The 72,089-nt window shown below is 42.6% G+C and overlaps 1 protein-coding gene and 1 long non-coding RNA gene across 3 annotated transcripts in view; one reads left to right on the top strand and one right to left on the bottom strand.

Moving 5' to 3' along the window:
- Positions 1 to 7,929, bottom strand: part of ERRFI1 (ERBB receptor feedback inhibitor 1) — a 14,086-nt gene extending 6,157 nt beyond the window's left edge. Inside the window, exon 1 of the mRNA XM_059052408.2 lies at positions 7,753 to 7,929. The gene's annotated coding sequence lies outside the window, so the exon portion shown is untranslated. The remainder of the gene's footprint in view (positions 1 to 7,752) is intronic.
- A 38,905-nt stretch (positions 7,930 to 46,834) lies between these two features.
- On the top strand, positions 46,835 to 59,598 carry LOC131750175 (uncharacterized). 2 transcript variants are annotated; one of them, XR_010838238.1, is made up of 4 exons: positions 46,835 to 47,019; positions 47,210 to 47,278; positions 55,510 to 55,600; positions 58,998 to 59,598. It is a non-coding gene; the product is annotated as an uncharacterized lncRNA (long non-coding RNA). The 2 variants fall into 2 exon arrangements; XR_010838236.1 differs by lacking the exon at positions 58,998 to 59,598 and adding an exon at positions 55,838 to 55,886.
- The last annotated feature ends 12,491 nt before the right edge of the window (positions 59,599 to 72,089 follow it).

Below are 72,089 nucleotides of genomic sequence, written 5' to 3'. Positions count from 1 at the left end.
TTGGTCATTGCTCCCATCACCTCCTTGTTAGCTTTAAGAAAAAAAAATTTTTTTTTTTTTTTAGTATAAAAAGAATTGTGTTCACTGAGGCAGCTCGCTTGTGACCACAATAGTGTCTTTGTGCATTCATCGAAGGTGACCTGCCTCTACATTTCAATGGGGAATTGTGAATGGGCCATGTTATGAAACTGTCCAAACTTCCCACTGGCTCGCACGGGGGAGCTCCTAGGGCAGTGTCACTGTGTGCTCTCTTCTTCTGGAAAATAACTCCCAACTGTAGACTCAAAATGGGGCACCTGCAGGCGGTCGGGAAGCAAACTTTTAAAGTGTGTTCCACAGGTTGTAAACTCAACCACCTGGAATTCTTTTATGCCTCTCTCAAAACACTGGAAGTGTTCAATAGGTATATACTCCTCTGTAAAAAAAAAAAAAAAAGTCAATCAATTTGGTCAACCTCGAGTCAAAAAGAAACACGGCGCTCAAGTGAAACTGAACTGACGCTGCAGTGTTTCGAAGTGTGTTCCCTTGTAACTGTAAAACTAGCTCTACCTTACGATTCATTAGGAAAACGGCTGCAAAAAGATACCTACGTGGGAAAACCAGGATCTATAAGTCCAAGATGGCACTGTGTGATGAAATGCAAAACTACGAAAGCTAATGTGAATCCACTCATCCTGCTATAGACCGGGGTCTCAATAACCTTGCGCATAGTAACTTTTCTAAAACACATGAACTACTTTTTAGCCCTTGTGTCAAAAATGCTGTTAAATACCCATCCCAGGTGTGAGCTACTTTTTCCTGTTAACATCACTTTTTTTTTTTTTTTAATTCAAGGAAAACCAAACCAAGCCAAACCCCTAAAGCCATTGGTTTCTTGAGGCTGATGTCCCTTTATTTTCTCTCCTTACAACCCGGCCCGGCCTGGAGTTCTGATTCCCCGCTAGGGCTTCAACTCTACATTGACAGCTTCCCGAAACCCTAGTCTAGTCCAGCCCGGGCGCAAGCCTCCACTTTGCATCTCCTATTGTCTGGTGATTACCCTTCCAGTCGGATGGTCCCCTGGCATCTCCAACTTTACTAACCGAACGCCTCCTGTCACCCACCGCACGTCCCCTCCCCCTTCCCGAACCAGTTCACAGTCTAAGCAGATCACGCGTCTCCGAAAGGCACCATTTTTAACCTGAGTTACAGCAGATGTACGTTCAATCACCAGGGTCCACAGCTTATCTCTACGCTGTTTCTCGAAGAATCTGAATCTATCTTCCTTCCCTCGCAATCTGCCTCGGGTCTGAAAGGCCCCCACACCCACCCTGCGCGCCAGATCGCGGTCCCTCATCTCTCACCGCTCCAACCTCGTCAAAGTCTTCAAAGGCTTCTCGGTGAAAGCCCCTCCGTGCGGCATCGAAGGCCTTCACGACGAGGCCCCCGTCTACCTTTTCTCAAGCTCTTGCTTCTCCTTCCCCCAGATCGCTGCTAGGAATCAGTTTAGGCTTCGGGGCCACCCCCTCCACGATCCCGCTCCCTTGGGGGAAGCCAGAGGAGGCTGCCTGGGGCTCGGGTTATTCTGTGCCCTGGTCCCCTCCTCTGGGCCTAACTTTCTAGGACAGCACTCACTCCGCCGCCCCAACAGATCCGGACCTCGCTCATTTCTGACACATACTTAGTAAGTGGATTTTGAGAAAATATTCACCTCATTTTTAAAAAAGTAATTACATGAAAGATTCATGTAATTTATAATACAAAGCAGTGAAGAAGGGGAAGAACACAGGTTTGTAAGGGATAAACTTAACATTTGCTGACGTTGGCCAATTATAACGGAACAAGTCTAGGACAGGTAGCCAGCAAGGAATTTTCACTAAATTCATTTCCAAAATCCAAAGTGGACAGTTGGAGACTGGGTAAAAAATCAGAAGCTTAAATGGTTAACAATGTGACTTCCCCGGCCGGCATCTGTTACTAAACGTCTACTTAAAGCAATCAGGGGATGCTTTCTAGAAACACTGAGTTTCACCTTCTCCTCTCTTCTGGATTGTAAATGCAACTCCTGTGTTTTTGCTGCTAAATTTAAGGTCATTTTCCTTAAAAAAAAAAAAGGGGGGGGTTACACCCAAAAGCACATTGCACATTCTTTATCAAATAGGTGAAATCACATGCCTTTTGCTTGAGGATAGCCTCTTTGAGACTGTTCTTTAAAAACCAGGCTACCTTGAGGCAATAACCTAGATAGGCTCACCTGGCCACAGGTCTCATTAATAAATCTCAGAGGCAGTCCATGAGAGGGGGAGGGGCACATTTTTGTCACACAACTCATCCAGTTCTGCCCAGTGCTTCCTTATTTAAAAGTGTGATGTAATTTCCTTCTTTCAGTCTGGTTTAAGAACCTGATTTCTGTTTATTCAGGGTGACAAATGGTCTTCTCAGCTGCATTTAACAACTACCACCTACCTACCTATTTCCATACCCAGGGAGATATAAGGTAACTACAGTCCCAGCCAAAATTTGTGAAAAGAAACTGACTTAAGACCATGACCAATAGCACGATTGTAGACGCTCCCCAAGTTAATCAACTCGCCTTTCATTTTGAAGATGCCTCAAATAATCACCTTTGGGAAAAATGAAAGGGCAAGGAAAACAAAGCCAAACCTCACTATTTTTACTGTGATTAGTGTCTAAAGCACTGGTGGCCAAGCGCTCTGCACTGAACGTTCAGTTTAGCTCTTTCACAGGATTTTAATTTCCGTTAATAAAAGGAGAAAACTTACTTATTTGACATTCACCTAACACATTCAGTGTTTGTCATCGCTCTAGTGTCGTGTGGCCTGAGCTGATTCACTAAAAGCAGAAGAGTCTTCGAAAATCACAGACCCTAATTCAGGGCTTTTCTCAGATTTCACGTTGATAGGCATGGTCTGGGGGAGGGAGAAGGGGCAGCCAGGGAGGACAGTGCCCTGCTGCTGTGGAAGCATCAACAGCCTCTGCCTTAAATGCCCAGATGATTTTAAAGAGTGTGACACGAAGTTACTAACACGTAACTAAGCTCAGTGGTTTCCGTGAAGATGTGCGTGTGGCCCAGCGTGGTGGGGACGGACGTTCTGTCCCCCTGCGGCCCTGCACCTGGCCCCGGGTGGCCCATTTGTCGGTGGTAAACACCAAGGCAGCCAGGAAAATGTTTTATCTTCACACTGTCGCAATCAAAGCCAGGTGACCTAAGTTCGGAAATAATTCAGAATATTCTCTAGCTAAGTATTTTAAGAAAGGGCAAGCCAACAGAAAACGTATTCCTTCACTACCACGGTCGCCGACAGCCTCTGGGTCCCCGGAGCCTCCTGCGCGGCTTTGGTGACAGAGCAGAAACGCCCTACGGCAGGAATGGATTCTTCTGTCCTTTTCCTACAGAGCGCTAGCCTAGCGGGGCTCGAAGACACGCTGCGCGGGAAATATTATTCCTGTTAGACACACACACGGTAGGTCTCTAATGGTGAAAGATACATGATTTCTAGTCCAATATTAATGACAATGAGCACAATAGTCTAATGATAGGAAGCGAGTCTTTAAAACTTCAAATTTAATTAATGAGCGTTTAAGTCGCCCAATGGGTAATTCGAGATTGTTACAGTGAACAGAAACCCAGTAAGGATAATAACTAGTTCACTGGACACTTATCTGACAGGCAGCGTTCCAAGTACTTTATGTGTATTAACTAATTTAATCCTCTCCACAACCCTGGGAGGTGGGTGCCTATTACCACCCTCATTTACAGCCCAGGAGCCAGAAGCGCAGAGCTAAGGAACTTGGGGCCCAGACTTGAGGCAGGCTCTTCGCACACACCACGCGGCTCTCCAAGCTCTTAATTAAACCGGGGGAAGATCTGACCAACTACGACGCTCAAGGTTTCAGGGTGGTGCAGACAGACGGTCCTGGGGCTTCGCTGCCTGGTAACAGTTTTTTCTTGGGCAACCTTTAGCCTATGAAAGTTCCTATTATACTTCAACTCCCTCAGATTCTCCTGTACAAGTTATTACTTGCAGGTCTGTCCTATGTATCCTCTGGAAAGGGTGGGTTAGGTATCAGTCTGATATTCCGTGACCACTTCAAACAGTCCTTTGAAACCGTCAACCTTCAGTGACATGTGGATGCCCCACCATCATATAACCCGTTACAAGATGGTATTTGATATATGCGGGTCTGTCTCCGCGTCCCTACACATACCCAAGGGGCCTCCTTTTAATCCAGTCCCAGCATGGATCCCTGTGGGGCGTGATAATCAGGCTCTATTGTAAAATCCAGAATTTAATGATAGAATGTCTTGTATTTGGAAAGCGGTCCAGAGATGACAAAACACTTTCTAACATGTTATCTCACTTGATCCCCAAGGCATCCCTGTAAGAGGAGGCAGGGATTATAGCCGCCATTTTGCAGAGGAGGAAATGAAGTGAGATAAGTAAGCATCTTCCTGTTGGCAAAGGGCCATCGCGGCTCTTCTACCCTCTAATCTAGCATTTTCCCCACTACACTTTCACCACCTCTCCTTTCCAGAGTGTCTTCATTTCAGGCGACAGCCACGTTTCTCCTCCTGACATTCTTGGTTACAGATGGAGAACCTGACACAAAGGACAGGACCCAAGCGCTGGTCAGCTGCGCAGAGAAGACTGAACTCTCAGCTCGTGCATTTGGCTCATTGGTTTTTAGAAGGCAGGGCTTCATTATTTTCACAAATAGTTATCGGATGCTTATTCTGGACTACATACGACGCTAGGTGGGGCTGCCTAAGGTTCAGTCTAGCGAGGAGAGAGGTAAGAGGTAAGCACACAATTTCAGATTGTGGTCACTTCCAAGGGAATGAGCGGAGAACAGGACAGGGCAAGGAGGCAGAAGAACCTATTCACACAGGCGGCTAGGGAAGGCTTCTCTCAGGTGACTTTTAAAATTTGAATCTAAAGGATGAAAAAAAAGGCATCCATGAGAAGAGTCAGGAGAAGAGCATTCCGCGCAGAGAGGAACAGTATTTTCAAATCCCAATCTGTAACTCATCGAGTTTCATATTCTGGGGGTCTTTAACAAGAGCTTTTGGACAATGTCTTCTCATCCTGACCTTCCTACTGTTTCCTCTGTTAAACTGTAATCTTTTGTTGAATCACGGCACTTTGGAGTTGAAAAGGGCTACATCATGGAGCCAGAGCCCCATATTTAAAAAATATATTCAATGGCCTTTCGGTAATACTGCCCAATTTTATGGTATAAAGAATTGGATTCAAGTATCAACGAGGACTCCAAATGGCAGAATCCTTTTTTCTTTTCTGAAATCTGAATCCCACATTAACTTCCCCCTACCTTAAAATGAACTTCTGTATTTAAGCTAGTAACGTAAGTTCAGAACCCCCAAACTCACCAGTTTTATCTATCTTTACAAAGCATGTTTATACTGTGCGAATAATGCCAGAATGCCACAACTGGATTTCGTTTATCTGGTGAGTTATCCCAATCAGCTTTTAGAACGCATGGCCAAACACCAGCGCCAAAGGATGCTACAGAAATCCTGATGATGAGGTACCCACTCAAATGCATTTAGCTTAAGAGCAGACTCCCTCCGTGGCGGGAGTCTGTGACATTCCAATTCCTGGAATTACCCCGGCACCACCTTTCCCCTCCTCTGGTCACCTTTTGAAAGCAACCTCATGGTATGTAGACATTCAGGTCAGTTTCAAGCACGTTAGATTGCACCTGTCATTTAGGTGACTTGATTTTTTTTTTTTAATTTATTTTGGCTGTGCCGGCTCTTAGCTGCGGCACGTGGGATCTTTAGTTGCACCATGCGGGCTTCTTAGTTGCGGCATGCATGCGGGATCTAGTTCCCTGACCAGGGATCGAACCCTGGCCCCTGCATTGGAAGTGCAGAGTCTTATCCACTGGACCACCAGGGAAGTCCCAGGTGACTTGCTTTTAAAAGCTACCATTACTACTAGCAGAAAGGAAGTATTATCTGGTTCCTCTCAGGAGCAGCAGTTATTTTCACACAAAAACTCAAGTCTACAGTATAATTAAATCTCACAGAAAGAGCAACTAGAATCGACTGTGAACCGAAAGTAGGAAACCCAGTGCATCACGACAGTGGTTTCCCCTATCTGCCAAAACTACGAATAATTCAGACCTTTCATAACGGCCATTAAAAAAAACAACAACAGATTTGCTTTCCGAACTTTATCAGTGACTGGTCCGATCCTGCTGAGCTTTAAAATGTAAAATATGCTTTTCCTGCAATTACTTATCAGTCATCAACTATGTGCAAAGCTGCATAAGATAGAAGTTGTGCAAGGCAGGGTTCCTGCCCTTAAGGAGTTTACAGTCTAATATATTAGATAATATATTATCTAATATCTAATATACAGTTAGGTTATAAATTATTACTCCCAGACCTCTCCCACCTACCAGTGAGTGTCCACAAGAACACACAGCTGAAAAGGAAACCTCTGTATGAATGACGAACAGTGTCTGAACTCCATGCTAAAACCCATATGTATTTCTCTTCAAATTTGCTAATATCTGGAGAAGAGCTTGATTGATAACATACTGATAACCAACCATAGTCGGCCTGTTAACAAGGAACCGACTTCTTTTAGTTTGGTCTTAGCAAAATTTGGTCACTTTCTGAAATAGGTACCAAAATGCCTTTGTTTAAGGAAAACTTCACTTACAACCATATAATTCCAGTAAGGATTTTTTAAAAAAAGAAAAGAAAAAGAAAGAAATGCAGTTTAAAAAAAAAGAAGGCAAAACCAGATACGGTGAACTTATTTAGATGCTTCAGTCTCCTGAACAAACGTTATCCCCATTGCATTCTTAACAGATTAATAAAAGCCCGAAACTTTGTAGAACACTTGTTCTCCAGAAGGGGGGGAAAAAGGCATTTTAACCTCACCTTTCTTCACCCCCGACAGTTGCCTAGAAACCAGTCCTGCCCTACCAGTGTTGCAGGTGCACCTAAAGTCACCAACACATCTCTTTTAAAGCTACAGTCTCTATTCTGATTGCACTTACGTTTATGACTAACACTCTACTCATATTTTTTTTTTTTATCAGGTAAGAGACTGGTTTCTTTCAGGCAATGACGAAATCTTAATAAAGGCTTCGCAAGCACCAATCCAGTATCAATCCTGGTAAAGGAGTCATCTAATTTGTATAAGACAATGATATACATATAAACACACACGTACACACACAAGAACTGGCCAATAAGTGTTCTCGTTTCGAACACAGAATTCTACAGTTCCTTCCCGTTTGAGGCAACATTTAGGACCTTCACAGCAAAGAATCACGTTCCTGGGAGGAGGCGGAGGAGGAGCAGCAGGGGGAGGAGGAGGGCGCGGGGCTGCTCGGATGAATTAAGAACACCGACTGGGGATGACCGTCGTCGCCGAGACTAGGCAGAAGAACCGCGGGTCAGCACGGGCGCCGATCCCGGCCCCCCGCAGCTCCCAGGACAGGGCTTACGGGCGCGCGGTGTGGACCAGACTAGCGCAGCCCCCGGCGGGAAGAGGAAAGAGCCCGAGGCCGCCGCCAGCCCGCGGACGCAGGACCCCGGCTCGCCTCTCTCGGAGCCGCGTCCCCGGCGCCCCGGGCCGGCCCCTCCCTCCGTCCCGGGAGACTCTGCGCCGAGCGACCCTCTCCGCGCCCCGGGGACCCACCCCGCGTAGAGAGCCGCCCGGAGCCCTGAGGGGCGCGCCGCCACCCCCCCCCCGCCCGCAGGCCCCTTACCCCAGCGAAGCCGCGGCTGCCCCACGGCGCCCTCCCGCGCATGTCCGTCCCGGCTGTCTCAGCGCCGCGGGCTCAGGGGCCCGGACACCGCGCAGGCGCCTCGCCGCTCGCCTGGCGCCCGCTCCCACTAGCGTTCCCCACTCGCACTCGGCCGCCGTCGCCGCCTCACTATATACTGAGTGGGCGGGGCCGTGACGTCGCCGCTCGCCGCCCCACCTCCCCCGCGCAGCCAATCCCGGGCGCGAGCCGCTTAAAGGGGCGATATCGCGGCGGAGGCGCTCGCGTGGGGCCCGGAGGCGCTCGCGTGGGGCCCGGAGGCGCTCGCGTGGGGCCCGCCAGCGTCGCGCGGCCCCGCGGGGAAGCTGCCTTTGTCTCCCGAGGGCCGGGTTTCTGGGCCGCCGCGGCCTGGGCCCCTCCCCTCTGCCGGATTCGGGTGGCCGCTGCCCAGCTCCGAGAACCCCCTCCCGAGAATCTTCCTCTGAAGTGTGCGGGCCGCCCGGCCTCGGCCGCGGTTCCTGCCCGACCCAAAGGCGGCGCCGCGCCTCGCACGCGGTTTCCACCGTTTCCAGCCCCAGGGAGGGTTTTGTCTTCCCCTGTCCGCGGGCCGCCGCCGCGTGGGTGGGCTGAGACGTGGGGAGGCGAGCGGAGCTACTGCTGGGCCGGCCTCGGGTCGGGGGGGGGGGGGCGCGTCTGCCGTTTGCAGCCACGCGCTCACCACGAGGCCCGCGGGCCGCGGCGTGGGAGGGACAGCGCGGGACAGGGTGGGACAGTGTGGAACCTCAAGGTGAGCGCAAGACAAGGCAGGACAGAGTGGGGCATCGGAACCTTGAGGGACAGTGTAGGGCAGAGTGGGGCCGTGTGAGACAGCGAGGGGCAGCGAGGTCACGTTGGTGAGGGCCTTTCCTGGCAGGGTGCCCGGCCACCTCTCCTCTGACCACAAGTTTGCCAACGGAGGCCAGGCCCTGGTGGCAGTTGACCCGGATAGGGCCGCCCACGGGCTTCCAGAAGCCGCCCCCCCCCCCCGCCCCGACCCCAACTCGGCGTCCGCTTGAGTTCCCAACCTCGTGTTTACTTAATAGACCCAGGCAGGCCTCAACATCTCTTGGCATCAGGGCAGCCACTGATGCCCAAGGACAAAACACCAGCAAGCCGGCAGGAGGAGGTTTCTCGAGGCGCCGGTGATGCAACTTAGGCTTATAGTTTAACCGTAAAATAAATAATACAAATGATAACAAACCAAGAGTAACTAAAGTAAGAAAAAAAGCAAACAGACAGAAACCCTCCAGTTTTAACTAGAACAAATCCCCTGAATGGTACTCTCTATTGAGTAGAGGCCAGAGACCTCTTGCTGACCTCTTTGGTCTCCTCAGAGGCCCTTCTTGCATTTCAGCAGTAATGCCCAATAGTTAGACATTTAGCACTACCTAATTGGGGTAGTTTAACATATGGAATGAGATTCCGACCTCATTATCAGGTTAACTATTAACTTTACACTCCATGAAGTGATTTGCCTTTTCTCCCCTATTATTTACTTACATTCTTCTAAATTTAATTCAAAGGCTTAATTTTGAATTCAAGGCCTTAGGAACCAAAACTAAAACCAAAACAAAACAAAACTCTCTTTTATTTTCAAGATAAACAAATATTTAGCAGAGAGAGCTCTATCCCTCATTCTGATGGGCTCCTTCTGAACTACAGGGCTTTTCGGGTCATTTTCATGCCTCTGCTACTTAACAATTCAGTTTATTCCATCTTTCTGTTAACTTTTCTTACTGCCATTCATGTAGTAGTATTTTAGGATGATGAAAATTAATCACAACTAATTGCTAATTTTCTTACCAAATTAACTAGGTTTTTTATTCACAGACAATCTCTCCAGATTTCTTTCCCCCCGTTTTGGTTTCATTTATGTTTACGGCTTACCCATACACTATCAGTATAAAAAAAGGTTCAGCCTGAGAACTTGCCAGAGAACATCTTTTCAGACCTCACAGTCCAGCATTTACTGAATGGGGACCTAGCCAAGCTCAAGTTTCATCCAAAAGGCACCCTGGTTGCACTATTTCAAGTAACCACAATACAGCTGTAATTTGTGCTTTGGCCTTATTGGCATGCTTTTACATTCTCCTATTCATTAAACGGTGATAATCACCAGAGCAACCATCAAGCACACCCCTTCTTTAGAGAAAGAAGATCAACAGGATACTCGGTATAGGGTTGAGAGCTGTATGATGGGCTAATGTTTTGGTAAATTATCAAAAAAAAAATCACAAAGTCACATGAGTCATTCTTGATGAATATGATTTTTTCTTCTGATCTATTTAAAACTTGCAAAGTAAACATCTTAAAAACTTTTTTATTGAAATATAGTTGATTTATGATGTGTCAATTTCAGGTGGACAGCAAAGTGATTCAGTTATATCTATATGAATATATATATTCTTTTTTTGTTTTCTTCCATTATGGCTTATTACAAGATATTGAGTGTAGTTCCCTGTGCTATACAATAGGTCCTTGTTGGTGATCTATTTTATATATACTAGTGTGTATATTTTAATACCAAACTCCTAAATTTCTGCCCACCCCCCCCCCCCACCCCCGGCCCCGGAAAATAAACATCTTGATTTATTCATTTTGGGAGAAAAACCAGTTAGAGCTGATGGCTTACTGAATTTTGCTTAAAATAATACTCATACAATGTGGCTTTCTCAGCTGTGGATGAATTACATAAGAACACTTATACCCCACTTATCTTTTATCTAAGACTCTATTAATGATATTTTGTAATAACACTGACATGTCAATAATATTGTGGAGTATTTGCGGAACAGTTTAAAAGGAAAATACTAAGCAACTTCAAATGAGCATTTTATGTTTATCAAGTGATCATTCCATGACTTTTAACAGATTAGAACACTAGTCTAGAGGTTTAGGGAAAAAATACCCTCTTTGTACTGAATCTAGCATGTTTTAAATTATCTCCAGTAAGGAAGAAAGTTAAAGTCAGACAATGATTTTTTTTTTTTTACATCTCCCCAATTCATCTAATTTTGAGGCCACCTCCCAAGGAATTTATATTGGCTGATTGTTATTTAATATTAAAAAACCCCTAAATGTAACATCTAAAATGTTAGACTTACATCACATTGACCCAGATTGTCACTTTGCACTTGCCCTTCTTTCAGAGTAAGAAGAGGCTGTCCTTGGAGTGAGAACAGGGGGAGGTTCTGGCTCAGAAACCTTAGGATCACAGCCTCTGCTTTCCTAAGGACTTTGTTTCTTTCTGTCCTCTCCCAGTATCCCTGCAAGTCATGTGTAAGCATGCATGTGCTGGCCAGGGCCTTATGACACTTCCAAATTTCTATTTGGATATTATGCGAATCCTGTAGAAGAGGGTCACAACTTGGTGTTTATTCATCTTGATTATAGATGTTTTTGTGTTTTGGCTCTGTTTATAGAGACATATTTTAAAGTGAGACACTTTCTGCATTACTCTCTTAGTCCTAGAGCCTTTTCTATTCACAGTATATGTAGTTATGCACCTTTTTAAAAACCAATTTATAGATGTGTGCAATAAAAAAATACATGAGAATGGAAGAATTACATTTCATAAAGGTCATTTGTTTACTTGTCACTCTATGTTTGGGAGACATCTGGCACACACACACATATTTATACAGTATTTCCAATAAACTTTGTGGATTACTTTAAACTCTCCCACCGATATGAGCCGGGTTTCACCCACGGGAATTGCCTCATCAAATTAAAGTCTCCATGGAGCTTTCAAATTTAACAGCCATTTGAAAAGTCGCACAGGAAAAGATTTCTTTACAACTTCCATGTTCCGCAGGGATATTAGTTAGGGATATTACTCCCCTTTCTTAGCTTTTCCCCTAAAAAAAGAAAAAAAAAAATACATGCAGTATGCTCAGCCTAGGAAAAGACTGATTTTTTTTTTTTTTTTTTTTTTTTTTTTTCGGTATGCGGGCCTCTCACTCTTGTGACCTCTCCCGTTGCGGAGCACAGGCTCCGGACCCGCAGGCTCAGCGGCCATGGCTCATGGGCCCAGCCGCTCCGCGGCACGTGGGATCTTCCCGGACCAGGGCACGAACCCGTGTCTCCTGCATCGGCAGGCGGACTCTCAACCACTGCGCCACCAGGGAAGCCCCGAAGAGGCTGGTTTTAATTTATCCATCTACTAGTTTAAGTGTTAGGGCCAGGGCTTACCTGCTTTTGCTTACGATGAGTTTTGGAGGGCTATTTGTATAGTTTGGTTTGAACTGAGCCACTTTTTCATTTACTTAATGCTCCCTTAACATTTGATGCTATTGGCTGTTAATATATTTCTAGTTTTATCCCATTTCTAGAACTTATAACCTTTAGAAATTTTTTAGTGTCCTATAGATACACTGATTTAATATATAGATGTTTATGAGACAATTTTTTCAAATTTCTTTGAAACACTAATCTGATTTTTGTCTTCAGATTTTAACATGACATTTTCTTCCCAGTAAATGCTGTATTTCCCATTAGCTGGCCAGTAGGGTGTGCTCTAGTCCCTTGCCAAATTAATTAATTAATTAATTAATTAAAAATATTAATGTCAACTCTTCATTAAGAGATTTTCAGAAATATATTTCACTCCTTCATTGCCGTCGACGCAGATGAGGTATGTTTACAAAGACACAAGCGAATAGTTCAGCAAACACAACATATATGGAAAGTTAAATTATTATATTAAAACAAGAAAACAGAGATGTTTCCTTCTTTGGATTTAGTTCTAAAATAACTTGGCATCATTTTGCCCAATTGGTCCCGTGGTAGCAGATATTTTCTTTTCTTCCGGATAAAAGAAGAAGGAAAATGGTGTAAGGATGAAGAGCTTAGGGTCTGCATTCAGAGGATTTGGGTTTGAATCCAGTTCTATCACCAGCTGTATGACTTCGGCACGCTCCTAACCTCTCAACACCTCGGGAGCTGGGGATAACAGTACATCCTGCTCCATAGGGTAGATAAATGATATTGTGTACATAAAAGTATTTCGATCACAGCCTGGCTCCAGTCAGGAGTCAATAAACGGTAGCTGTTTTTCACATCAATATTGTTATGCTCATTGTTACTGTTGTTATGTATTCTTTTGTTTCTTTTTCTTTTTCTTTTTCTTTTTTTTTTTGACCAAGTGGTACGGCTTGTAGGATCTTAGTTCCCTGACTAGGGATTGAACCTGGGGCCCACAGCAGTGAAAGCATGGAGTCCTAACCCCTGGACCACCACGGAATTACCTGTTATATATTCTTTGAGTTTTTGAACACCTTTCAGTCTCAGATTCCAAAATTCTCTATTGCTTATTAGTATACATGATTTAATTTATCCAGGAGGTTGTTTTGGTAAATTCCAGGAGCATAAGTGATTCATAAGATAAAATGTTTTACTTTCTTTGCAGTATTTCCACTTAAGAGGCTATAAAACCTTAAGCCAAGGAAAGGGATCTGTCATAGTGAAATCTCAGGCGCCAGCCTTTCTTGGAGAGATAACCTACAGGCAGGGAGACTCTTCCTGGTGTCTCTGAAGGGAAGGTAACAAGTGGCCATAAGTCTCGGAACATTTACTTGTAAGCCCATACCCATCAACATCCATAGGCATGTTTCCTTTAGAATAAAAGAGGTTTGGTTTGTCCATAAACTTCAAGTCCCTACAGAACTTTTTAATATGAACAGCTTTACCATTTTCTCTGGAGTGCAAAGGCAATGGGATATACCCAGTGACTAGATGCTATAAGAACTGAATGAATGCCAACATCTCTTGGTATTTCTTCTCCTTCTTTTTTTTAATTGAAGTATAGTTGATTTACAGTATTGTGTTAATTCCTGGTGTACAGCAAAGTGATTCAGTTATATGTATATATTCTTTTTCATGTTCTTTTCCATGATGGTTTATTATAGTATATTGAATATAGTTTCCTGTGCTATACAACAGGACTTTGTTGTTTATTCTTTCTATATATAATAGTTTGCATCTGCTAGTCCCAAACTCCCAATCCAACCCTCCCTCACCCTGCTTTTTGTATTTCTAATTTTATTCATTCATACTTTCATTCGTTCATCCATCAATAAATGTTTATTGAACTCCTATGTGCCAGGCCATACTAGGTACCCATCAGTAAGCAAGAGACACACAATCCCTCCCCTCGGAGAACTTTCAGCTGTGAGAGTTGTAGACAAGCACCCAGGAAGCCATAAGGTGATAGAGGCTGGCAGGGTGCTATGGGAATCATAGGAAAGGCACCCACCCAGAGCCGGGGGAGTCAGGAGAGCTTTTTCGCACCATGTGAGGTCTCTACTGAGAGGTGAAGGTTGCTTCAGCTGTGGGAAGATGAAGGGAGAACAGGGCAAAGAGAAAACGTTCAGAATGTTGACATCTGAGGAGGTCAAGTTCACTCTCAATGACAAGAAGGTAGGAGGTGAGGCTGGAGAGGTTAAGTAGAGGCCAGATTTTATTTGACTGTGTATGTCATGTCATGTGAAGAAGTTCAGACTCAGTGCTAAAAATAGGCGGAGGGTGCTATTGAAAAGGTTTAAAGTAGACAGTGAAATGTTTAAATTTGCATGTTGAGATGTCACTCTTATTGCCACAGGCATTATGTGACCAAAAGATTTATAATTTGGGGCTGAGGGTGCTAAGTTATCTTCTTAGTTCTGAATTATCATTCTGACTAGGGCATTGGTTCTTCTAACCCTGGGACATGGAGAGCTGCACCAACATTTGGCAGTAATTATGAAGCGTATGGGAAACAAGAAGAGGGACAGAGAGAAAGAGACAAATGCATAGATTTTTGGTCAGCTTCTTGGTTTTCAGCCACTTGGGGTGACAGGAATGGCATCTGTGGCTGGTGGCCTCGCTTGGGGAAATACAGATTGGGGTTCATGGTGTTTTATAATAAATCCCTCAGTGTCTACAACATTGCAAAAGTTACAGATTTCTGGTGGAGACACCACTAGAACTCAGGGCTTTTGGTTCAATGACCCTTTTATAAGAGAAGGTGTGAACTTCAAATCTATTATAAAGGTTAGGTGAATGTCGGTTGATACTTCAGTTCAATTTGCCACTGTCATTTCTTCTGAGTTGTTTCTGATCTCTTCCTTAGTCAATTTAAGACTGTGGGATAGGGACTTCCCTGGTGGCACAGTGGTTAAGAATCCACCTGCCAATGCAGGACACATGGGTTCGAGCCCTGGTCCGGGAAGATCCCATGTGCCGCGGAGCAACTCAGCCCGTGCACCACAGCTACTAAGCCTGCGCCCTAGAGCCCGCGAGCCACAACTGCTGAGCCCGCGTGCCACAACTACTGGAGCCTGTGCTCCACAACAAGAGAAGCCACTGCAATGAGAAGCCCGCACACTGCAACGAAGACCCAACGCAGCCAAAAATAAATAAATAAATATAATTTAAAAAAAAAAAAAAAGACTATGGGATAAAGTCATCTTTTTTCCAGATTATACTTTTCTTAAAATAATGATTGTGAATCACTGATATCTTAAAGGTGGCCAGATTTTTTTAAATAAAAAGGCATATTTGACTGTGTAATTAAGACAAGTGACTGTTCCTTTGCTCAGTTTCTTACATTGTAAAACACATGTGATTATGTCATTAACTTTAGGGTGTTGTCATTAATGAAGGCTGTTTGAGGAAAACTGTAACCAAAACTTCGTTTTCACGGATTTAGAAATATGCTAAAGTCTACTCCCTATTAATTCATCCTATAATGACGCATCCATCAGGAGGCACTTCAGGATATTAGGGTAATCATCACCTTCACTCAATAAATATTTATTGCCAACCTACTATATTCTTTTGATGGTTTCTATTTTTTCAAAGTAAAATTCAGAAAATATCCACTTATTTGAGCTTTCTGATTGTTTCTATTTTAAAATTTATTTAATACTTTATAAGAATTTATTCCATTTCATTAATTAGAATATATGATCCTAGTAAAGACTCATTTACAGACAGACCTCAGAGATGTTGCAGGTTCAGTTCCAGACCAGTGCAATTAAGTGAATATCCCAATAAAGCAAGTCACGTGATTTTTGGTTTCCCAGTACATATAAAAGTATGTCTACATTACACTGTAGTCTATTAAGCGTGCAATAGCATTATGTCTGTAAAAACAAGGTACATACCCTCATTAAAAATACTTTCTTGTGACAAATACCATATGATATCACTTATATGTGGACTCTAACATATGACACAAATAAACTTATCTACGACACAGAAACAGACTCACAGACACAGAGAACAGACTTAGTGGTTGTCCAGGGGGAGGAAGGTGGGAGAGGGACGGAGTGGGAGTTTGGGGTTAGCTGATGCAATCTATTATACGTAGAATGGATAAACAAGGTCCTACTGTATAGCACAGGGAACTATATTCAGTATCCTGTGATAAACCAGAATGGAAAAGAATATTAAAAAGAATGTATACATATGTATAACTGAATCACTTTGCTGTAAATAGAAATTGTAAATCAATTATACCTCAATAAAATAAATTAAAAAAAATACTTTCTTGCTAAAAAATGCTAACCATCATCAGGGCCTTCAGTGAGTTGTAATCTTTTTGTGATCACTAATCTCAGATCACCATAACAAACATAATAATAAAGAAAATGTTTGAAATATTGTGAGAATTACCAAAATATAACACAGAGAAATGAAGTGAGAAAATGCTGTTGGAAAAATAGCACCGATAGACTCGCTCGATGCAGTGTTGCCACAAGCCTTCAATTTGTGTAAAGCACAGTATCTGCAAAGGGCAATAAAGTGAAGTGCAACAAAACAAGGTCTGCCTGTATTTTGTATCCTTTTGATCATAGGTCTAAGCTTAAACTACAGGAAGGAAGATTTGGATGAGTGCAAATAGACTAATTGGTATAAAAATGCAAAGGAAGTATCTTTGGAGCAAGGCTGTAGATTCTACCTCCCTAAAAATCTTTGAGAATCAAATAGACTCTTTGAACTGGTATTTTCACTAGTACTCTAAACTAAGGAAATAATCATATACAGAGTAACCTTTGTGCTCAAAGATATTCAAAGCAGTGTTATTCACAATAGTGGAAAACTGGCCTGTTAGCAGGACAATTGGCTAAGTAAAGTATGAAATATCCATTCACCTAGTAAAATGATGCTTATGAAGATTTTGTAATTAGAAATAATAATTAATAATAGCTAACATTTTTACACCATTTACCAAGTATTAGGCACAGTCTTAGGGCTTTGCATATATTAATTTAACTTTCACTACCCTATAAGGTACATGCTATTCCTCAGTTTATGCCTGAGGTCAAGTAATATGCCCAAGGTTGCACAGCTACTCACTGTGGACTCAAACCTAGGCCGTTAATTTACTTTTAACCACCCCACATTCTTCCATTATCATGTTTAGTGAAAAAAGTGGACTACAAAATCGAATATGGAATAGCTATCCTCATGCTATCACTTAGAATTTTTTACTTTGCTAGTGAAAGAAAACCCAACTCAAATTGGATTAAAAGGAAAAAGAAAAAGGAGTTCAGTGGTTCAGTAACAGAAAAGTCTGAGGATGTCTAGCTACATGCACAGCTGTATTCAGGTGCTCAAAAGATGTCACCCGATTAGGACTTTATTTCACTGTGGCTTTGTCCTCTTTTATACTGACTTCATCTTGAGGTTCCCCAGTGGCATGGAGGCTGCCAGCAAACCCTAGGGTCAGACAATTAAAAAAAAAAAAAAGAGTTCATTTAATGGTTTGAACAAAAACCCTGAGCCTTACTCTCACTAGTTCAAACTGAAGGCCAGGGAATGCAATGCTCTGACTGTCCAAGCCCAAACATGAGCCCACCTTTGGAACCATGGGTAGAATCAGTGCCATCCAAAGCACATCAGCTAAGAGTAGAGGGGGTGGTAGTTTCCTGCAGTAAAATTAGAGAATGGACTAGGAGAAAAGAGAAATGGATGTTGTTAGTACACATTATGTAGCCACAACAACAATTTTCTTACCTATAAATTAAGCATTTAACATTAACTTACAAATTTCTTCATGTTTTCCGTCCTTTCACCTTGGTGACACTACACTATTACACCTTTTTGATGCCTCTCCTAAGTCCCTATGCTTCTCTTTCTTGGATGCTTAGCTGTAGGCATCCTTTGAAGCTGTCTTTACTTGTTTATAATTTAGCCATCTCATTCAATTCCTGCACTTTTTAAAACTCAACTCCATAGGAATTGCCTCAAAATCTAATGGTAATCCTATCTCCCTTCCTGACCTTTAATTCCATATTTTCAGTTTCTTACCAGTGCTTCTCCCATGGATATTTGTTGCAGATTGCCTTCCTTGGGAAGCAGGCTTTGAGACAGAGGATGTTTTTTAGAGTTTGCTCCTGGGATCTGGGAAGAGAGGATGAAGAAGCAGACTTGGGCAGAAGATGTTGAGCTGTGATATAGACCTCTGCTGATCCTATGGAAAGCTCTATAGCCAGATTGTCCCAACTCGGGCAAGGGAGCTGGGCCTGTATTCCTTCCATCCTCATCAACCAGTCATTGGATGTGAGTTGCCCTTGGGAGTAGTAGTAACCTTGGGCAAGGTAGTTTCTTCAGCTGACGCAATCTGCAAAGAGAATTGATGGCTAAGTGCTATTTTCTGGCTGCAATCCTAGAAGTATGGGGACTAATCCTAGAAGTAAGAGTTTCAGTGCTCAAGGGAAATCTGGATAGCTCATCATAGTAACTTTCTTTATTCTCTCTGCTCTTAGTCTATCCTTCCTCTCTATTCTCCTAGTGGTTTTGTTGATTTTTTACTTACGTATTTTGAGACTATGTTATTCGGTGCATACAAGTTTAGGATTGCTAAACCTGTCTGGTAAACTGAACGTTCTGTTACTATGGAATTAACCTCTACCTCTAGTAATAAGTTTTGCTTTCAAGTTTGTTTTTTTTTGATACGACTATAGTCATACTGGCTTTCTTTTACTTAGTATGTTGGTGAATCTTTTTCCAATATTTTGTTTTTAATCTTTGAGTTCCCTTAAGTTTTATGTATGTCTTGTAAAAAACATAGAGCTAGATTTAAAAAAAAACTTTGTCTTCTAAATGGAGAGGTTTAATTACTAATAATTATTGTGATTGCTGATATAGTTACTGGTGATTAGAATTCATTTTTACTATATTATTCTGAACTTCCTATTTGTCTTGTTTTAGGGAGTTTCTTTTTCTTCTTTCTTGCTTTTTTGGTCCCTCAGATGTTATTTTAAGGTTAGTTTTCTATCTCTCTACAATATATTTCTTTTGAAAGTTCCTTCGGGGGTGATATATTGGTTGAAACTCTATCAGTTTTTGTTTGCTTGAAGATGTCTTTTTTTCACCCTCCTTCTCAAAAGATAGTTTCATGTATATGCAACTCTATGTTGACAATTTTTTCCTCATAACTTTGAAAGTATTATTTCATTGTCTTTTAATATTATCATAATTGATGAAAACTTAGTTGTCAGTTTTTTGTGGGTTTTTTTTTGGCTGCATTGGTTCTTCATTGCTGTGTGTGGGCTTTCTCTAGTTGCATCAAGTGTGGGCTACTCTTCATTGTGGCATGTGGGCTTCTCATTGCAGTGGCTTCTCTTGTTGCAGAGCACAGGCTCTAGGCACGTGGGCTTCAGTAGTTGTGGCATGTGGGCTCAGTAGTTGTGGCTTGTAGGCTTTAGAGCGCAGGCTCAGTAGTTGTGGCACACGAGCTTAGTTGCTCTGCAGCATGTGGGATCTTCCCAGACCAGCGATCGAACCCGTGTCCCAGCATTGGCAGGCAGATTCCCAACCACTGCGCCACCAGAGAAGACCTCTTTTTATTTTCTATTTCTGTTTCTCTGTGCTGGATTTCGTGTAATTTCTTCAAATCTATCTTCCAATCGGTTATTACTCTCTTTCACTGGATCTGCTACTTAACATGAATTGACTTTGTGATATCATTTATTGTATTTGTCATTTTTAGATGTTGTATTTGGTTCTATTTCAAATATGCTTGTTCATTTTTTAATAATCTTTTTCCTTCTCTGATATTTTCTTTTATTTTTTTAATTATCATAAACATAATGTTTTACTTTTGGTATCTAATAATTCCAATATCTGCAGTCTTTGTGGGTCTACTCTTACTGTTTGTTTTTTGTGCTTAGCTTTACTTTTAGTAACTTGTTTCCTCATGCATTTTGTGCTTTTTGATTTGAAATTTTTATTCTTTGGCTCTTTATCTACGGGAATTCAAGGATTGGGGTTTGTTTATGCTGGACACCTAGGGGCACTTCTTAGCCACGATCACTTGAATAAACTGAAGTTTAGGCTAAGAGTTTTTTGGGGCCACCACGTAGATAATGTGGGTTCTAACCTGTGTGAGGATGGGCTTATGGTAGAAGTTCTCAGGGGAAACATTTTTCTTTCCACCACAGCTAAGATATGAACAAGCAAGTATCTCCTCCATCTCCCTCTTTAGGACAAACATTTTCCTAATTCATCTATTGAAGATGTCACTTTATTCAGTCTTTCATAAGGCATCCCACCCTATGCAGGTGCCTGTCTTTGTCTCCCAAATCCCATAAACTCAACCCATTAAAACTCAAGGCCAGGACTCAGCAGATTTTTTTTTGTAAAGGGCCAGAGAGTAGATATATTAGGCGTTGCAGACCATATGGTCTCTGTGGCATCTATCCATCCCTGCTATTGTAGCATAAAAGCAGCCATGGACAATACATCAATGAATGGGTGGGGTTGGGTTCAAATACAAGTTTACTTACAAAAAGAGGAGATAAACTAGATGTAGCCCCTGGGCCATAGTTTTCTGACCACTGCTCTAGGCCATCAGGAATTGGCAGATGTCCTCAGAGCAGATGCCAACTTCGTCATTTCCTTACCTATTTGGAGTCATGCTTTCTTCTTTTGTCAGGTCTCTGAAGATTTCACTTACTATTTTGCGAGTCCAGCAATGTATTTATAAAGATGTTTTAGAATATTTTGTTTGCAGTTGAATTATTCTGCACCAGGAGGGTTTCTCTGGATGGAAGTCAGCAATGGGAGTCAGATTCATCTTATTAGTGCAGATTTTCTCAGACTTTCAAACCGCTGGGAGACCTTTAATAACCACACTTGCTTAATGTATTAAGTCCAGACTTCTCAGATGGGCATTTAAGGCTTTTTATTCTCTGCCTTTAGCCTGTCTTTCCAATTCTTAGCTCCCTTTACTCCCTTTCTTGAATAAGCTTTTTTTTTTTTCCCATTTCTCTCCCATTTCATGCTGTTCCCTGTACTATCCTTGCACATTTCATCCTTAGTATTTCCCATGGCAACAGCAGCCAGTTAAAAGATGACTCTCTTTGGACTTCCCTGGCAGTCTAGTGGTTAAGACTCCATGCTCCCAATGCAGGGACATGGGTTTGATCCCTGGTCGGGGAAGATCCCGCGTGCTACATGGTACAGCCAAAAAATAAAAATAAAAAGACTCTCTTTTCAGATACCCTCTCCTTTATTTTCTTTTTAAAAAATGTTTATTTATTTATTTATGGCTGGGTTGGGTCTTTGTTGCTGCGCGCGGGCTTTCTCTAGTTGCGGTGAGTTAGGGCTACTCTTTGTTGTAGTGCGTGGGCTGTGGTGGCTTCTCTTGTTGCGAAGCATGGGCTCTAGGTGTGCAGGCTTCAGTGGTTGTGGCACGTGGGCTCAGTAGTAGTAGCTCGCGAGCTCTAGAGTCCAAGCTCAGTAGTTGTGGCACACAGCCTTAGTTGCTCCGCGGCATGTGGGATCTTCCCGGACCGGGGCACGAACCCATATCCCCTGCATTGGCAGGCGGATTCTTAACCACTGTGCCACCAGGGAAGTCCCTCCTTTATTTTCATCTCAACTGGATATACTCTCTCCCTCCTCCAATGTTGTGCCTTGTATTATAGTTATTTGTAAAATTATTTTGATCATCCCTGCTAAATTGTAAGCTCATTTAGGACAGAGAACATCCCTTATCCAACTTTGCAGACTTTTCTCCTTCTCTCACAGAGCCCCTAGCCTACTGTTTTGAGCAGGTACTTAGATATTTGCAAAATGGATGAATATATAGAATTTTTAAATTATTATTTTAAAATTTATTTATTTAGGCTGCTCCAAGTCTTAGCTGCAGCACGTGGGATCTTTAGTTGTGGCATGCAGGATCTTTTAGTTGCAATGTGTGAACTTTTAGTTGCGACATGCATGCGAGATCTAGTTCCCTGACTAAGGATCGAACCCAGGCCCCCTGTATTGGGAGTGCAGGGTCTTACCCACTGGACCACAAGGGAATCCCCTAGAATTTTTAATTTTTATTTTTGTTTATTTATTTTTGACTGCGTTGGGTCTTCGTTGCTGCGCGCGGGCTTTCTCTGGTTGCTGCAAGTGGGGGTTACTCTTCATTGCAGTGCACAGGCTTCTCATTGCAGTGGCTTCTCTTGTTGCAGAGCATGGGCTCTAGGCATGCGGGCTTCAGTAGTTGTGGCGCACAGGCTTAGTTGCTCTGTGGCATGTGGGATCTTCCTGGACCAGGGCTCGAACCCGTGGCCTCTGCATTGGCAGGTGGATTCTTAACCACTGTGTCACCAGGGGAGCCCGATTTTTTTTTTTAAGTTGGGAAAACTCAGTATTTTATTGTGAAGTCCATGCCATTTCTCATCTTCAGTTCTTCCTAAGGCTCAGCCTCCATGACAGCCATTGCATTCCATTGGGAATAGAATCACAGCTGTGCTTATGCCCTAAGACCCATGTAGAATCTCTTTTCATGGTGTCTGAAAGTTACTGCTTGCAAAATAATAACACCACCCAAAGATAACTGCTGTTAACAGTGTACATATTGTTAACATTATAATATTATTCCCATTGTCAATAAGCACCCTTTCACGACAGGATTTTTTCATAGCTACTTAGTAATCCATTGTACGGATATAGCATGATTCATGTCTGACCAGTCCTGAGTATTAGATTTTGAACATAATATTATTATAAATAATGTTATAATGAACTGCCTTGTATGTAATTTTCCGTCTCTCTGCTTATTTCCTCAGGATAAATACTATCAAGTAAAGGAAATCTTGAATCAAAGAGACAAATCATCTTTCAAAACTTTTCCAATTGCCAAATGGCAACTAGATTGTTGGGATGCCTAGTAGAAGTACACTCAATTAGTGATACACTCTCCATCTGTGGAGTTTTGGGTTAGTTTCAGATTTTTTTTTTAAGTTTGTTTCTTTGTTTTTGAGGGTTGATTTATTAGGCAAAATTTTATTGTAGTTTTAAGAAAATGTGCATTTCTCTTATTGGTACTGAAGTTGAATATATATGTGTGTAACATACGTACCCATATATACACACATACACATGCATACGATGACTGGTCCTTATACATGTTCTCTTTTTTATTGTGGCATTTGTTTTTTTCTTACGATTTATATATTGAGGAATTAATTCATTGTCTATCACATATGTTACAAATACATGTATATACATTTAGTATATGTCTCTTTATTTATGACAATTATTTAAAATTTTGACACAATTTCAGACTTACAGAAAAGTTGCAAGATTAGTGCAAGGAATTCTCTAGTAACTTCACGCAGAGTCCTCAACTGTTAACATTTTATTACCTTCATCTTATTCTTTTCCTTTTCGGTTTTCTCTATCTATATAATTTTTATTTGAACTATAAGTTATGGACATTAAGCTATGGCATTAAAAAAAATAGCAATAAAGATGTTTAAAGTAGACTTTATTTTTTAGGACAGTTTTATTTTTACAGAAAAACTGAGAAAGTAGGACAGAGTTCCCACTTACCCCGCACACAGGGTCCCCTATGATTAACATTGCTTAAAATGAATGAACCAATATTGATACGTTATTATCAGCCAAAGTGCATCGTTTATGCAGATTTCCTTAGTTTTTACCTAATGTCCTTTTTCTGTTCCAGGAGTCCATCCAGGACACCATATAGCCTTGTCTTCATGTCACCTTAGGTTCCTCTGGGCTGTGACAGTTTTTTAGATTTTTCTTGTTTTTGATGACCTTGACAGTTTTGAGGAGGACTGGTCCAGTATTTTGTAAAGTGTCCCTCCATTGGAATTTATCTAATATTTTTCTTATGATGTTACTGGTTTGGGGGAGGAAGACCATGGAAGGAAAGTGCTATTTTCATCACTTCCTATCAAGTATACAGGCTATTAACATGATCTGTCATTGTTGATGTTGACCTTGATCTGAGGAATACAGAGTCTTTTAATGTCTATATAAATATCATCAGTTACAAATGAACTTATTTACAAAACAGAAACAGACTCACAGACATAGAAATAAAACTCATAGTTCCCGAAGGGGAAAGGTGGGTAGGGAGGGATAAACTGGGAGTTTGGGATTAACAGATACAAACTACTATATATAAAATAGATAAACAACAGGGACTTACTGTATAGCACAGGGAACTCTGCTCAATATTCTGTAATAACCTAAATGGGAAAAGAATTTGAAAGAGAATAGATATATGTATATGTATAATTGAATCACTTTGTGTACACCTGAAACTAATACAACATTGTGAATCAACTATAAAATAAAGATTAAAAAAAAAATCCTCAGTGGCGTTTAGGTCAGGTCAGCCAGCTATTCCGAACAAAACTTGAAGTTTCAAGTTATCTTTTAAAAAAAATTTATTTATTTTATTATTTTATTTAATTTATTTATTGTTCTGGCTGCATTGGGTCTTCATTGCTGTGCACGGGCTTTTCTCTGGTTGCGGTGAGTGGAGGCTACTATTCATTGCAGTGCGTGGGCTTCTCATTGTGGTGGCTTCTCTTGTTGTGGACTATGGGCTCTAGGTGCGCGGGCTTCAGTAGTTGTGGCGCGCGGGCTCAGTAGTTGTGGCTGGCGGGCTCTAGAGCGCAGGCTCAATAGTTGTGACACACAGGCTGAGTTGCTCCGCGGCATGTGAGATCTTCCCAGACCAGAGCTTGAACCCGTGTCCCCTGCATTGGTAGGCGGATTCTTAACCACTGCGCCACCAGGGAAGCCCTCAAGTTATCTTTTAATCATCACTAAAACTGTACAATAGCTAAAGAACTGTTCTATTCATTGCAATTCATGGGCCTGAATAATATATTGATAGGAATTGCTTAACTATACGGTTAATGTTATACAGTGTGTTTTTGGTGATACTACAAACTAGAAATTAATGTTGGAACAGAAAGTCTTAAAACTGGTTCTTCAAAACATTTAGCAAATTATTTGAACTGCAAAAATACTTGTGTGTATCCACTGGAGGTAAGAGCATCTGTACACCTCTGTATCCCAGATGTAGCCTTCGATTTTCTAGTACTGTTTTGCAAAGGAATACATCTTATCTAGAAACCATTTAGCTGTCTTCTTTCCACTATTCTTATTTCCCCTTCACTGAATAAACCTTTTGAATGTTTGAGCAGCTAAATTCCCACACTCTACATTTGATCATTTCCAGGAGCCAATAAGAAAATGTAGTGAAGTGAATCTAAATGATTTATTTGTACAGAAAGAGTGAATTTCCTCTTAGTTGTACATCCGACACCCACACGATACCTCATCTATGATGCTGGGAAGGAACATTTTCAGGAGAAATTTGATGCCCAATTAGTGTGTTTTAATTTAGTCAGTGGAATTTCCATCTGGCTCCAGCATATATCCTGGAGGGTAGACAAGCATGGAGTGAAACAGTCGGTGAGTTTGTGGGATGGGTCCATAGATACAAAAACACTTCACCCAAGCAGGATTGTAGAGATTCTGAGTTTCACCCCCCCCCCACTTTTTGTTAGTTACAGGATGAATGGGGACAGAGAAAGCACATGCTACATATTTTGCAAATAAACACCTTAATATATGATTCAGTTTATATATAAATATAAATTAACTGCCACATGAAAGTCTGAGATAAAACAAGCCTATTATAAAAGTAAAGTTTTGGGACTTCCATGGTGGTCCAGCGGTAAGGAATCTGCCTTGCAACGCAGGGGACGCGGGTTTGATCCCTGGTGGGGGAACTAAGATCTCACATGCTGCGGGGCAACTAAGCCTGCACACCACAACTACTGAGCCCGCGTGCCACAACGAGAGAGAAGCCCGCTCACCACACTGAAAGACCCACACGTGCTGCAACGAAGACCTGACGCAGCCAAATAAATAAATAAATATATACTTTAAAAAGTAAAGTTTTCACAGAAGGTTTTGTTTCCTATTTTGTCTAAAAATAGAGGGGATTCCAGAAGTCTATGATCCTGGTCCAAAAATCCTGTTTTCCATTTTGCGGAAGATATCTTTTCAGTCCACTTCAAACGAGGACATGTTGTGTTTTCTGGTCTTCAGTTGTTCTGTTTGCATACACTTGAGCTTGAGCTTAGAGAGCTGACATTGGTCATCTCTTTACTTTCCTGAGAATCGCACTCCCTTCCTGGGCACCTTCATCTCAAGAAGTTGTGTCACGCTGTTAGGTAATGTCCAGATTTGGCTAACTCCCAACATTTCCCCCATTCTGAGTGACAAGTTAGCACTTCTTATTCAGATTTTCTGGTTTTTGTGTTGGTTTATGTCTTGAGGGTATAACAACATAATCTCAAATGATTGTGAAATGTTAAGTTTGAATGCAAAGATTTTACTGTGCTTCTTTTGACAGTTCTTCTTGATTTCAGATGCTTAGGAATTCATTATTTTTAGGAAGGAAAGGTGATCACGTACCTGAAAAACGTTCAAACGTTGACCTTTGCTAACGCAGTTCTGACTGTGTTTAGTCGTGACGGTTGGGACATCATTGAGCAAAGCCCCAGGCAGAGACGATCATGACAAAAACACCCCGTCCTTCCAGGAACAGGACCAGAAATGTTTGCATATGTCGGTAGACTCTGAACCTCAGAGTCTGTGAACACTTGATGGGGTTCTACTGTATCCTCAAGTTTGTTTCCCAGCCGTGGAAAATGCCCGTGAGAAACAGTTGTGCAACCATGACCTGTTAGTCACTTTATATTTCCTGAATATTCCCTGTTTAATTTCCCGGGTAGCTGGCAATCGCATCGAGGATTTAAGTTGCCGAAGGGAATTCGGGAAAACCCACATAAAGGTCCCGGATGAGGTTTGGCAAGCTACACGTCTTGGTGACATAACAATGTCATAACTAGAGGTTTCATCAAACACAGGAGGCAGGAAATCCCTCCTGCTGCCAGACACCCACTTATACTCACTGGAGTCTGAGAATCATTGTTTGCTAAAACGGATTCTACACCATTTTCAATCAGATCATCAGGCTGCTGGAATAGAAATTTGGACCTGGTGTTTAGATACAGTGAGATTTCGTTAAAAATGAGCATCTTCGGGGACTTTTTAGAAAAAGAAAAGAAAAAAAGAAAACTTCGTAAAGTTTCGGTAAAGGGAACAACAGCTTCTCCGGGAAAGGCCCAGCCTGCTTCCTCCAGATGGGGCCTGAGCTCCGGGGAGGGATGCAGAGGGCCCGACCAATCAGCCGAGCCGACCACGGCAGCCTGAGGGATGGATGACAGTGTTCCCAGGCAGACTTTTCTCACCCCCAAGGGCCTAATGAACAACACTTACTTACACCTTAAGACAGCATTTTATACATTGAGGTAGTATGTGTGTCTTAGTCACTGTGAAAATAGTCTGACATGTTCTGAATTTTATCCCATTCTAGATGTTGTTTCATAGTGTGTAGGTTTAGATTACTTCAAGGTACTTTTTATTCTTGCTCATTTTTCGGTTTTTATTTGGATCTAAGAATATAACCAAATTCTGTTCTAGAATTTGGAAACTTTTTAGGAGAGAGCTCTGTATCCTGGTAGAGGAAGTTGAGTGTTGACTTGCCAACATTCTCCATTTATACCTGCTCATTCTATCTCACTTATTGTATGATGTTGGGCTACTTTCTTGGTCTAATTCTTTTTTTTAAAAGAAAATTTTATTTATTTATTTATGGCCGTGTTGGGTCTTCGTTTCTGCGCGCGGGCTCTCTCTAGTTGCGGCAAGCGGGGGCCACTCTTCATCGCGGTGCGCGGGCCTCTCACTGTCACGGCCTCTCTTGTTGCGGAGCACAGGTTCCAGACGCTCAGGCTCAGTAGTTGTGGCTCACGGGCCCAGTTGCTCCGCGGCACGTGGGATCTTCCCGGACCGGGGCACGAACCCGTGTCCCCTACATCGGCAGGCGGACTCTCAACCACTGCGCCACCAGGGAAGCCCTGTCTAATTCTTTGATATTTAATTCTGTCACTTGGGTAAGTATTGAGATCTTGGTGACCATTATGTATGTTTATTGGCCACATTTCCACCACTTAAGACATTTTTATTATATTCATTGGAACATGAATTTAGTGTCACGTTTTTATTGCCTATTGGTTTACCATTATATGGTGATTTTATCTGCTAATGCTTCTTGCTCTGGCATTGATTTAATCTGATACTATGGGGATTGCTCTGCTCTTCTTCAATTTGTGCAGGTGTCTTAGAATGTAGACCGTCTTGTTACTTCAGAGGTTGGCCTCTGCTCACGTTTATGTAACTCCTGTAGTCTGTGTGTAGCAGACCGTTGGATTTCGCGCTATAGTGAAGTCCAGTCTATTTGCTCCTGGTGTTAAAATTAAATCTCCAAATTGACATCTTTAGCCCCAAACTCTCCTCTCAACTCCAGACCTTGGATGTCTAATAGGCATCTGTATTTGTTTCCTGGGGTTGCCATAACAATGCACCACAAACTGGGTGGTCTAAAACAACAGAAATGTACTGGTGCACAGCTCTGGTGTCCAGAAGTCCAAAATCAGCGTGTCGCCAGGGCCGTCCTCCCTGGGGCTCTAGGCAGGACTCTTCCTTGCCTCTCCCAGCTTTCGGTGGTGGCCACCCATCCTTGGCGCTCCTTGACCTGCGGCTGCCTCGCTCCCATCTCTGCTCCCATCGCCACATGGCCTTCTCGCAAGGACACCGGTCATGTTGATAATCCAATACGGATTAACAGTAAGGGCCCAGCTAACTCTGCTATGATCTCATCTTGACTAGGTACTTCTGTGAGACACCTTTTCCAAACAAGAGCACATTGTAAGGTTCTGGGGCCTGGGACTTCAACCTGTCTTTATTGGGCGACACAGCATTTTTATGTAATTTTTTTTTTTTTTTTTTTTTTTTTTTTTTTTTTTGCGGTACGTGGGCCTCTCACTGTGGTGGCCTCTCCCGTTGCGGAGCACGGGCTCCGGACGCGCAGCCTCAGCGGCCATGGATCATGGGCCCAGCCGCTCCGCGGCATGTGGGATCTTCCCGGACCGGGGCACGTCCCCTGCATCGGCAGGCGGACTCTCAACCACTGCGCCACCAGGGAAGCCCATATGTAATTTTTCTATAACAGCTCTGTTGAGATATCTTCTTGTGGTTTTTCAAAAGATAGCTTCTGCCTTATTTGCATTTGCTGTGTCTCTGCTTCCATTTTCTTCCCCCCCTCCCCCGTCTTTTCATGGCTTACTTAGATCATTTGGCTGCTCTGCTCAAAGAGGCCTCTTCTGACCACCCTATCTAAAACAGAAACTCTCGGGCTTCCCTGGCGGCGCAGTGGTTGAGAGTCCGCCTGCAGATGCAGGGGACGCGGGTTCGTGCCCCGGTCCGGGAAGATCCCACGTGCCCCGGAGCGGCTGGGCCCGTGAGCCATGGCCGCTGAGCCTGCGCGTCCGGAGCCTGCGCTCCGCAACGGGAGAGGCCGCAACGGTGAGAGGCCCGCGTACCGCAAAAATAAATAAATAAATAAAATAAAATAGAAACTCTCATCCTCTGACACATCACTATCTGACATTCTATGTTTGTTTGTTTACTGTCGACTTCCCCAACTAGGATGCAGTATCTGTGAGAGCAGGAAATTAATCTTGCATCTGATCATTATATCCCCAGGTCCTGAGGCCGTACTTGTCACGTAATAAGTGTTCAATCCATATGTGTTGAATTAATGCAGGAAGGGATATCATTGTAGCATCATCCGTTTCCCTATTAATTTATTGAGCAGAGATCTGAATCAGAGTGAATAACAGGGAGGTGCAGGGGAAGAGTGTTTAAGTAGAGTGTGGCAGGACAGTACGTGCAAAGGGCCTGAGGCAAGACCGTGCATGGCATGTTCAAGTAGCAGCAGGGTTGGCCAGTGAGTCAAGGTGAGTGGTGAGAGATGCCATCAGAGAAATGGACCATATCAAGCTCTCGCCCTGCCCATGATGTTCTGGCGACCTGGCATTCTTTCCCTGGCTGTTCCAATGGTTGCCTTCTCATTCTCGGGTGGTGGCTGCAATGTCACCTCCCTCTCATTATTCTATGCACAGCACCTCATAGCATTTACGACCAGCAGTAAATCTGTTTACTTTTTAAAAATATAAATTTATTTATTTATTTTTGGCTGTGTTGGGTCTTCGTTGCTGCGCGCGGACTTTCTTTAGTTGTGGCCAGCAGGGGCTACTCTTTGTTGCAGAGCGCTGGCTTCTTATTGCGGTGGCTTCTCTTGTTGTGGAGCACGGACTCCAGGCGTGCAGGCTTCAGTAGTTGTGGCACACGGGCTTCAGTAGTTGTGGCTTGTGGACTTAGCTGCTCCGCGGCATGTGGGAGCTTCCCGGACCAGGGCTCAAACCCGTGTCCCCTGCATTGGCAGGCGGATTCTTAACCACTGCGCCACCAGGGAAGCCCCTGTTTACTTCTTTATTGTCTTGCCCTATGACCCCACCGGGCGCATAAGTGTCAGGTGGGTCGCGACTGAGTTTGTTTAAGGACTGTTGCTCTCCTGGGACCTAAGACAGGGCATGTTCCCACAAGTGTTGATTAAGTGAGTGAACAAAGATAACCTTCCGCTGGTAACTGAGTTCCCCTGAGTAGTTTAATTCAGCTTATAAAAACATGTCTGTCTTTTACTGGGAGGAGAGAAAGAGGAGAAAAGAAAAAGGCAGCCGTATCTAAATTTGTCTCTACCTCTAGTACTTAATACCAAGTAATATAGTGATATTCCTGGCATCTTCCTATGTGACATTTCTCTATTCCCATGACCTTAAAGCATATCCCTTATGAACAGTAAGGTTCCATTTTTTCTCTTACCACATGGATCAAGTTTTTACCCAACATATTTTCCCAGTGTTTCTTGATTTTCTTTTCACATATTCTTCATAACATTAACCTTATAAGGCATATAAAATTTTTCTAGGCTGAGATTAAACAAGAATAAAGTGAAGTTAATTGTCTACAGCTAATAAGTACATTCATTAGCTTTTATTAAGTTTTTTTTTTTTTTGGCCAATTCTGCATCTATTTATTGTGTGCTTACTGTAGATAAGGCACTGGGCTAGGCCCTGGGGGTCCTGGGGTCAGCTGAGCAGGAGACACATGGTTCCCACCTTCCTAAAGCTTATGTTCTGTTGTGAGAAAGATATTAAAAATTACTCATGTAAGAAATTACTGAATTACAACGTACATCTAAGTGAGTCACAAAGGAGGAGTGTATGATGCTCTGAAAATATCTTACAATTGTCGGCATCAAGGAAAGCATCTTCGCTGATTATCTTTCCAATAATTATTCTTACCTTTTTTGTTATGAACAGAATCCAGATTGTGTTTGGATCAGCAAACTACCCAGCTTTAAAAACTCCTTTTTTTTTACCTCCTTTACAACTCGGGATGTCCACCTGTCACAGCCTCCACCAGCAAGAGTGCTGGGTGGGTGCTATTTTCCAGGTACAGGTGCTACCTCCTCATTCTCGGCTCTTGGTTCCACCTCCTGACTGATGGGGGTGTTCGTGGATTGACATGGGGACTGAAGTCACATGCTGAGGATGGTAGAGGAGAAAGAAAAGGAGCCCGGGGTCTTGACGATGTCCAAGACCTGCTGCACCAGCCCCGGATTTTCCACCCCCGGACTTTTCGGTGGGTGCTGACAATTAGTTCCTACTTGATGGAGCCGCAGCAGCTAAGTTTCCACCCCGCAAGGCTGCATGCAATTCCTAATGAATACAGCTTATGTGCATCTGAACTGGGCTTTGAAGGGCCTGAGTAGCAGCTAACTGGGAAAGGGGGCCAAGGAAAGAAGTCTTTCCAAGCGGTCTGTTTGGACTGGGGGTTTTTGTTTTTTAAATTTTATTGAAGTATAGTTGATTTACTATGTTGTGTTAGTTTCTTCTGTGCAGCAAATCAGGCTATTAAATATAGTTCCCTGCCCTATACAGTAGGACCTTGTTGTTTTTCCGTTCTGTATATAGTGGTTTGCATCTGCTAATCCCAGCCTCCCAATCCATCCCTCCCTCTCCCCTGCTGCCCCTTAGTAACCACAAGTCTGTTCTCTATGTCTGTGGGTCTGCTTCTGTTCCGTAGATCAGTTCATTTGTGTCACATTTTAGATTCCACATATAAGTGATATCATACGTTGTTTGTCTTTCTTTCTGACTTCACGTAGTATGATCATCTCTGACTTCACTTAGTATGATCATCTCTAGGTCCATACATGTTGCTGCAAATGGCATTATTTCATTCTTTTTAATGGCTGAGTAGTATTCCATTGTGTATCTGTGCCACATCTTCTTTATCCATTCATCTGTCGATGGACATTTAGGTGGTTTCCATGTCTTGGCTACTATTGTGAATGGTGCTGCTATGAACGTAGTGTTGCATCTTTTTGAATTATTGGACTGGGGGCTTTTGAATATCAGGGGTTCATTGTCTGAGTTCAAGGGTGTGGGATGAAGTTGAAGTCCAAAGTGAAGGCAGATCAGGCCGCTAGCCCAAGGTGGCACAGCGGGTAAATGGAGGAGCTGGGATTTGGACTCCGATAGTGTGGCTTGAGAGCCTGTGCTCGTTGCTGCAGAACAGGCAGATCTAGCCCCAAACCTTGAACCCATTCCTGCTTCTTTCGCTTTGACGACTCAGAGAACCCCTGAGATGCACCCACAAACACAAAGTGTTGATGTTCTTACTGAGACGTGTGCCTTTGACTCTACTCCTCAATAGCTCATAAGCCAATCAGGTGACAGTTCGGGAATGCTTCCTGTAGGTCCTCTCCTTTTTATTGTTTTCGGGATCCCTACTGAATGAATTGTTCCCTTGCATTATGAGATATCGAGGTGCTTGCTTTACCTTTTTAGACCCTGCCCCAAATTCTACTGATTTGTTCCGAGTTGTGATAAAAATAATTATCCCAGTACACGCAGGGCTCATCCCAGCCCCCAGACCTTTCTCTGTCTGCTGTTGCTCCTTCTGGAACAGTCAAAACCCTTCCCCTTAGGTCCAGCTCCGGACAACTTGGAGAGTAGCCCACAGACTACAAGTTCAAAACTAGTTCGGAAACTGTTACTGGCCTGCAACAGAATGAGTGGAGAAATAGAGAATAGCATTTAAAAGCTTTTTGGCAATTTAGCATCAGCCCAGCATCCAAGCACGTGACTGATGAATTTGTCTTGTTGACAAGGCATAGAGCACCCTCAGTGCTGTCAGACTTAGGTGATGAACTGGATATAGCCTGAGCTGTGTCATGGCCATGGGCCATAGGACCACTTCGTGGTTCATGATGGATCGGAAATTAAAACAAAAGTGGTCTCTCACCGCAGAGAGTTTGAGCGTCCGTGCTCTAACCCACATCAGTTCTTCCCACAGGGAGTAACCATGGTTATCCAGTCGATATCATGTAATCTCGTGCTGGACCTTATATATACATATATATATATATATATATATATATATATATATATATATATATTTTTTTTTTTTTGCTGCCTTGGGTCTGTTGCTGCGTGTGGGCTTTCTCTAGTTGCGGTGAGCAGGGGCTACTCTTCACTGAGGTGTACAGGCTTCTCATTGCAGTGGCTTCTCTTGTTGCAGAGCACAGGCTCTACGTGTGCAGGCTTCAGTAGTTGTGGCTCATGGGCTCTAGAGTGCAGGCTCAGTAGTTGTGGCGCACGGGCTTAGTTGCTCCACGGCACGTGGGATCTTCCCGGACCAGGACTTGAACCTGTGTCCCCTGCATGGGCAGGCGGATTCCTAACCACTGTGCCACCAGGGAAGCCCCAGGACCTTATCTTTTTAAGCTTGATTCCAGTTGTTTCATCTATGGAGGTCTCACTTTCTTGTTTGTATTGTTGCAGGGCCCTTGAGGACGGAGAACGTCCTTTCTCTTCTTTTGTATCTAGCCTGGCACTTTGCATGCTCCTAGACACACACAGTAAGCACTCAAATGTTTTTGTTTGTTTGGGGTTTTTTTGTTTTTGTTTTTGTTTTTTTGGCCATGATTCAAATCATAAGATGAGGCCGGGTTGGACAGGCAGGAGAAGAAGAGTCAACTTTGCCTCACTTGGTGCTAAAAGGGAAAAAGATCTCTAATAACTTATTTTCTACAAATACAAGGTCAATGAAGAACCTTCAAGCATACTATCGTAATGACCATTTGTGTTACATGCCAGGCATTATGTTAGAGGTTTTATCTATTTGCATTTATTACTTCATTTAATTTTTATACCATCTCTCTTGAAAGGTATAATTATAGGTATCATTACCACCATTTTGCAGATGAAGGAAATGAAGTGTCAGAGAGGTTGAGTAACTTGCCCAAGATCACACAGCTCCCGAGTGGTGGTGGTCTGTCTGACTTAAAAGCTGCTGTACTTTTTCTTATTCCCATTAATACTTAGTAACAGTAGTTACTGATAAAAGGGAATGTTACTGGATTTAGAAAATACATGTACTCTGTCATGTTTCTGAACAAGCTTTCTTTGTCATTGTTCTGATGTCTTCTATTTCCATTACAGCTTTTCCTTCATATACTTTTCTTTTACTTTAGAGAATGGTGCAAAAGTATGCTTGGTCCAGGCCGCCCAGCAAATTGCAATTCCAGCTTTACCTTTGCATCTCTTGGGAGAAGAAAGAGACAAAGCCTTCTTCTCTGGCTCTAATTAGGCTGTAATTCAGCCTCCTAGCCATGGAGGTCGGGACATGCAGCTTTAGCAGACATCTGTGTCCTGTCTCTGAGAACAGTGGATTTGTTACATGCTTCTCTGGTGTGTCATCCTTACTGTTTCTTGTATGGGGTTTTCAGATCCACTCGCTGGTTCTTCGGAGATCATTGTTTTTTAGTGCTTTTAGTAGTTTTCAAAGGCTTTTATTATTTAATTTAAATACGTATTTCTTAGTTCTTCATTTTATCAGTCTTTGACAATTATTTGGACAAGTTGCTCTCCTCAGTTAGAACAGAATTGCAAATTGGATGAGACAAAGGCACATTCACTATCAGCTAAGATACTCAAGCTGATTGTTTAATTTTCCTCTAGAACATAAATTTATAATTGTATTCCTTTAGATGTGTTTCAGGAGACTGACTACTTAAAGGGTGAAATTTGAAAGAGGTAAAACAGACATTTTTATGGTATTTGCATTTCTATGTCAGAGTCAGATCTATACTTTAAAAACAACTTTTATGTTTTAAAAAACAAGGTTATTAGGATTTGCCTGTATTCTATGTGCATTCTTGGGTCCTTAACAAATTCAAAGGAAACTTGATTATGGAAAGATGATTGAGAAACCAATTCTGTCTTTCATACCGTGTCTATCTTGAAGTGACTCAGTAATTAAAAGTGAAAACAGAACGATTGTGGTTCAGGATGTTATAAGGAGGGGAAATGCAAGGAAGGAAAAAAAAGTAAATTCCCCTCTTTGGAACTTACGTGGTCTTCTGACAAGTAGTTTATTCATCATGATGCCTCTAAAATATATGCATACATATGTATTTAAGTAAGTTTTCTTTAGCCAATTACCTGTCACATCACTGTTTCTTTAATCCCTCCCATCTAATTGGTGATCGAAGCCCTGAATTCTATCTGTTAAATGAAGCTTTGACTCTGTCCCTTCCTCTCCAATCCAACTGCCCTGCAGTTATTTATTTAAAAAAATTTTTTTTGGGTGAACATTCTTTTTTTTAAATAAATAAATTTATTTATTTATTTTTAGCTGCGTCGGGTCTTCGTTGTTGCGCACGGACTTTCTCTAGTTGCGGAGAGCGGGGGCTACCCTTCGTTGCGGTGAGCAGGCTTCTCATTGTAGTGGCTTCTCTTGTTGCGGAGCACGGGCTCTAGGCGAGTGGGCTTCAGTAGTTATGGCACACAGGCTTCAGTAGTTGTGGTGCGTGGGCTCAGCAGTTGTGGCTCGTGGGCTCTAGAGCACAAGCTCAGTAGTTGTGGCACATGGGCTTAGTTGCTCTGTGGCATGTGGGATCTTCTGGGACCAGGGCTTGAACCCATGTCCCCTGCACTGGCAGGCGGATTCTTAACCACTGCGCCACCAGGGAAGTCCTCTGCAGCTACTTATATTTCTTGCCTTTTAACTGGTCTTATTGGCCCCCAGATCTTCCATTCTCCTACCCACCCCTCACACTGCTGCCACAGCGATGGCTCCTTAGAAAACATACCTGGTTGTGTCATTCTGCCACTTAAAATTCTTCCATCTTTATTTCTCCCAGAAAGAAAAAAATAAAATTAAAAACCAAAGTAAAGAGACACAAAATACAGAGACAAGATAAAAGACAGTCCTTGCTGTCTAATCCTTGCCTGCCCTTCCTTCCTCCTCATCGCTGGTATTCCAGCCTCAGGGACAAGCCGATCACTCCTGAGTCTTGTCTTTTGATCACATGGTGCTGTTGGCCTAGAATGTTCTTCACCAGCCACTTCCCCTCCCTGACGCCCCGTGAAGGTTTGGGCATCATTACCTTCTTGATAAACCTTCTGTGATCATCTCTTCCCTCCCTCCTCTGCTTCGATTTAACCAAAAGCCCAATGTGTTTTCAATAGTAATCTAGGTTACGTAAATTTTAATAATTTCATTAGTATCTAATTATTGTAATTTAATAGTGATGGGGCAGGTGGTTGAGACCTCCATGCTGACCGTCTGGATTCCAATTCTAGCTTCGCTACTTCCTAGCTGGGTTACTGGGCAAATCACTGAAGCTCTCATACTTCAGCTTATTCGCGTGTAAAAGGGGAAGAATAACAGCACCCACTTCCTAGGGCTGGAGTGAACCTTCAGTGAATCAACGCACGTAAAATTCTTGTACCGCTCACTGCCCGCGACAAGCCAATTGTCACATTGCGCATTCCGTGAGGAAGCTGTCGTGTGAATTGCAGAGATCTCATTAGAGAAAGTACTTTAAAAATATTTTATTTTTAAATTATTCATTTAACTATGTGAGTTAAATGTGAATAAATAAATAGGGCTGTATTCATTTGTAAGAGAACAAATTGGATCATGTTAATATCAATCACAACAAATTGCTGTTTGTTGGTAGCGTTCTTACCCAGGAAAATGAAAAACTGAAACTAAAGAAATTGTTTATTCTTGGGCAGAAAAGTTTAGTACAGTTCTTGAATTTTTAGTAATTTAAGTCAGAACCTTGACTGATTGGCAGATTGTCTACAATTTATTAAACTCATTGACTCGGTTTCTGAAGAATCCAGTGCACACATTAAGTTACATGCATGTGCAGAGTAGATCCAGAAGTAAGAAGTAAAGATGTCTGGCTGGTTCCTTGGCCACCAGCAATCAGGGAATAGCAGTTTAGTTTTTCAGTTCTCCCTTGGATGATTCCAATTTTCACCATTATAAATTATGTTGAAATGAATATCTTTTACCCAAAACTTTTGTGCATCTTTAATTATTTCCTTAGAATAAATGGATCGAAGCATAATGATCAGCTCAAAGGAAATGATTGAGTCTTTGTATACTAATTGCTAGCTTACGTTCCAAATAGGTTTTTGCTCATTTATACTCTTACCAACAGTGTTTGAAAGTGTTCATTTCCTCTACATTTCTGCTATCAAAGAGTATTTGTTATTTTATCTTTCCTAACTTCATAGGCAAAAAAAAGAAAAAAGAAAAAAAGAAAGAAGAAAAGGAAAAACAGAAACGGTATAGCTTGCTCTTGCAAGGGAGAAAAATATTTCACTCTCATTTACATTTCTTTACTAGTTTTTAACAAAAAATGTATGCCTCAGAGTCTACTATTTTTCTGTTCACACGATTTTTAACAACCAAAATTCTTCATATCTACTACTTAAAAAAAAAAAACCCTACATAAATTAAACAGAAGAGGAGAAAGAGATACTGCTCTTACATGCATTGAGATTAAGAAAGATCACAAGACTAAACTCCAGAGCCTAAAGGCTGACTTTCAAAAAGGACAACAGGTGTGGACTTCCCTGGTGATGCAGTGGTTAAGAATCCGCCTGCCAATGCAGGGGACATGGGTTCGAGCTCTGGTCTGGGAAGATCCCACACGCCACGGAGCAACTAAGCCCATGCTCCACGACTACTGAGCCTGCACTCCAGAGCCCGCGAGCCACAACTATTGAATTCACGTGCCACAACTACTGAAGCCCGCACTCTGAGAGCCTGTGCTCCGCAACAAGAGAAGCCGCCACAATTAGAAGCCCATGCTCTGCAACTAGAGAAAGCCCACGCACAGCAACGAAGACCCAATGCAGCCAAAAATAAATTATAAACAAACAAAAAGGACAACAGGGGTACTTCCCTGGTGATCCAGTGCTTAAGACTCTGTGCTCCCAATGCAGGGTCTGGGGTTCGATCCCTGCTCAGGGAACTAGATCCTGCATACCTCAACTAAAAGTTCACATACCACAACTAAGGAGCTGGCGAGCTGCAACTAAGACTCCCACCTCCCGCACCAAAGACCCAGCGCCAGCCCCCCCCCCAAAAAAAAGACAACAGGAATCTCAACAACTAGAATGAAAGAAACTCAGTTTGGAACTTTGTATTTTCAGTTACTGGATGGGCATGTGTAAAGTTTAGTAATAGAGAGACTTTTGGTGATTTAAGAGACATCTGATCTATATTATTTGTGAACCAGCTCAAAATTTCTTGGTGATATAGTTTGAAAAATAATCAGAGCTATTAATTAATTTTTTTTATCCAAAAAGGAATATGGATTAGAAAGATGAATATATAACTTTGTAGAGTTTGGTGGCACTCTTTACTATGTCCTGCAGCGTGCTCATTCAGTACTGTTTAGAGTAATGATGTGCGTATAAAGAGTGTTATGCATACTTATATCTAAAAAGTAGTTAGATGTGAGGATTTTCAGAGATATACATGTATTTTCAATTCAAATAATCTTCATGGTATTTGAAGGTAGAATTCCGGGGCCCCGCAGGAGGCAAGGAAGGGGTTAAACAGGGTAGGAAGTTGCTGGGATAGGCCTCTGGGCTGATTTCTCATTAGGAAATCTGGTATTTCAGGTTGGACTGGGCTTTGGGCATGGTCACTCCTTTGTTCAAGAGAAAAAGTGCTTGGATCCGCCTGCACTGTCAGACCGGACCTGTAGAAAATGAATTCTCGTGCTTTCTAGAATTAGAAAGTGAGGCCGGGGGCCCCAAAGTCCCTGGAACAGACTTTACCCCGTAAATCCAAGCGCGTATTCCCCGATTTCCTAGGACTGGGCATAATAACTGACCCCTCAGGGCCTCTCCCCACAGCATACCCATGTTTACTGGGAGTAAATCTGGAAACGTCAGTGATCTAGTTCACAAACCTTAGTCTTTCTAAGAGTGGGGGATTCCTTTCACATTTACTGTGAGATTACCCCTTAAGTAAAAGTGACCTTGAAATTGCCATTTTTATTTCAGATGAATTTGTTTTCCTACTTTTCATAGTTTGCGATTCGTGTATTTCTATTTCTCTGATGACCAGCATCTACATGTGGATTCCTTCTTGCCACATTTTTTTTTTCAGTTGCTTCATTTAACCTGTGACTAATGAGTTAAATAAAAACAACATGTACTCCTAGAATTTAGGAGCACAGCTTGTTCCAGACCTGATGAAGAGGAGGAAGCTGCACTCTTCATTCCTGTCATTCTTTCTCCCTCCCTTCCCTTCAAAATTATCATCAAAAGTCAGGTTGGAAAGTTTTTAATTAATGGTAGTGAGCCCAGGGTATGTTTATTTTGAATTAAATTGTTTGGTTCCTTTAGGAATTTACCTACCAAGCACTAACTTATCTTCTGGTCATATGTGAATTATTCTGTTAACGTTCTCGCCGGCCAGCTCACAGGTTTAAGGGCCGCAGGCTGTACACAGTGCCTGAAGGGAAGAAAACAGGTGGGAAGAAACTGTCAGGAAGGAGAGAATGTAAACTCCCTGCGACATTTGGGATTTAATGGAAACAGCGGTACACCAGAAGTCTAGGAACCCGGGTTCTAGGTTGAGCTCCCTGCTCGGATGTGCGAAATCGCACAATGTCACCCAGCCTCTCGAGTCCCTGTTTTCCTCACTTATAAAATAGAAATTGTAACACCCGTGTGGCCTGTTTCCCTAGGATGGTAGTGGGAATCCAATGAGATACTGTATAAAAAATCACTTTGTGAAAATCACTCTCTAGGGACTTCCCTGGTGGCGCAGTGGTTAAGAATCCACATGCTAACGCAGGGGACATGGGTTCAAGTCCTGGTCTGGGAAGATCCCACGTGCTTTGAAGCAACTAAGCCTGCACGCCCCAACTACTGAGCCTGAGCTCTAGAGCCTGCGAGCCACAACTACTTAGCCTGTGAGCCACAACTACTGAGTCCACGTGCCACAACTACTGAAGCCCGTGTGCCTAGAGCCCATTTTTTAAAATAGAGCTCTTTCTAGAAGTAACATGTAATTATTATTTTGGAAAGAAAATATGAGACAGGCAGGAAAGTGCATCCTCTTTGGGAATTCATTCTGGAGCGAGGTTTTAGGGGCATTGGGAAAGGTCCCGCTTGGGTAACTTAGATGAAATTCCTCAAAGAAGTTTCCCCTGACCCTACCCCTTCCCACACCCAGGTCTGTGCTCTCCAGACACGCCGCTACCATCCTGTACTCTTAGCATTTTTCAGACAGTGTTATCACTGTTTACAAGGCTGTAAGTCCCTTGAGATCAGGACCTGGTCTTACCCCTCATGTGTCCACAGAGCCTGGCATTGTACACATAGGGGACACTTAATAAACAAGTGAAACTATTTGTAATAAGTAAAATCCTGAAGGAGGCATTACATCAGACAGGATCATACATCAAAGGACTCTGATGCACACTTAGCACTGTAGGGAAAAGTCAGTGGATTGAAACCAGACTTGGTGTCCAAAAGACTAGGTTTAAGTCCTAGCTCTATCACTTTTTTGCTGTATTACCTTAGGGAAGTGACTTAACCTCTCTGAACTTCAATTTCCTCAATTGTAAATGGAGTAAAATACTTTTCTGGGCTTTATCTTCTTTAACTCCATTAAGAACACCACTTTTGTTCTTTGTTAATGACACATTTAATTTGGCAAATGCTCTAAAATATTTTGTTTTGATTATTCTCGCAATACAAATAACAAGACAATATTAACATACTTTGCAATATGTTTCTAAAATAAACATAAAATTGTAATAATAGAATCCTTTTCATCTTAGTTCATCTACAACTCTATCCTCCCTCATTGTTCAGGTTGCTGGGTGATTTGAATCATGAGGGTTTGAGGGAGATGGAGTGCCTGAGTAAGGATGATAGTTTTATATAAACTCATACTACATTCCTGGTACGTCCTTCGTATGGCCAACTAGCCCAGGGCAAACCCCTACCAGCTCCGGCCGCCTAAATTATCTCGCTGCATCCATTCGTGCCTGTCTTCAAGTCATTTCTCCTAAAATAGGGCAAATGTTAAAAACTTGCAAATCTGACCATATCACTTAAAGCCTGACTCCTCACTGCCTGGGAATAAAGTCCAGGATCCTCCTGGAGCTGGTTCTCCATATTATGTCTCTCTGTCTCTGTCTCTGCCATTGTCCTCTCTCATTATCCTCCAAAGAGCTGGATCTAATTTTCTCAGCCTCAGACTTCATCATGCTCTTTCCTCCGCCTGGAATATTCTCTTCTCTCTTTGCATCTGGCCAACTGTACTGTCAGCCAGGTCTCAGTGTTCATGTCACTGCTTCATGGGAGGCCTTTCCTGAGCCTCTAGACTAGACTGAGGGTCCTCGTGACCTGCTTCCCGAACATCTCTGTTCCTGACGCTTGCGATGTTCTAATGTCTCCTTCGCCAGACCAGGCTGTCGGCTCCACAAGGCAAGGGTGGCCTCTCCAGTTCACCTCTACACCCCTAGATCCTGCAGAGCATGGAGCGTGCCTCACGCAAGAGGTGCCAGGTGTGTGTTCCCCGAACTAGAAGTGGTACAGCCACCTAGCCCAAGACAGGATGTTGAGTCTATCACGGCAGTCATTCATTCAGTTACTGATCCCCTGACTCTGTGTCAGGCACCGTTCTGGGGGCTGCGGGCCCAGCAATGAACACACAGCCACACGTTCTTGCTCTCGTGGGGTTTATATCCTAGTAGGGAGGGCCTGATAATAAATGAAGCCAGGTATGGAGCATGTTAGCTGATGGCAAGTGTTGGAGAATGAGAAGGCAGAAGAGAAAAGGAACACTCCTAAACTGCTGGTGGGAGTGTAAAGTGGTGCAGCTACTATGGAGAACAGTACGGAGGTTCCTTAAAAATCTAAAACTATAGTTGCCATATGATCCAACAGTCCCACTCCTGGGCATGTATCTGGAGAAAAGTCTAATTTGAAAAGATACATGCACCCCAATGTTCATAGCAGCGCTGTTTACGATAGCCGAGATATGGAAACAACCTAAGTGTCCATCGACAGCTGAATGGATAAAGAAGATGTGCTATTAATATATATATATATATATTACTCAGCCACAAAAAAGGATGAAATAATGCCATTTGCAGCAACATGGATGGACCTAAAGATTTTCGTACTAAATGAAGTACATTAGACAGAGAACGACAAACATCATAAAATATCACGTATGTGTGGAATCTAAAAAAATGATGCAAATGACTTATTTATAAAACAGAAACAAACTCACAGACATAGAAAACAAACTTATGGTGACCAAAGGGGAAGGTGGGGGGGGGAGGGATAAATTAGGAGTTTGGGATTAACAGATACACACTATTATATATAAAATAGATAAACAACAAGGACCTGCTGTATAGCACAGGGAACTATACTCAATATCTTTTTTTTTTTTTTTTTGCGGTATGCGGGCCTCTCACTGTTGTGGCCTCTCCCGTTGCGGAGCACAGGCTCCGGACGCACAGGCTCAGCGGCCATGGCTCACGGGCCCAGTCGCTCCGCGGCATGTGGGATCTTCCCGGACCAGGGCACGAACCCGTGTCCCCTGCATCGGCAGGCGGACTCTCAACCACTGCGCCACCAGGGAAGCCCTATACTCAATATCTTAATAAACTATAATGGAAAAGAATCTAAAAAAGAATATATATATATATATATATATATATATATATATATATATATATCACTTTGCTGGACACCTGAAACTAACACAATACTGTAAATCAACTATATTTCAATAAAAATTTTTTTAAAAATATTTATTTATTTGGCTACCCCTGGTCTTAGTTGCAGCACGCGGTATCTTTATTGCGGCACATGGGATCTAGTTCCCTGACCAGGGATCTAACACGGTCCCCCTGCATTGGGAGCGCAGAGTCTTAACCACTGGACCACCAGGGAAGTCCCTCAATAAAATATTTTTTAAAAATTAAAAAAAAGAAAGCAAGAGAGGAGGATGGGGGACGCCAGGTGAGGTGGTAGGGGGTATGTTTCGGTTTTTAATAGGTTAGTAGGGAGGGCTTCATGGAGGTGGCATCTGAGCCTGCAGGAGGTGAGGGAGTGAGCTAGGAGGATGCTTGGGGAAGAACATTCCAGACAGAGGGCTCAGCAGTGCAGAGCTGGCGCTGGCGTTTTCAAGGACCAGCAAGAAGGCTGGTGGGTGGCAGCAGAGAGAGCTGGGGAGACAGCAGGAGGAACTGGGGACTTCAATTTTCTTCTGCGTGAGAAGGGGGCCGTTGCGGGGTCTGAGCAGAGGAGGGGTGTAAGTCCAGCTTACACGTGAAAAGGATCCCTCTGAACTATATCTCGAGAATTGACCCAAGAGAGCAGGACAGAAAGCAGAAAGCCTCGTTGAGAGGTTTGGCGATAATCCAGGCAGAAGATGGAAGTGATTTGACCCAGAGTGTTACTGGTGGGCATGCTAGGTCTATTTTGAAGGAAGGGCCAAGAGGGTTTGCTGCTGGATCGGGTGTGAGATATCACGGAAAGCGATGATTCCCAGGGGTTTGGCCTGGGTGGCCAGAGGATGGAGTTGCCAATAAGGAAATGGGGAGACTGTGGGAGAGTAATTTTGGGGAGACAGGCTAGGACCTCAGCTTCCATAAACGTGAGATGCCTATTGGTTATCCAGCATGTTTTTTGTTTGTTTGTTTGTTTTTGCGGTACGCGGGCCTCTCACTGTTGTGGCCTCTCCCGTTGCGGAGCACAGGCTCCGGACGCGCAGGCTCGGCGGCCATGGCTCACGGGCCCAGCTGCTCCGCGGCATGTGGGATCTTCCCAGACCGGGGCACGAACCCGTGTCCCCTGCGTCGGCAGGCGGACTCTCAACCACTGCGCCACCAGGGAAGCCCTCCAGCATGTTTTTGAATTCTAAAGTAATACGTCGAAGAGGGCAATTTTCTTTCATCTGTATGTGCAGTAAAGAAACATACAGGGGCTTCCCTGGTAGCACAGTAGTTAAGAATCGGCCTGCCAATGCAGGGGACATGGGTTCGAGCCCTGGTCCGGGAAGATCCCACGTGCCGCCGAGCAACTAAGCCCGTGCGTCACAACTACTGAGCCTGCGCTCTAGAGCCCTTGAGCCACAACTACTGAGCCTGCGCGCTAGAGCCCTTGAGCCACAACTACTGAGCCTGCGCTCTAGAGCCCACATGCCACAACTACTGAAGCCTGCGCGCCTAGAGCCCGTGATCCACAACAAGAGAAGCCACCACAGTGAGAAGCCCGTGCACTGCAACGAAGAGTAGACCCCACTCACATCAACTAGAGAAAGCTCACACACAGCAGTAAAAACCCAACGCAGCCAAAAAAAAAAAAAAAGAATAAATATAAATTAATTTTTAAAAAGATAGCATCCTTTCCATAGGAACACCCCAATACCTATTGTTCATAACTAACATCTCACAGGAAGAACCAGGTCAGGAAAAGTGTTACTGAAACTGCAGGGCTGAGCATGGCACAAAAACGAATGTTAATAAAGGAAAATGTGTTGCTAGATCATTGTATCCAGAGAAATGGATTTATCACTGGGCTAAATTGCCTGGTCAAAAAAATACTTTTAATTCTAAGCACTGAACAATAAGCCATAGTTCCTAAAACACGTGAGTTCTTCCGACAGCTGTTTTACTCCAATTGTTCAGGGATTTTGCTGGAATCCAAGTGGTTTTCCAAGAGAATTGATGGTTTCCTGACCATCAATCACCTTCAGAAGGTTGTTCACCCTCTCTTGAAATCAGGAGAAGGGGTGAGTGTTAATTTGCATTCTCATAGGCTCCTAGAATTCTCTGTCCAGTAGTGTTTGATGAGGTCCAAATATTCATTTCGGTCACACGAATGACAAGGATCATATGAAATTAGAAAATTGTCTTGGTAGGAAGAGGTAAAATCATGGCACCCTACAAGCTAACACTGACATATATCTGGCATCTCAAAATTGCTGACTAGGCAGTGTTTGAGAGGAGAAAAGAAAAACACTAAAAGGAAAAACATTTTAGCTGCTTGTCCAATGATATATTTTTGCCATGCTTCGTGTTACCAAGCAGAGCCGAAGCTTGGTATCATTTTAAGGGGCGGGGGGGTGGGGAGTGTAAAGCTATAAGTGAGGCAAAAGAAATGAATTTGAAGGACAGGAAAGCACACATCCTCTTGGACCCCTGTCTCTAGGATGGAAAATGACTTTGCAGTAGCGCTTTCTGTGCAGTCAGAAGGGAACTTGTTTCCCAGCTGTTCTGCTGTATTTTCCGTATTAGTCTTTGCTCCCACGGTCTAAAAGCAAATACCGGATCTTAGAGCCTACAGTCCTGGTGGAGAACTGCACTTTCCGAGTGACTCATAGGCCACAGCAAACCACCTACTGTACCAGCTGGACATGTACCACGTCGGCTGCCCAGAGCAGCTTCTGCTTCAACTTGACCTGGCTTGCTTTGCTTTAGACTATTGCTATCACCTTCATGGGATAATAACGGTGGGGTTTAAACACGGATACTTTGATTCATTTTTCTTCAAACGGAGCTCTCAGTCACTACTAAGAGATCTTGGAAGACATATTTTCTCTTGACTTTCAACTGAGGACGCTTTGAGGCCAACGTAATTGACAATGACAATTGTTGTTGACAATTCTGATGCATGTCCCTTGGTGTGTAAATGATGCACTCCTTGAGAAATAAAGGTTGTGGTTCATTTCAGGCTTGGTTATTATTTGCTACTGCTTCATGATAAGTAGGAGATGAGCTCCCTTTATTAGCTCTTGTCCTTTGAATGGGGTGACCTCTCATGTCTTTTGTCTCCCTCTCACCTCTCCTCCGATCAAAGGCCAGTTCTTGAGATTTCTTTAGAGACAGGAAAAATGTAGTTCTTACCCTCAGAAAGCTTTCTGAGCCAGTTGTGGATATTTAACACATAAGAATCATAGAACCACAAAGGAGTACAAATAAGATGCAATTTCAGAGAAAGGAGAGATTATTTTTGCCTCTGCTTGGACCCTAATGTCCGTGCCTTTCGGCCTAGCACTTCACTTGGCTTTAGTATTGTTTCCGAAAAATTGTTCTACTGGATGATAGACACCTTGAGTTGGAGGCTACGTTATTTTCATCGTTCTATCTCCTCTCTGTTCTAGTACATTCAGCAGCTCCCCCTCCCCCGCCCCCACCTCCCCACCAATCCTTCCACGGGACCCAGCTCTGTACACATAACAGGGCTTGGTAAGCACTTGCTGACGTAATTGAATCAGGGAAGGCTTTTTTGAGAAGGTGGAGCTTAGGTTCTGCTTTAGACAGAGAGGGGTCATTGGATGGTGATGGACTGCCCATACATGAATCATTTGTCCTGGGCCTTGAGAAGAATTTGAAGTCAGAACAGAGTGGAGACACATGCTTGGTGGAATGATCACAGCAGGACTGAGGGTTAGTTTGACAAAATAAGGGGTCAGGGAGGAGGCCGGCCAAGATGTTTTGGAGCATAATTGTGTTATTAGGGTGGCTCATAAAATAAGAGAGCTTCCAGAGGCGCTGTGATCGGGATGCGGGCCACATTCGAGGTATTTGTTTTTTACCCTATTTCACGCCCAGGACACTGTCTTCTTTTTCAATTGTTCCTTAGCACTTTTTTATATTCTTGGCGGTGTCGAGGGGTGGGTGAGGTCTGTTAATATGATTTCATCATTCCTTTCTTTGTATGTTTATGTTTAATTTATTCATCAGTCTGTTTTGGAATTGGCTTGTTTTCAGGAAGGAGGTTGAATGCATTTTGAAAAACTGTTTGAAAATTGGATTGACACCTGAAACTAATACAACGTGGTAAGTCAACTATACTTCAGTTAAAAACAAACAAACAAACAACAACCACAAGAAAATTGGATTGAGAAAATTAATGTTTCTTTTTTTTTTTTTCCTGGGAAGAATCCTGGCTGGTTTTGTAAAAACGCCACGGATGAAAAAAAGATATTCTTTAAAATCAGAAAGATATCTAGCTTGGGGCAACTGCTTGAGATGGGAAAAGCAGGAAAAAGTAGCAGGTTTGAGGAAATGAGTTTCCTTGTTGACGGTGCTTTTAGGACACTTAGGAAGTGATAGAAAGAGCCAGCTGAAGTCAGGGCTTGATTTCAAGAGAATTCGGAGCTGGAAAGAGATCCAGCAGACAAAGGTAGTGGTTAGAAGTTGGAGATGGTGTCAGGAGAGCATGTGGAATGGGGTCCTTAACTGGGATCCACAGTGATTCAGTGATTAGGATTCAAGTCTCTATAACCAGCAGAAATTATAAGCAATGTTTTCTATAAGTTTCCACGTGGCGTGCTGGGTGGAGTGTGTCCATAACTTTGATCAGAGTCTGAGAGGTATCCAAAGGTTAATGAATCAGTGGTGTAGAATGGGAATAGATAAGAGCAAAAAGGTCAGGCTCTGATGGGAAATCAGCATTTAAGGAGGAAGCAGAGAGGAGACAGGGAAAGAGTCCATAGAGATAAGGAGGGCAGAAATCTATCTCGGAAGTCAGGAGGACGTGGAGAGCCTGGTGTCTTGAAGGCAGGGAAGAGGGACCATTAGGAAGTCATGGTGTGACTGGAAGGGGTGTTGTGAAGAGCAGAGAATGGGAATCAGGAGCAGGGACTGTAAGTCCGGACTTCTCTTTCTGGAAGGTTGACATTTGACAAAAGTGAATATTTACTGAGTTCCTGAGAAGGGCCGGGACCTGTATCATTCAGTGCAGACACGAATGTGAGTAAGGTCACATAAGCTTTGTGCTTGTGGATCTTAGGGTCTCGTGGGAGAGAGACACTGATCAAATAGTGACCCAAAGTAAGTGAACGTCACAAACTGAGTCAGGCTTTGGCGGGAGGAAACACGGTGCCCCGCACGGAACATGACCTCATCTGGGGTCAAAGAAGGGTCCTGAGGAGGTTTGAGCTCAGACCTGAAGGATGAATAGGAGTAAAATAGTTGGGGGTAGGGGCGCGGAGCAGAATATCCCGGGCAACGTGGAAAGAGGGTGGAAAGAGCCCAGGGGTGTGACCGGAGTCCCTGCTGGGTCTTTTAAATGATAGGGAGGCTCTGAGTCAGAACAATCAGGAGACTGCTGATGTGTGGAGGGTGGAATGCAATCAGTTTTTCATTTTGAAATCAAGAGTCCAGGTGAGAGCTAATGATAGCTTGGACCAGCATCCTGGCAATGAAGGTAAAGAGAAGCAGGTGAATTCAACAACTAGGTTGGAGCTGAAATTAGTGCCAGGAGATAGAACACAGTGATCTGGGCACAATCTGCAAAAAGTAAAGTTTTCTTTCTTCAGGGGCTGAGTGTTGGAGCTTAATTGTAGGCGAGGGAAAGAGCCGTGGAGGGAGAACTTGAAGAAATTAAAACCAGCAGGGGGGCTTTCCTGGTGGCGCAGTGGTTGAGAGTCCGCCTGCCGAGCCAGGGGACGCGGGTTCGTGCCCCGGTCCGGGAAGATCCCACGTGCCGCGGAGCGGCTGGGCCCGTGAGCCACAACTACTGAGCCTGCGCGTCTGAAGCCTCTGCTCCGCAACGGGAGAGGCCACAACAGTGAGAGGCCCGCGTACCACAAAAAAAAAAAAACCTACAAAACCCCAGCAGGGGATATATGGCAACTAGAATCAGAAACACAGATCCCTGTAAGGCGAGGATAATGTATAGGTACGTTTAGAGTTAGAAAGGAGCCAAGATGAGCCTTGAAGTCTTGATCCACAAAGAGGGGCTCTGATGCATTAGGGGTGAGGCTGTAGCCACCGAAACAGTAGGGCAGCGTCAGCTCTGGAGGAAGAACAGCATAAGCTCCGAGACGGCTCCTGGAAGGGACACGGTCGTCCTCCGTGCGTGGGCACGAACATTGCCTCCTTGTCCCTCGCATGAAAGTCCATGATTGTTATTTGCTTGTTTTAATTGTAGTTTTTGACTGATTTGGCTGCGCGGGGTCTTAGCTGCATGCGGGATCTTTTTAGTTGTGGCGTGCGGGATCTGACCAGGGATCGAACCCCGGTCCCCTGCATCGGGAGCGTGGAGTCTTAGCCGCTGGACCACCAGGGAAGTCCCCGCAAAGTCCACGTTTAAGTCTTACAACTGGAAACAGAGGCAGGGAGTTTTAACAGTCCAAATGTCAAGTTGATATATCGAGCTCTGTTAAGCAATCTTCTTTCTCCTGAATCCACGAGGCGGTTTGCTCTACCAGTGGGAGCGGGGCTGGCTGGGGGGACAGCAGAGTGAGGAAGGGAGTGATGTACTCAGAGACTTGCTTTACCACTGGGGGAGAACTGGGTCATTTTCTTACAGACGACGTACCTACACAAGCCTGTATTACAGGTGGCATGTTAATTTGCTTTTAGTCCTCACAGTGTGGTCCAGCTTTAGGAACACCACTGACTCCAATGCATCTTTAAAAACAGAATCATTTTTTAAAGTTTAATAAGAAAAACACAATGAGAAATTGCGTGTCAGATCTATCAAACCAAATGTGCTTTTTAAAAACGTTTTTTATTCTATATTGGAGTACAGTTGATTTGCAGCGTTGTGTTAGTTTCAGGTGTACAGCAGAGTGATTTAGTTATAAATATATCTGTTCTTTATCAGATTCCTTTCCCATATAGGTAATTATAGAGTACTGAGTAGAGTTCTATACTCAGTGGGTGTGCTATACAGTAGGTCTTTGTTGGTTATCTGTTTTATATATAGTGGTGTCAATAGGTCAATCCCAACAAATGTGCTTATTTAATGTCCTAATTCAGAAAAAGAATTAGTGTTCACTGGCCTTTGAAAAAAATGATCTGAAGGGATTAATGTTCATCTCCCCTCCTTTTTTTTTTTTTTTTTTGTGATACGCAGGCCTCTCACTGTTGTGGCCTCTCCCATTGCGGGGCGCAGGCTCCGGACGCACAGGCTCAGCGGCCATGGCTCACAGGCCCAGCCGCTCTGCGGCATGTGGGATCTTCCCAGACCGGGGCACGAACCCGTGTCCCCTGCATCGGCAGGCGGATTCTCAACCACTGCGCCACCAGGGAAGCCCTCCCCTCCTTTTTTTAAAAGAAGTATATCTATGGAATACCCATGAGCATGGAGTTTGCTTTGATTGCTTTTTTAACACATCAGATTCTTTTTTTTTTTTTTTTTTTTTTTTTTTTTGCGGCGCGGGCCTCTCACTGTTGTGGCCTCTCCAGTTGCGGAGCACAGGCTCCGGACGCGCAGGCTCAGCGGCCACGGCTCACGGGCCCAGCCGCTCCGCGGCATGTGGGATCCTCCCGGACCGGGGCACGAACCCGTGTCCCCTGCATCGGCAGGCGGACTCCCAACCACTGTGTCACCAGGGAAGCCCAACACATCAGATTCTTATTGCAGAATCTCTGAGTGAATCTGCGTATCTGTGATGTCTCCTATTCTTTTCCAGGTTTGAGTAAAGCTTTGTCACAAAATGACTTTTCTCTATAAATGCATGTGGTTTGCAGATCAGAGGGAGGTGTGTGGTCGGAGCGCACCGTGTTGATTTAGAAATGAAATAGCGGCAGCACTGGCCCTACTTGGCAATTTTGAAAGAAATGCAGCTGGAATCATTTTCGATTCAACCCTTGGCAAACCTTCAGTGCGTATGAGAAAAAAAAACAAGCAAGCAAGCAAGCTATGGAGGAGGTTCAAAGGCTATGCTCAGTGGTCATTACCCTATCTCCTAGAATTGCCAATAAACGACAGGTCAGTGCTGTGTCCTGCTGAGGTCCAGTTAGCACTCGGGGAAGAAATTATTATTATTATTATTATTATTATTATTATTATTATTATTGTGTGTGTGTGTGTGGTATGCGGGCCTCTCACTGCTGTGGCCTCTCCGGTTGCGGAGCACAGGCTCCGGACGCGCAGGCTCAGCCGCCATGGCTCACGGGCCCAGCCGCTCTGTGGCATGTGGGATCCTCCCGGACCGGGGCACGAACCCGTGTCCCCTGCATCGGCAGGCGGACTCTCAAGCACTGCGCCACCAGGGAAGCCCAGAAATTATTATTATTAAATGAGTTAATACAAATAACTTCTGAGCATAGGGCCTGGTACATTGTATTTAATGAATATTTGGTATTATTGTATTTAAAAATTTTTAGTTAGAACTGTTAACTTCCTCGGATTCCATTGGAAACACTAAATATTCCTTTCACATATGAAATCATGTGTAAGAAAGATTCCTATGTGTGCTGGAAAAGGACGAGGAGGGTTTAGGGAAATTGTCACCAACACTGGAGCTCAAAGGGTTATCATCATGGACCACATTTCCTTCTCTACACATGTGGTCTGCTGGTTCTAGACTGAGACATCCAAGTTTTATACTATGCACGTTCAAAGACAACCATTCGTCACTGGGAAAGTGTCTTTTACTTCCATCCTGCTTCGAAACGGATTTGTGTATTACAAAGTTTTCAAGCGATCACAATTAACTTGTAGAACCAGATACGTTTACCAGCCGATGAAGTCTCCACCTTCTGGGTCTGATTCCTTTCTGAGTTCCCAGGAAGAAGAGGTTTTGGAATTATCCTCGTAGGGCTGAATTGGACCTTTAGCGTTTCCTGTTCTATACTGGGAACCAGAAGCTTTCTGAATTATCTCACAGGACGTTTCCTGATCTGTGAATCTTTAGAGTATGAAGATCATGTTTTTCCCTTCACCATCGCTTGATTCTCGGTCTCCAAGGAACACGTGTGTATTTCATTACAACTCCACTGTTTCCCGCATTCAGTGATAAATATGTGGGTTACAGTCATACAGAACCCCAAAGGTTACCCATGCAGATTAATTGCTTGTTACATCATTTTACTGTGGGGCTGATTCACTGAACCAGTTTATTTAACAATTAAATAACATTAAACAAGGCAACTGTACCAACTTCCACCAGCCCTGGCTTAGCTGACTCTACCACCTTCCCCGTCTTCTAATCAGTAGCTTGATAGGGTTGATCTGTGCTCACATGGATAGGCCTTGACTAGGAGATAGAGCATATGAGATTCTTAATGAGACCGTGTCTCTACTAAGGGACATCTAGAACAAGAGGAGTCTACGAACCTAAAAATGTAGGCAAGGCTCTCTTGTTAATAAGTCCATTTTTACTTTTAAGGTTTTGGGTGTTTTTCTCTTGCTCTTGTTTACTTGATCCTTTGTTGTTGAGATTACATCGTTTGATTCCTAACTGCAGAAGGTGGGTCTCCTGCCCTGTGCCATCCTGATCAGCAAAAGTCATCTTATTTCACTTTACTCGGGTCAAATTACTGACTACCAAGCTCTTCATGTTCAGTTAGGAACAGATACATTTAAACTTAAATCAAAGTTAAATTTAGTTTATTAAAAATCGGATGTTTCCAACATTTTACTTTTACGAGTTTCAAATATACAGAAAAGTTGAGAAAACTGTACAGTGATCACCCCCATGCCCATCACTTAGAGTCTACAGTTAGCATTTTCGTATATTTATTTGTCATATAACCATCTATTCATTCATCAAGCCATCTTTTTCTTTTTTTACTTTTTATTCTGAAATAATGTTAGACTTAATAAACATTACAAAAATAATACAGTTCCCAAATACCCTTCACCAGCTTGCCCTAGTGTTAGAATCTTGCAAAACCATAATACAAGGATCAAAGCCTTGAAAATTATGAAAATTAACATAACACTATTTATTCATGAATCTACAAGATCTTATTTGAATGTCATCAACTTTCCCACTGATGTCCTTTTTCTGGTGCAAAGTCCAGCCAGCAGCCCACACTGCATTTAGTTGCTGTGTCTCCTTGGCCTCCCCCGATTATGATAGTTCCTCAGTTTTTGTCTTGAATAACCTTGACTCTTTTGAAGCGCACTGGCCATTTACTTTGTTAAACATCCCTCGGTTTGGTTGCGTCTGAAGTTTTCTCATGGTTAGACGGAGACTGTGCACTTTTTACAAGAATGTGATGATACAGGAGTGATGATACCTTTCTCGGCTCATTGTATTTGGTGGGAGGGTACGTCATGGCACATTCTCTAATGATTGATTACTGATGCTATCTTTTATCACTTGGTAAGAGGCTGTCTGCCAGGTCTCTCCACTGTAAAGTTACTATTTTTCACTTTGTAAATAATAAGTATTTTGGAGGAGCTACTTTGAGACCATGCAAATATCCTGCCTCTCCTTAAATGTTCACCTACTCGTTGCATTGCAGGACTTTGCCTGCAGCAGTTATTCTGTAGTTCTCAAGTGGCAATTTTCTATGTCCTTCATCATTTGCTGGAGTTTTAAAAAAATATTTATTTACTTGGCCGCGCCAGGTCTTAGCTGCAGCATGTGGGATCTTCGTTGCGGCATGCAGGCTCTTAGTTGAGGCACGCGTGCAGGATCTAGTTCCCCAATTGAACCCGGGCCCCCTGCATTGGGAGAGTGGAGTCTTACCCACTGGACCACCAGGGAAATCCCATTTGCTGGAACTGAACTGTGAGGAAGAGATGGCCCTTCTTCCCCACTTATTTATTTATTCAATTTTTACTTATATCAGGATGGAGTCAGGGATATTTATTTTATTCTTTGGGTTCTAATCCAGTATTATAATTATTTATTTTGTGGCTCAAGTTGTCTCCGTTTGATCATTGGCTGCTCCTTTTGGATTAACTCCTTTTAACATGACCCGGCATTTGGGGGAGCATTTTCTGACTTTCTGGCACTGCAAGATGTTGCAAGCTCACTTTGTATTTTCCCTCCTTTTTCTAAGGAGCTTTGGCTTCTTTCATGGGAGAATGGTGTTTAGAAAGCAAGATCTGGGGGGCTTCCCTAGTGGCGCAGTGGTTGAGAATCCGCCTGCCGATGCAGGGGACGCGGGTTCGTGCCCCGGTCCGGGAGGATCCCACGTGCCGCGGAGCAGCTAGGCCCGTGAGTCGTGGCCACTGAGCCTGCGCGTCCGGAGCCTGTGCTCCGCAACGGGAGAGGCCGCAACAGTGAGAGGCCCACGTACCACCAAAAAAAAAATAAAAAATAAAAATTAAAAAAAAGAAAGCAAGATCTGGGCACTAAGTGTGCTTACTGTTATGGGGGTGTCATTGCCTTCAGGCCGTCTCAGCAGATGCAGCTAGGACATCTATGTAGATTAACACCTATACATATCTACAAGTGCATCTACATTTCTGTATTTATCCATCTCTGTGAGTATACATGTGCATATATTCATTCATTTATATATACATGTGCATATATTCATATATTCATTCATATATTCATTTATATTCATTCATATATATATTCATATATATATTCATATATTCATATATATTCATATTCATTCATTCATTTATACATGTGCATATATTCATATTCATGAATTCATACTGATGCCTTTAGTCCAATTCAGCACCATAGGTTCATTCTGGACTTCCTCTGTATTAGTAATTTCTCTCTCCAGCAGTGAAAAAATTGGTTCTCCTTAACTGCAATATATTTACTTATTCATTCAGTCCTAGCATACACATAAAGTAGTTTTGGAATTGCTAATCCATACCTCCATGAGAAACACATTTACTAACCCACGTACCATATCTGTATACACTTCTCTTTGTCTTTAGCATTCTAGCTTATAGACCAAATACTCTTTCTCAAAGTTCCTGAGTTTAGTTCTTTTCTTCACCACCCTCTGCAGTGTGATTGTGTTATTCATTTCGAGTATGATTAGGCTCACTTGTTACTGTTTGTATTCCATTTGGGGTTTCCTCCACATCTTGATTGATTTTATTTTATTTTTTACTTTTTATTTATTTTTTTTTTTGCGGTACGTGGGCCTGTCACTGTCGTGGCCTCTCCCGCTGCGGAGCACAGGCTCCGGACGTGCAGGCTCAGCGGCCACGGCTCACGGGCCCAGCCGCTCCGCGGCATGTGGGATCTTCCCGGACCGGGGCACGAACCCGCGTCCCCTGCATTGGCAGGTGGATTCTCAACCACTGCGCCACCAGGGAAGCCCAATTTTTTACTTTTTAAAATATTTACTTGTCGGGCTTCCGGTCCGATTGATTTTAAATATTTATATTTATTATTTGGCAGGGGCAATAATGGGAAACTTTGCTGTGATTCTAAAGTCAGAGCTGCGTAGAAATACACGCTCTTTCCACTGAATTCCATCTACGCCCTGCAGGTAACCAGTCTCATTTGTTTCTGATTTATCCTTCCTATGTTTATTTTACAGAAATGAGCAAATCCATGAACGTTTCCACATATCCTTTCCTTTCGCACATGAATCTTACTTTTTGAGGTACTTCACAATAACTTGCAGCCATCAGTATACCTCGCCCCTGAACTCTTCAGCATGTCCATCATTAACTAGAGTTCAATTTTCATGTATGGTTACATTTCTCTCTTTATTTCTTTTAAGGTAAAATTCACATGCAATAAAATGCACGAATCTTAAGTGTACCACTGGGTAAGTTTTGACAGATGTATGTTATGCACTTGTTAATGCAGACCCCTAACAAAATGTACCAGTTTGTTATGGTAAATGTACATTTACCATAACCTCATAATGTTCCCTCAGATGCCTACCCGTTACCTCCTGCTCCGGCCTCTGACACAACTGGTATTCTCACGTTTTTCCACCGTTGGTTGGTTTGGCCTGTTCTGGAACTCCGTATAAATGGAACCATATCATTGTATTCTTTTGTGTAAAGCCTCTTTCACGCAGCCCAATGTTTTTGAAATACGTCCATGTTGCAGTATTTATTGCTGTTACTGCTGGTAGAGTTCCACTGTTTAAATATACCACAGTTTATTGGTAACCAAGTTTTGAAATGCAGGGATAAAAAGTGAAGGTTTCCTGTGTATGTGAAGTTAGCCTTTTTTTCATCTGGTTCTTCATGTTCTTCTGGTGTTACAGGGGCCATGCTCCATGCATTTTAAATTATTTTAAATAATTTAGCTCTATACATACGGCCTTTTGCCTAAATGCATGGTGTTTTTCTTTCAAAAAGCTCAGTGTTAAAAGATGATTAGACTCTCTCTGTATAGGCAGATAAATATCTCTTATGATATTTAATGTTGAAAAATTCATCCAACAAAAATCTGGTTCAGGGGCTTCCCCGGTGGCTCAGTGGTTGAGAGTCTGCCTGCTAATGCAGGGGACACGGGTTCGAGCCCTGGTCTGGGAGGATCCCACCTGCCGCGGAGCAACTGGGCCCGTGAGCCACAACTCTGAGCCTGCGCGCCTGGAGCCTGTGCTCCGCAACAAGAGAGGCCGCGATAGTGAGAGGCCCGCGCACCGCGATGAAGAGTGACTCCCGCTTGCCACAACTAGAGAAAGCCCTCGCACAGAAACGAAGACCCAACACAGCAAAAATAATAAATAAATAAATTCATAAACCCCTACCCCCAACAACAACAACAATAAAAATCTGGTTCAGTAATTATTTCCTGAACATGTATCATAGGCAAGTTACTGTGTTGAGCATTTGGGAATACAGGCATAAAGCAGACAGAGGGTTGCCTGGTGGATATTTTAGGGCACTCAAGATACATGCAGATGCCATCAGAGAGAACCTTCCTTGAAGACTCGCAATCATCCACTCGTTGGTTTCCTCCAAATCTCATGAGACATGCAGGAATCGTCAAAACCAGTAGTTCTGACGGTAATACCGTGCGTTGGTTTTTGTAGCTGTGGTGCAAGCTCTGGGTTGTGGACTGGGATCAGCGGGAACAGGGAACAAGTGAGACCAAAATGAAACCCAACATAGGGCCCAGAACGCTATGGCCAAGAGGAAGACGGCGCTGGGAAGCTTTAGTCCCCTGGCACCAACTCTCAGCTCTGGAGGCAGCTGCCAAGATGCGATGGGAGCAGAGTCAGGGCTGAACCGGCAAAGCAGTTGCTTTCATGGGGTGGAGGGGGGCACACACAGTCAGTATCCGTATAAGGCGACAGGCCCCTTCACCTCTGATACGTGCACAAAATAAGGTAAAAGGGTGGCTAAATAATTTGCTTAGGGACACACCATGGAAGGCAGCCAGTGGATGCTGAATTTAGTCGGATAGGTGTGTCCATTTATTTTTGTTTTCATTTCCATTTCTCTAGGACGTGGGTCACAAAAGATCTTGCTGCGATTTATGTCAGAGTGCTCTGCCTATGTTTTCCTCTGAGTTTTATAGTGTCCGGACTTACATTTAGGTCTTTAATCCATTTTGAGTTTATTTTTGTGTATGGTGTTAGGGAGCGTTCTAATTTCATTCTTTTACATGTAGCTGTCCAGTTTTCCCAGCTACGTGTGTCCATTTAAACCTCTCTCCCTCTCTCTTTCTCTTAAAAATCTTTTTGAGTAACCCGTAAGAAACTTTTTGGTAGAGTACAGTAACTTCTAAACTTGGAAATGGTACATTTTTTAAAATAAAAAAATATAAACTGAAATGGAAATGACTTTCTTCCAAAACACTTTAAAGAAACATATTATCATGTGGATTCTCATTTTGAATGAATCAGAGTGCAGTAAATCTCCAAATATCCACTTAGCTGTCTGCTGTGGTTTCCTAAACAGGAAAATGACTTCAGCAGGATGGTCTTTTCCCCTGGATCCACAGCAGGCAGCTTTCTGTGCTGCTCTGAAAACATTTTGATTCTTCCCCAAGTACCATGTTTCTTGGAATTATTCACCGGAAACTAATAGCATTCCGAGTTTTAAAGTCATTCCAACCACAAGTGACTTAGTAATAGTGCTTAACAGTAGTATAAAAAGGGATCGAGCACAGTTTATGACAGCCTTAGTCACATTTGCACGTAGTAACCCCCACGCAGAGATGTGTGTTTCTGTTCCACTGTGCTCACTGGACGGATGTACTGGGTCGTGACAACACCCAAGATAAATCAGTACAATGTGTTGGATGGTGTTAAGTGCTAGGGGAAAAAAAAAATAGGCAAGGACAGGATCTTAAGCATGCTGGGCTGGAGGCAGGAAGGCAGTTGAAATGATATATGGAGTGGTCACGGAAGGCATCATGGAGGTGGTGACATTTGAGTCAAGACCTCGGTAGTAAGTGAGTCATATGGGCATGTGGGGAAGAACATTCCAGGCAAAGGGAAGAGTACGTACAAAGACCCTGGGGCAGGTGTGTGCCTGAGGGACACAAGGGCACAGCTAGAATGTAGTGACCAATGGGGAGAGTAATTGGGGTTGAGGATAGAGATGGAACAGGGGCCACATCATAAAAAGCCTCCGGGTAAAGACTTCGGCTTTCACTCTTAATGATGGAGGATGCCACTGGAGGGTTTTGAGCTGAGAAGTGACATGATCTGAATTGTGTCTTAGCCCCCGAAGCAGAGACAGCAGTTAAGAGGCTCTATTGAACCAGAGAAAGAAGACCAGAAATTCTCCTGAAGAAGGGAAAAACTGTTCCCAATGTTTAGAGACAGGTCGGGTCTCCCCAAAGAAGAAAAAATAATGCACCGTAATTGTTCAGATAACTGAGCATTTGGGGATTAAATGTGTGATGTTATTTTTAGAAGATAGCATTTAAATAAACAATGCCCTCCTCTTGGTTTTTATTGTATCTTTCAGAGCACGCCATGGGGAAAGATAAGAGAGCATCGCCTTCCAAGTACAGCACTGAATTAGAAGACCTTGTTTCCACTTTTGGTCTTATTTTGACCTTGTAATATCCTAGGGCTGATGACATAACCTTTCTGAGCTTTAGTTTCCTCAGTGGAGACAGCATTATTAATTACTTTATGGAATTACTATGTCAGTTAGTAACACGTTAATAATCTGATGGTCATAAAGTAACTCTGAGTGTCTTTGAAATCCACATGACATAGAACTGTGGTGGGGACGGACCCATTAGTGTCGCTATTATAAGAAACACATGGCATTTTAGGGTGAAAAATGTTCACGGACAGGAAAAACCACGGGCGGTCGGGAGGAGACTGGTGTGAATTTGGAAAGAGGTGGGTGGTGAAAGAAGGATGACATTTAATTTCAGGACATTCCAGTGTATACGACCAGGGATTTTGTAATGCTACTTATAAAGGGAAGGACATTTTAGGAGAATGAAGGAAAAAGAGAGAGTGTGTGTACTTCAGTACATCACCACCTGGTGCCAGAATATGGCTCTCAGTACATCTGACACCTTCTTCCTTATTAATACTCTGTTCTTATATCTGACTAGGATAACTTGTATTTTTTAAATTTTAAATTAAATCTGTATTTTATATTGGAGTCTAGTTGATTTACAATGTTGTGTTAGTTTCAGGTGTACAGCAGGGCGATTCATTTATACATATACACATATCCATTCTTTTTCAGATTCTTTTCTCATATAGGTTATTACAGAATATTGAGTAGAGTTCCCTGTGCTGTACAGTAGGTCCTTGTTGATCATCTATTTTATATATAGCAGTGTGTATATGTTAATTCCAGACTCTTAATTTATCCCTCCCACCCCACTTTCCCCTTTGGTAACTGTAAGTTTGTTTTCGAAGTCTGTGAGTCAGTTTCTGTTTTGTAAATAAGTTCATTTGTATCATTTTTTTAGATTCCACATATAAGTGACATCATATGATATTTGTCCTTCTCTGTATGACTTACTTCACTCAGTATGACAATCTCTAGGTCCATCCATGTTGCTGAAAATGGCATTATTTTATTCTTTTTTTTGCTGTACGCGGGCCTCTCACTGTTGTGGCCTCTCCCGTTGCGGAGCACAGGCTCCGGATGCCCAGGCTCAGCGGCCACGGCTCACGGGCCCAGCCGCTGCGCGGCACGTGGGATCCTCCCGGACCGGGGCACGAACCCGCGTCGCCTGCATTAGCAGGCGGACTCTCAACCACTGCGCCACCAGGGAAGCCCTATTTTATTCTTTTTTATGGCTGAGTACTATTCCGTTGTATATAGGTACCACATCTTCTTTATCCATTCATCTGTCGATGAAAACATTTAGGTTGCTGCCGTGTCCTGGCTGTTGTAAATAGTCCTGCAATGAACACTGGAGTGCTCGTATCTTTTCAAATTATGGTTTTCTACAGGTAGATGCCCAGGAGTGGGTTTGCTGGATCATATGGTAGTTCGATTTTTAGTTTTTTAAGGAACCTCTATACTGTTCAGATAACTTGTATTTTTGAGCAGCATGTTCAAAACACTGGCAAGGTTGACCTCTAACACGTATGCCACGGATAATTGTAGGCATATTGAAATGTGTGTTATTTATTTTCCTTGTTACACATTAATTTCTCAAACAAAACTGTGAAATCACATATAATTGACCACAACTTTGGATGAATAATGAGGTGGACCATAGTGTATCTTTCTTCCCTCCTTCCTTCCTTTCTTGCTTCCTTTCCTTTCCTTTTTTTAAAAAAGTAATTCAGAAAGCCTTTATTCTGTTTTGCTATCTTTTAAAACAAGATTATCTGTCCAAAGAGTCTAGAAAATTACCTCTACTGTTCCCAGATGATTTTGTCTGGACTGTTTCTGTGAGATGGTGGCTTTTTCTTAAAGACACAGGATAACTGGTGTGACCTTGGCTCTGAGGAGGGCACCAAAGGACTTCTATGAATTGGGGTCAAGATGTCTGTTGCTCTGACAGGGCCCCTTAACTGCTTTGTTTATTCATCTTCAACAGATATATTTTCAATCATATACTATGTTGGGTGCTGCAGGGCATAAAAAAGGTGACTAAGACATGGTCCCTATCACCAATGAGCTTATAATCTAACAGGGAAATAACTCTCCGATCAGGCAGTTGGTGATATGTGTCATGAGCGGTCATGAGCGGTTGGGGGTGGAGACAGTCCCTGCAGCCCGGAGGATCAGGGCTGCTTTGTGGAAGAGCTGATGTCAGAGCTGCTGGCCGGCAGTGCATTCAAGGTGAAGGAATAAAGAAGCCAAATGATGGTTGGGTAACGCTTCTTGGAGGGGTTGCACCTGCCAGGTGGGACTTCCTGGGCACAGAGAAGACAAGAGGAGGGCATTACAGGCCAAGAGCCAGGCCTGAAACCAGATGGGTGTGTTACAGAGGGGTGGCCATCAGTTATCCTAGAGCGAGGGAGTTCCAGGAGAAAAACCTGGCCAAGTAGATTTGGGCCGGATTTTGTGGGATCTTAGTTCCTAGACCAGGGATCGAACCCCTGCCCTCTGCATTGGAACTGTGGAGTCTTAACCACTGGACTGCCAGGGAAGTCCCTGGATTTTGTCTTTGAAAGTCAGGCGGAGGAGTTTGCAGACAGTGGAGGGTACTAACGATCTCTGAGTTGAGCCGTGACATTTGCAAAGGGCATTTTGGGGACGCAAAGCCAGCAGTGATGTATGGGGATAAACTTGAGGGTGAAGGAAAGCCAAAATGTGGAGGCTCTTGTAATAGTATTCGAGGTGAGGAGAGAGGATCCGTGGGGAGTGAACATACCAGGAGAGACGGGCAGGGATGAGATGTCAAAGAAGGAAATGAACACGACTTGGGTCTTTGAACAGTGAAAAGCCATCTACATATCAGGGATTATTGAAGGAAAGGAAGGGGTAACGATTTCTCCAAGGGGTTGAATCAGTGTGAAGCTGGAATAGGGAACATCCCAGAATAGGGAAGTTGAGAGATGTCATCTCAACCTGAAGAGTTATCATCAGCTCAAATTACCTGGGTGGTGGAGACCAGCCTGCTTGAGGTTGGGTCCCTTGAGCCCTCTAGGTGAGTGACTAATGGGACCGTGGTGTTTCTCAACTCCTCATCCGCTCAGAGCCATCTAATCTTTACAAACGTGATCAGATGTCTGGCTCCTGCTGTATAGATGTATTTCCACCGGTTGTCTGTGTCAGCTTGGAAGTGAATGTTTGTACAGCTTTGGTGGAGAATAAAGGTCATGTACATACGTGCTCATTTCTAAATGGGCTGTAATTATATTCACAACCCAGGACTCCATGACTCACCTCTGCCCTTATTAACTCCACCCAATGAACTGCCTCTTTCATTCAAATATGAAGTCACTCCATCCACTTTTTAAATCTTGGCAGCGATTTAATGATAACTCTTCTTTTCGAAGGGAATCTAAAAGTATGAATGCCACACTCTCGTGAGAGTCCCCAGAGGGAGAAACATGAGCTGGTTCTGTATTTCTCTCTGAAACCCAGTGATTTCCACATCATCCTTGGAGGTGAGGAGAAGGGTAAAAGGACCTTACATAGTGAGTAGGTTTGACACACTGAACTTCAACCGAGGATCAAAAAGCATAGTGGAGGGCTTCCCTGGTGGCGCAGTGGTTAGGAATCTGTCTGCCAATGCAGGGGACACGGGTTCGAGCCCTGGTCCGGGAAGATCCCACATGCCACGGAGCAACCAAGCCTATGCACCACAGCTACTGAGCCTGCGCTCTAGAGCCTGCGAGCCGCAACTACTGAAGCCCATGTGCCACAACTACTGAAGCCCACGCACCTAGAGCCCGTGCTCCACAGCAAGAGAAACCACTGCAGTGAGAAGCCCGCGCGCTGCAACACAGTAGCCCCTGCTCGCTGCAGCTAGAGAAAGCCCACGCGCAGCAACGAAGACCCAACGCAGCCAAACGTGAACAAATACATTTGTAGAAAAAAAGGATAGTGGAGATTTTGGTCTCTTAATCTAAGTAGATTGAAACTCCTGGCGAGAGGGGAGAGGTAAAACAAATACGAACGTTAACATCCTGCTTTTAGCTCTGAGAGAGGCGGTTCACAGGAAAAGGCTATAAATCAGAAGGGGCTGGTAGCTCATCTGTGGTCAGTAAAAGCGACATTTTCCACAGGGGAGTGAGCTGAAGTCGGGGAGGCAGGAAAACATCGGAATGCCTCCAAATTCCTTGTAAACACTCATCTCCATGCGTACTTGTAGGGTATTTACTACGGTTAGAAGATTGTTGTCTGCACAAAGCAGACAGTTTCAGCTCTTTCCATATAATAAATCTATCTATTTACCTATCATAGTTGCTAAGGTTATTACAAGGGTTTGCAGATGAGTGTTTAGAATGGATGTGCAATGCTGTCTTCACAGATACAATCTTTGAAACTAGTATCTTTGGTAATGACACTGAGAGTATTTTTTTTCTCTGAATAATAATGATTTTCAAAAGATTTTAACCATGAAATACCACAAACAGAAAGTAAGGATTCCCATTTGCTTTAAGATTAACATCAGCTAAATATTCACAGGGGGCTTTCACATATCTTACCTTATTGAGGGACCACAGCAGCCTTGTGAGATGTTTTTATTGCCCCCATTTTTTTTTTTTTTTTTGTCTGCGCTGCCGTCAGCATCTCCACCCTAGTTGGGCTGGGTCCACGCCATTTGCCTCATTAGGATTCCTATTGTAATCTCGGGCAGACCTTCTGCAGGGTAAGTAGTCAACACACATCAATTGCCTTTGGCTTGAGGGATCTTAGTTCTCTCCAGATCAAACCCGGGCCTCCGGCAGTGGAAGCATGGAGTCCTAACCACTGGACCACCAGGGAATTCCCCATCACCCCCCATTTTAGAGATAAGGAAACTGAGGCTCAGGGAGGTCACAAAACTTCCCTAATCTCCTACTAGTAAACGGCAGTCAATAGGGACTGAAACCCAGGTCTTCAGGTTGTAAATGCTCTGCTCTTCCAATACTGCAGCTGTTCCATGAGAAAAAAAACAGACTCATCTCTAGGCTGATGGAAAACAATTTACCTCTACCCAGAAGTGAAAGGACTTTAAAATCCTCTTGACCAATAGAATTCAGAGCTGAGGACCCTTTGGTTTCAAGATCCCTTCTCATCCACCCTTCCCCTTTTGGGGTTTAAGATCCAAAGAGGTTATCGCTCGGAAATCCAGTAGGCAAATCTTACGAGATTTTCAGACCAAATTGTAAAACCCATAATGTTTACATGGTCTAGATAAATTTTTATTGTTTATTTATATTTCAGTTTCCTAACTACTGGTAGTAAAACTGCCCTTATATAAACATGAAAAAAAATTCCCAACACTCAATATTATTTTTACCTGCCTTCACGGTCTCCAAGCCTTTCTGGAACTTAAATAATATGCCATCTTCACTACTACTGTCCTTTCTCACTTGTCCCTGAAATCGGACAAAAGTCTAAGGTTACCCTGAAGCTAATGATTAAAATCTTCTCCACGTGGACGTTATTCATCATTTCTTGGGAGCCTTCTTGGGTCATCCATTAGCTTCCAGTTCTGAAACTGCCTAGTGTAGATTCTTCAATATCCTGTGATAGTGTAGATTCTTAAACAGCGTGATAGAGATTCTCATCTCTTGAGAATCCCACCTGTGGTGATTAACAATGTTGTGTTAGTTTCAGGTGTACAGCAAAGTGATTCAGTTATACATATATATGTATCTATTCTTTTTCTGTAAATTAAAAAAATAAATTTATTTATTTATTTTTGGCTGCTTTGGGTCTTCTTTGCTATGCGCAGGCTCTCTCTAGTTACTGTGAGCGGGGGCTACTCTTCGTTGCGGTGCGCGGGCTTCTCACTGTAGTGGCTTCTCTTGCTGCGGAGCACAGGCTCTAGGCGCACCGGCTTCAGTAGCTGTGGTGCTGTGGCTCAGTAGTTGTGGCTCACGGGCTCTAGAGCACAGGCTCAGTAGTTGTAGCGCACAGGCTTAGCTGCTCTGCGACAAGTGGGATCTTCCTGGACCGGGGCTCAAACCCGTGGCCCCTGCGTTCGCTGGTGGATTCTTAACCACTACGCCACCAGAGAGATCCCCATGTATCTATCCTTAATGGTTTTTACCTAATGAACCACCCAGTTGGTCTCTACTTTTGAACACTTCCCCCTCTTAACTGGTAGCCGTGATGGTCAAGGCCAATTCCTCCTTTACCACGTTACTCTTCAACCAGCATCTTAGTTCAAGGGAACTACCTTCTGAAGAAAGATTCAGAAACACACAGATTTCTACCAAAAGAAATTTCTATTATTTTTTATCCCATGCCTGTTTTAATACATTTTTCTACACATAATTATTTTTATCATCCAGTCTCTTGTGATTCATTCAAAAGAAAGCTAGAGCCAAGTCAAGTTTTTAAACACATATTTCTAAGGAGTGTTTTGTAAAAGCTGACCTATTTTAAGATCACCCAAAGGTTATTTCAGGTCGGTGAATAAGAATATGTTAATGAACAGCAGAGGCTGTGTTTGTTGATTTTTAAAAGAGAAGTCAGATTTGAGGAGATTTTAAGTTTTTCTTCAGTGATTCATAATCAGTTTTGCAATTTGAAAGCAGTTTATGAGTCATCCAGTTTATGAATCTGTCGTCACGTCCTTGCGAAAGGGCTCCCTTTCCTTATGGCTTTTTAAAGTTTAATTCAGTTATCTGAAAGCTGTCATCTTAACTTCACTTGTCCTACTTCTTGAAGAAATTTCACCTTTATTAGTGGGTAAGAAGGCCTAGGGACTAGTGATGTAAATTATCTGAAACATCCCTGTTCTGGGTTTATAAGTCACAGTTGAATGGATAGTTGTTTTGAAAAAACCCTGTAAAAACACCACTCCTCGTTTTTTTCCCCAAGTTCTAAATATGAATTCTCTGTTTTCAGTTATCTTGTTTCTGCCTCTGCATGCAATAAACTCTAGCCACCTGTAGGACACCTGGGCCATACGACCTTTTGCTAGGATGAAAAAGCAGATTTAACTAAAATTCTTCAAAACAAACAAAACACCCTCAGCTAGTGAAGGAATAAGCTCGATAGACTCATGTTGACAAGCAAAGCCCTGGAGAAAAGAAAATAGGCCTGCTTTCAGGTCCAGACAGATCATTTACAGTATCTTTGGATGCCGTTTTTGATCAGGAAATCAGATCAACATCCTTGCAGGGAAAGGTTCACTTGGTCACAGGTGGGGCACTTTAGTTAAAGTGTCTATTTCTTAGTCCATATTAGGCAACAGGAACTGGATGAAAGGCATTTATTTTTCATTCTGTGTCATTCAACCATAAATGACTCAGTTCTGATACTATTTACCAAGCTCCACTGAACTCCTAGGAGAGGCAGCTGGATGGCACATATAATGCTGATCTTATACTCTCCGTAGGGAAGGCAGTGGGTGACTAGTAAAGGGGTTCTTTTTCCTTAAGATATTAATTTAATAACTGACTCACATCCCAGGGACTTGATTGACTCCTCAAATGCTTCATTTGTAAAATAACATGGGCTTAATCTAAGTAATTTTACTGTCACCCCTGGAAAAGCTTATTGAAGTTTAAGGGGAATTTTTTAAAAGTCACATTTGAAACCACATGGGATTGGAGAAACAAATGATTTAGTAGCAGCAAAAAATGCAAAAATAGTATGAAACGTTAATCTAGCATTTGGAATGTCACCAGATCTCATTATTATTACTTTTTAAAAATAGACTCTTTGTTACAGCAGTTTTGGGCACACAGCAAAACTGAGCAGAAAGTACAGGAAGGCCATGTGCCCCCTGACCCCTCACATGCACAGCCTCCTCCACCATCAGCACCCCTCCCCAGAGTGGTACCTTTGTGACAATCGATGCACCCACACTGACACATCATAATCACCCAAAGTCCATAGTTTATATTAGAGTTCACTCTTGGTGTTGGACAGATGTATATAAAGATATGTATCTACCATTACAGTAGCACATAGAGAGGTTTTACTGCCCTCAAAACCTCTGTGCTCTGCCTATTGAGATTTTTCTTTTTAGTTTTACATTTAATGATCTAAATATGAGTTAAAATCCAAAAATTTTACAAAGCACAAGAATCCAAGTGTTTAACTTAAATGTAATCGTTGTTAAAAATCATTAATATTTTTACTTAAAGCATATAATATTAAATGTTAAATGTCAACATTCATATTAAGATTTCATTAATTCAGAACATGTGTCTGAAATTTACCTTTGCAGTAGCCATGAAAAAAATCTGTCTGATAAGTACGTTACAGAGTTTAAATGCCTGAGAAGCTTTCAGCTGAGGGACAGCACCAACTATTACCAATCCCCTGTGACTGGAACTTAGCTAAAATTAAGTAAACCAACAATAATAACAAAGGACAGAAAAATTTCTGAAATATCTCTAAATATTAGGGAAACAAAATTTCTAGTATTTATTAATTACACACATTTTTAAATAACCCAGGAGTCAAAGAAGAAATCATAGTGGGAATTAGAAAATATTTTGAACTAAATGAAAATGAAAACACAGTATATCAAAATTTGTGTCATGGGGACTTCCCTGATGGTCCAGTAGTTAAGAATCTGCCTTCCAAGGCAGGGGATGCAGATTCGACCCCTGGCTAGGGAACTAGGATCCCACATGTCACGGTGCAACTAAGTCTGAGTGCTCTAGAGAATGCATGCCACAACTGGAGAGCCCGCATGCCACAACTACTGAGGCTGCATGCTGCAGCAAAATCCAGTGTGCAGCAATGCAACCAAATAAATACATAAATATATAAATAAATACATATATTTTTAAAAATTTGTGTCATGTAGCCAAAGCAGTGCTTAGAAGGAAGCTTATAGCATTAAATACATATATTAGAAAAGAAGTGTCTAAAATTCATGATCTAAGCTTCCACCTGAAGAGGCTAGAAAAAGACAAGCAAATTAAACCAAACGTAAGTAAAGAGAAGAGTGGAAGCTAAATGAAATAGAAAATGGTAAAACAATATAGAAAAATCAATGGAGCCAATAGCTGGTTCTTTGAAAATGTTAATTAAGTTGATAAACCCCTAGCCAGAATGATCAAGATTAAAAAAAAAAGAGGGAAAACACAAATTACCAATATCAGGAATGACATCACCATGGATTCTACAGAAAATAAAAAGATATAAGAGAATATTTTGAACAATTTAAGGCCAAGAAATTTGATAACTTATGAAACAGACATTCTTTGAAAGATACAAGTTACTGAAACTGATTCAAGAAGAAACAGGAAAATCTTATATTGATTAAATAAATTAAATTTGTAATTTTAAAACTTCTGACAAAGAAGACACTGGGCCCAGAAGACTTCATTAAAGAATTCTAGCAGGGCTTCCCTGGTGGTGCAGTTGTTAAGAATCTGCCTGCCAATGCAGGGGACACGGGTTCGATCCCTGGTCTGGGAAGATCCCACATGCTGCGGGGCAACTAAGCCCGTGCACCACAACTACTGAGCCTGCACTCTAGACCTTGTGGGCCACAACTACTGAAGCCCGTGGGCTTAGAGACCGGGCTCTGCAACAAGAGAAGCCACCACAGTGAGAAGCCCATACACCACTATGAAAACCCAAAGCTGCCAAAAATAAATAATTTTTTTAAAAAAACAAAAAAACAGATGAGTTAATTGGGTAGGAAACACTTGGGAAAAAAAAGAATTCTATCAAATATTTGACAGAAATAATTCCCCTCCTACACAAACTTTTGGAAAAATAGAAGGAGAAGTAACACTTTCCAACTCATTTTATGAGGCTAGGATTACCCTGATACTTAAACTAGACAAAATTATTATAAATAAAGAAAACTATAAACCAATATTCCTTATTAACATAGAGGCAAAAATCCTTAACAATACATTAACAAATCTCTCTTTCAATATATATAAATATATACTGAGAGGAAGAGAGACAGAGAGGATAATATATAGGGAGGATACATACCAAATGGGCTTTGTACCAGAAATTCAAGATTGGTTTAATTTTCAAAATCAACAAATATGACTCATAGAATAAAGGAGTAAACTATGTGATATCTATGGTGGTCCCCAAACCACCTTCAGATTCAACGATTCTTGAGGACTTGCAGTTCGGCCTATAGTCATACTCATGGTTAAGATTTATTGCAGTGAAAAGATATAAACCAAAGTCAGCAATGAGGTGAAATCTGGAAGAGACCGGGTGTAAGCTTCCAAAAGTCTTCTCTCTGTATTTAATTCCTGTAGTGACGTGTTGTCACAGCGTGCTCTTTACTGGAGACGCTCAGGAGAGACTCTTCCCAGGGTTTTTCTTGGGGGGCTAGTCACATAGGCAGTCTACTTGGCACATGCCAAAATTCTAGACTTCCAGAACAAAAGCAGGTGTTCAGCATAAACCACATTGCTTGTACAAACAGTTTAGGCACAGTGAACCACTCACCAGTTCTGGGAACAGTGGGAAACCTCCCAAAACCTATGTCCCAGGTTGCAGCCAAAGGCTAACCTTGCAAACAGGCCTTTCAAAGGACAGCAGTCTCAGCCTGCCATGTTAACCCTTTTGTTACATGTATCTCCACAGATGGAGCCCCCACACACACCCCAAAGAAAATTTTGGACAAAATTTAGTACCTATTCATAACTGGTGGCAAAGTGAGAATATAAAGGAACTACCTCAATGTAATAAAGGACGTCCACAGAAAACTAGTGCTAACAATACCTTTCATGGTGAGATACAGAATGCTTTTTCCCTGAGACTGGGAAAAAGATGGGGATGTCCACTCTCACCTTTCCTATTCAACACCGTACTGTGCAATAAAGCAAGAAAAAGTAATTAAAAGCATACACATTGGAAAGATGTAAAACTTTTTATTCATGGAGAACATAATCTTGTACGTAGAAAATCCCAAGAAATCTACAAAAAAAAGTGTCATTAGATATAATTGAGGTTAGTAAGGTTACAGGATTCAAGGTCCATATACAAAAACTAATTGGGGATAGAAAGCCCAGAGATAAACCCACACACATATGGTCACCTTATCTTTGATAAAGGAGGGAAGGATACACAGTGGAGAAAAGACAGTCTCTTCAATAAGTGGTGCTGGGAAAACTGGACAGCTACCTGTAGAATTATGAAATTAGAACACTCCCTAACACCATACACAAAAATAAACTCAAAATGGGTTAAAGACCTAAATGTAAGGCCAGACACTATCAAACTCTTAGAGGAAAACATAGGCAGAACACTCTATGACATAAATCACAGCAAGATCCTTTTTGACCCATCTCCTAGAGAAATGGAAATAAAAACAAAAATAAACAAATGGGATCTAATGAAACTTAAAAGCTTTTGCACAGCAAAGGATACCATAAACAAGACCAAAAAACAACCCTCAGAATGGGAGAAAATATTTGCAAATGAAGCAACTGACAAAGGATTAATATCCAAAATTTATAAGCAACTCATGCAGCTCAATAACAAAAAAACAAACCAATCCAAAAATGGGCAGAAGAACTAAATAGACATTTCTCCAAAGAAGATACACAGATTGCCAACAAACACATGAAAGAATGCTCAACATCATTCATCATTAGAGAAATGCAAATCAAAACTACAGTGAGATATCATCTCACACCGGTCAGATTGGCCATCATCAAAAACTCTAGAAACAATAAATGCTGGAGAGGGTGTGGAGAAAAGGGAACCCTCTTGCACTGTTGGTGGGAATGTAAATTGATACAGCCACTATGGAGAACAGTATGGAGGTTCCTTAAAAAACTACAAATAGAACTGCCATACGACCCAGCAATCCCACTACTGGGCATATACCCTGAGAAAACCATAATTCAAAAAGAGTCATGTACCAAAATGTTTATTGCAGCTCTATTTACGATAGCCAGGACATGGAAGCAACCTAAGTGTCCATCAACAGATGAATGGATACAGAAGATGTGGCACATATATACAATGGAATATTACTCAGCCATAAAAAGAAATGAAACTGAGTTATTTGTAATGAGGTGGATAGACCTGGAGTCTGTCATACAGAGTGAAGTAAGTCAGAAGGAGAAAAACAAATACCGTATGCTAACACATATATATGGAATCTAAAAAAAAAAAATGTCATGAAGAGATTAGTGGTAGGATGGGAATAAAACACATACCTACTAGAGCATGGACTTGGGGATATGGGGAGGGGGAAGGGTAAGCTGTGACGAAGTGAGAGAGTGGCAGGGACATATACACACTACCAAATGTAAAGTAGATAGCTAGTGGGAAGCTGCAGCATAGCACAGGGAGTTCACCTCTGTGCTTTGTGACCACCTAGAGGGGTGGGATAGGGAGGGTGGGAGGGAGGGTGACACAAGAGGGAAGAGATATGGGAACATATGTATATGTATAACTGATTCACTTTGTTGTAAAGGAGAAACTAACACACTATTGTAAAACAGTTATACTCAAATAAAGATGTTAAAAAAAAAAAAACTAACTGGATTTCTATACACAATACTTACAATGTACAATTGAAAATTCAAAAGAAAAATGCCATTTACAATAACTTCTAAAATCGTGAAGTACTACAGGATAATCTTAAAATATGTATGAGACCAGTACACAGAAAATTCCAAAGTATTACTATAAGAAATTTTAAAAGATATAAATATATAGGTAGACCATGTGCATGGATGGGAAGACTCAATTTTTAAAAATTGTCAATTATCTCCACATTGATTTATAGATTCACTGCAATCCTAAAAAATTCCATCAGGTTTTTGTAGAAATTGGCAAACTGATCCTAAAATTTATATGGAAATGCAAAGAACCTAGAAAAGCCAAAAAGATTTTGAAAGTAAGGAGCAAAGATGGGAGACTCACATTATTTGATTTCAGGATATAATATTCAGCTACAATAATCAGACAGTGTGGTATCAGTATAAAGACCCACACATATTTAGTCAATTGACTTTTGACAAAGTGGCCAGGATAATTCAGTTGGGAGAAAAGAGGTTCTTTTCA

This window comes from Kogia breviceps, chromosome 1, assembly GCF_026419965.1.
Source record: "Kogia breviceps isolate mKogBre1 chromosome 1, mKogBre1 haplotype 1, whole genome shotgun sequence".
NCBI lineage: Eukaryota > Metazoa > Chordata > Mammalia > Artiodactyla > Physeteridae > Kogia > Kogia breviceps.
This window is presented reverse-complemented; position numbering and strand designations above follow the sequence as displayed.